Source organism: Hyposmocoma kahamanoa, unplaced genomic scaffold (assembly GCF_003589595.1).
Source record: "Hyposmocoma kahamanoa isolate Upper Pololo Valley unplaced genomic scaffold, ASM358959v1 202, whole genome shotgun sequence".
Taxonomy (NCBI): Eukaryota; Metazoa; Arthropoda; class Insecta; order Lepidoptera; family Cosmopterigidae; genus Hyposmocoma; species Hyposmocoma kahamanoa.
Genome location: NW_020653726.1, coordinates 6,367,662 through 6,427,215, shown reverse-complemented (window position 1 = coordinate 6,427,215; position 59,554 = coordinate 6,367,662). Strand labels below are relative to the sequence as shown.

The following is a 59,554-nucleotide window of genomic DNA, read 5'->3' as shown; positions in this document are numbered from 1 at the left end:
ATTATAACAAACTAGTGGAATAAGATTGTTTTTTAAAAGGTTATGGTAGGCCCCCAGGTCCTTGCAAAAGAAATCCATATTCTACTCCGGATGCTACGAGAGGCCATTAAAATTTAAAACATTACAATTCTGCTTCCGCATCCGCTTCCGTTTTCTCTAAAATTTACATGTTTCCATTTCGATTTCCCGAAGGCTCAAACCTACGTATTGCTGAAAACTAATCCGAAACACGGAATACCTACTTTTTCTTGGATCGCTCTCGTAGGTTATTACTGGTTGTCTCCATCACCACGCAACAACACGTTCTTTCCACAAGAATAACATCGAAGCACTACGCTCAAGCGGTGGTAGCGTCGTGGGAGGACGGTCTCATTGGAGAAGTCGAGAGTTCGAATCCTAGTGGTTCCACGTACCTATCACTTTAATCATCTGATCTTTTTAGGAATAAAATTAAGTGTGATAAAATTTTTTTAAATTAAAATTTATTTTAATTTTGAACCATTTTACATAATATTATAATATTAAAGTTATTTTGTGCTCTTCGTGAGATATCCGGCCGAAGCGTCTCTTGAGTTTTCCAACGTATACTACGGAATAGTTTCGCGCTACAATAGTGCTCTAAATAAAAAACTTTTTTCTTTTCTACTTTAACAAATAGCTATAACTGAAAACGCGTAGTCAATAATGTGACAATGGAATTAGAATAAAATCGTTAGGGAATTAATTGCTCTTAATTATTTAAAACATGAAAACGAGGATTTTCTACACACAATATTATGCGCACTAAACGCTTGTCATCTGAACCGTCCCTTAAAAAGAGAAGATTCAATGAAAAAAACACAATCGTTCCTTTTTGCGCAACAAGAATCATAATTAAAAATAATTAATCATAAATAATGTATAATTAAAAATAATTATAAGTTATTATTTTCTATGTTACTGGTGCGACATTTTTTTATTAGATGTAAATGTGTTTGTTACCGCCTACGAGTATTGCCTTTGTGCTTTTCTAAAAATTTTTTTGTAAAATGTATAAGTTTTCAAAATAAGTTTTCGTTGTTTTTTGTTATTTTATGAATCATTTTATTTACAATTTTATTGTTTGGACAGTTTGTACCAAAAACAACAGAATGTACTATGCAGAAATTCCATTGATATAATGAAAATTTTGTAGACGGAAGTCTCGTATTACTTATTCAAAACGTAAACAAATTTTAAGTCAAGCTTCTTGGTATCGTTAAAATTTCCTTTAAGGCCGAAGATAATTCAGAAAGGGCTCCTTAAACCCGGATTTACAACGGAAAATTGTACCTTAAGTCTCGGGAATCCATCCACATGCGAGATGCCATTTTAATTGTGTTTGCCGAGACTTAGTTAGCAAACACTGAGCTACTTAATTCGGGGATGTAAGGGATACGAGAACTTTTATAATTCTTCAAGCATTAGCGCAATTTATGAAAATTGTCATTTATTCGGTTACACAGGACGCTTCCTAAATTACGTTTTAATTACTTAATTATTTGGTCGGTATCTTAAACAAGATTAAAAGTAATGCAATGATTTAACTTTTCCAATTTATTTCGACGACTTTTTTTGTGCTCAGATTAAAGTATTTTAATCTACTTGTTTTCTTTCAAGATGAAAAAGGAAACCGGATTTTTTTACCTGTTTAAATTAAATACGGAAACTATAAAAATTTATTAAGGTTGATAAAAAACCTTGACGAAGTCAATTTATAAATCCACTAGCATTTCCACATGAAATTAAGTTGTAATAATATTCGTGTCACGTACTAACTTCCAAAGCCACTGTTGAAAAGAAATATCGTTGCACAAATTACATTTGCACTGCTTTTAAACCTATAACAATTAAGCAAACCAAATAACAGCTAAACATTAAATTAGACCTCAAAAACAAACCTAAATCAAGACAGTCGCAAGCTTTAGATACTGTCACTCTAATATCGCCATCGGCCACAACATTCGCTTTTATGGGAACCGAACATTGTAGGCATGTTAGGTTTTATGTCCAATCGATTAAAGATGGAAAAGGACAGTGTTATGAGATATATATATTGCTGTCCCTTTCTAATAGGCTGCGTTAAATGTGACTTGCGAAATCGGTTACATTTGAACTGTACGTACTTCTGTATTTACCCATATTTTCCCGCTTGAATACACGAGGGCTCCCCAACAGTTTTTCTTTCCTCTCTCGACAAAATCAAACCGACATTACAAACATAATACGAAATAAAGCAAAAAAGATATTTATAATTATTTTTACCCTCAAACAACCAACATTATCGAATACCAAATAAGTATATAACTGTTTATAGAGAACTTTGCGTTTTAATTAGACTTCGCATTTTTCGATGCAATTATTAATATGATTGCAATTATTTTATCTACTCACGGTTAATATGCTTAACTACATAATACTTCATGTTAATATATATATATATAGTAATACAAAACGAAATCGAATTCAAATACATGAAGAATCACATAAATTCAACTACAGGTGTACAATTAACCACAAAGCCGTTAACGCCATGTGTGAAGCGTTCTAATCCAATCTTTTTATCCTTCGCAAAAAATACAAACCCTTTGTTAGAGTGACCTCAAACGCTCATCATAAAGAAAGAAAGTGATAGTCATCATGATTATTACATTAATTTAAGTAAGAAAGATACATAGGTAGAGGTAAATAGCTGTAGCGAAAGGTCCATATAACACGATTCCCATTAACCTAGGCATACAATAATAAAAAATATACTTATGAACGATATTTTTTATATCATTCTATGAATACAACTTGGATGAATTCAATGTACAATTACCACATAACATTTACAAGTCCATTAGCTTTGAACAAAATTAACAGCCGCATTTTAGTTAGCGGACGGCAGAATGGCAGTGCCTTTCAGATCTTTGTGTTTTAAAGCTTTGCACCCGTCACCCTGAGACATAAGTTGATAAGTCTCGTGTACCTGTGTGTGTGTAATTTCACCAGCATCCTTACCCTTTAAAACCGGGACGCAGTAATGCGCACGTTACTGTTTGACAGCAGACATAGGTGAGGTGGCAGTACTTCCCTGGACGAACACTTTCATAAGGACCTCTACTGCTTGCCAAAAACTGCTGGTGCTGAACAATAGTTTGGTTGGATGGATAATTTATTTGCTATAACTTAGGTGAATTCTACAACACCTGTTAATTTCTTATTTATATTATTTTCAAAATAATTAAATGTTGTTTCTGCTATTTACGGAACACAATACATATGTATAACACGGTAGATAGAAAATACCCAATATTCACCACGAGTTTACAGCCGAACCTGATTTAATAAGACCCTGAAGGTACGAGTAGATAAAATCATTATTATACAGTGCACACTCTCAGCTCTGAAATAATGCCGTAACATAACAAGATTATGACGACATCAAACACCGAATCCATCATGTGTTGTTTGGGTAAATCGCTTGGGATTTAGCCCAAACTAATTATACTATCTTCGTACAGGCGAGAGAAGCGCTACATTGTTTCTATATTGCTGATGACTTCCTTACACTTAGCGCTTACAGGTGCTTATGTATAAAACCTCTTTGGTTGTAATGTGTAGAACTCTAGACTCTATGATTCCTTCATCTCGGTACAGTCACTTACATTAGCACTTGTAAAACAATTTATTTCTTATTAAAAATATTCATTGAAATAGTGAAGTATTCTGCTAAAATATTAATCTATGTAACGAGATATAAAAATGTTCGTGTATACCATGTGTGTACATAAAAATTGCTTCGTGTTTACTTACGCGTGACTGAGTACAGTTAGTAGTGCCTATTCCTTTAGCAATTGAAAATTAACAATAAAAATAAATTTATGAAGATATTACATTTCACTTTATTATCAAGAACCGCTTCCTACAATTATATTTTGCATTTTCAGACTTTCAAAGAACATAGATACTGAAAAAAGGAAGGCCCACGTGAATACGAGTGTATGTATTTGTAAAAAGGAAAAATTTTTATCTTTGCACAAAGCCTAGGTTCGCTGAGAAGAAGTATTATAACACGAGATTATTTAAAAATGAATGATAATTTTAAATATCTCTTTTATAGCTGTATGGCTAGAAACTAAATTGTTTCTTTTTTCTATACTTTAATCTGCCAACTATAATTTCTTGTACCTACTAATGACCTACTATATCAGAAAGGTGCTCTTTTTAGTTCTGAAACAAAATTGTATTGTCTATGGACTCGCTAATGAACTGAAATGAAGTCTCAAAAAAGAATGTCTTACTTTTGCTTCTTAAAAAAAGAGATTCTTTTAAGAAGCAAAAAACGCTTTTCATGAGACTTAAAAGCGTCACTGTGTTCTTGAATAGATTAACGTCACTATATTTGTGAAATTATGAAAAATTAAAATTACTTTATTCAAAAATGTAACTTGGCAAAAAATAACTACTTAAAAACAATATAAAACATCAAATATGACCATAGAATATGACTCTGCTCAAACGATGCCTCCTGATTGGTTATAATATATGCGGTACTTGGCCAATCCCGGACACTTCTATCTCTGGTTTTTTGCTTTGTACTCTTGTTACTACTCCTGGTTTAGTCTGTCGAAGGGCATGTGAGTGAATGTATAAAATACCTTAAATATTTTCATACCTAATGTTTGGCCGAAGACAGTGAAACTATACATGTCTACTATTATATATATACTATTATATATATTATATAAATGTACTATTTTGTACATGTCAGCTTCTATAATATAGCCATCACAACTAAATGAATTATTATTATTATTATACAAATAAAGTAGGCCATACAAATATTTCTCCCGGCTCAGGAATCGAACGTGGCAGTCCAGTATGGTAACTGTTCGGCCACTGAGAGTCAGTTGAACTTGTTTTCAGAAAGAATATGTATTATTTTTAAAGTGTGTCATTTTACACACATTACATACATTCTACTATTACATAAATATCTATGAGACTTAAGAGCTTTCTTTAATGCCTTCTAAAAGCGAATAATCTAATATATAGTGTATAGCCGCCCGAGTCACCATGACAATAATATAAACGCACTTTAAAGAAGCGTCTGGAGATAGCTTTTTACACAATTTGCTTTGACACCCTTTTCGTACCGCACTTCACCTTTTCGCCCCTTGGCGTCATCTCTTCACCTTTTTCATAATCAAAGACGCCAAGCGCCTGTATTTATTGAACATGCTCTTATGGTTAATTCCCATTTTATTTAGTTAAGTTTTTGTAAGTACGATTGCAAGGACCGATTACGATTACGGATCCAATTTCTTTTATAGTATGATTATTTATGCACGGACGATTTTTAAGTTAATTATTTTTAACTTTGTAACTTGATCTCATCTGTGCTACAAGTAATTTAAGTTTTGTAGAGGTTTAAAGTATACGTTTTTATTATTATTCGAAGTCAAAATCTAATAATCATTATTTAAATAAAAAAGTCATTTATTTCTACACAAAACATTCAGCAGTTCAACAATTCATTTATCAGCAGTAGAGCTCCTTGTGAAAGAATTCGTCCAGGATAGTTCTGCCACCTTACCTATTTCTGCCGCCAAGCAGTAATGTCAGCATTAATGTGTTCCGGTTTCGAAGGGTAAGGGTGCTGGTGATATTACAGGTGCATGAGACTTTTTAACTTACGTCTCAGGGTAACTTGTGCAGTGCCAGTGCCCCTCAGATCTTTGCGTTTTAAAGCTATGCATGGTGCTGCAGCTGTTATAGACAGGCGTGTCGCTTGCCACCACGCCCACGACTTGTTCGTTCTGTCACTTGGTACCATAAAAATAAGCAAATTAAACTTGTAGACTTTACTGCACTTTGTAAGGCAGATTCCCCAGAGAAAAATGAGCAAGAAACTCTAGGGGTTGCTCTTTGTTAATAAACATTTATACATATATACTATTTACAATATTGTTTCAAAGATGAAGACAACCTGCCACCACCAAGATATTATCTTTTTTTTGTTTTGGTGGTGAAACATCCTAATATTCGATAAAAACTTAATTACAATTAAAAAGCGACATCTCTAGCCAGTGCTGGTAGCTGTAAAAGTACTCAACTGGCTGAAGAAACACTTTCGTAGATTTCTTACAGGTGGCGCTACGGCAAATAAGTCGTTAAAATCCAAAGATCCAAGAACAAGCACATTGAAAAATTCGTGTGGTCCGCTGGTTCGTTCCGCGGCTTCCAGCTGGATCGAAAGATATTTTTCTAAGTGTTCGATCTTTGTATTAATAATTAGAAATTACATTTTCATAAAACTGTGACTCTAGTGTAAGAATGTTAATTTCTTAAACATGTATCTTAACGACTCTCTGACCCAGATAGTAAAATATATTACATTACTATACCATATTTTGATGGAATGTGTTCGGACTTCCTTTTTTGTCCATTCTCTAAGGTTCGGACCGAGAGATTCAGGAGACAGTCGAGCAGTGTGGCCATCATACGACAGACTGTGTGTAACAGTATATTGGCCATTCCTTCGTCGAACGAAGCCAAGATACTGTACATTATATATTTAGATAGTCTTAACCTAGATTAGATGTATAAATTAAATAGCATTACGTAGCAATATTACCATTTACTTACAAGGTAAGTTCCATAAAGTTACATTATTATTAAAAAAAATACACTTGAATTTTGTAATTTTATTTAAAGACAATATTTATTCTATACATGTAGACATATCTACGTAATAAAATTAAGACCAGGTAAAATGAGAAACATAATTGACGTATTTTATTACTTTTATTATCCAACATCAAAACAGGACCTTATAAAAGAACAACTGGTTTTACTGAATAAGGAAACTTGTCATAGTTTTTAGTTCGTTTTTCTCATTTTATCAAATTACTACGGATAGTCACAGCGCTACATCAGTGTATCGCCAGATTGTTTCGCCCGAGATAAAGTTTTCATAACTTCTTTACGTGCTAATAAAATCTAGCCACAAACGTGACAATGTTGCCAGTCACAGCGACTCTACTATAGAAAATAGTGCTCAAAATTCATCAGACGTCTTCGTACGTAGGTGCAGATTCTTTACCTTTTAGAATACGTCGTATAAACTAAAAGTGTCAGCTCTAAAGTACGATTGAAAGACAAATTGTCGTAGTTGTAGTATAGAATATTCCAACAAATAAATTTTTAGTTTGGTAATCAGTTTTGAAGAATTTTATTAGTCAGTTCGTTCAACTTTCTTCGTAGTTTGGCTCCCGATTACATAATAATAATAACACACATGCACTCATAGCCCCGCACTAGGGAAACCCTGTGTCGCGAGTGCCATGGCCACACATATAGACAACCACTAATTACACCCAAACTCACGAGGGAAATAAGGCCATGCAAATATTTCTCCCGGTCCGGGAGTCAAACCTCCGCGGAGCAATTCAGCAAGGTAACCTAACTCTTCCCATAGAGAAGCACTATTTTTCAGCTTTTAATGGAGAAGTTATGGGGAAAGAGTTCTTATTTAGCGGTTGTGAACATTTTTAAAATGGAAAGTAGTCATAGATCGGTAGTTGTTAAACATTTAATAATAAATAGTTGGCCTATATAGACCTACTGCTGAGCACAAGCCTCCTCTGACAATGAGAGGTTTTAGGCTTTAGTTAGTTAGAATTGCACTCACATCATTAAATTGCTTTGCCGATGTGTGCCCGTTTTTTTCACGATGTTTTCTTTCCCCGGAAAGCTCGCAATAAATTTAAAACTAAATTTCGCCCAAAAAGCCTAGATTCGAACCCACGACGCTCTGCTTGACAGGCGGTAGGTCAAACCATCAGGCTACCACGGCTGTTGGCTGTTAAAGATTTGTAATATCATAATCATGCTTTCTTTACTGGCCATATCACAAAATTGTGTGAACTTCTGTGAGCACTAACCGGCTTGAAAAATGCTGCATTTAAATGCAGCATTTTTCAAGCTCACAGAATTTAAAAACCCCGTGTATAGTGACATACAATGTATTCAGCAGAGAATAATATATATATTAGGCTAGAATCTATAGGTGTGAGTATAACTTCGTCTCAAATATTGGTCTCAGTTTCGCATATGAGTACGTGACCTATATGTGCCTTCACTCCGTAGAAATATACATAACAAAAAAGCCTCTTAATACCCCTCAGCAAATTCCCCTCCTTGATTCTACAGCTCGTCTGCTAGATATTAATGTTTGCTCATTTGTCGCTTTCGAAATAGCGGTTTATTATAAAATAGACAAGCGTGTTTTTGACATATTTTTCCGTAATAATATTTTTTATTCCATTGTAATATGTATTGGTTTTCCTTACAAAATCCGACCTCTAATCATGTACAAAGTACTTGAGTAAAAATATTATTAACTTCAATGCTTATTCTATTGAATGCCATGATGTTTTTACAACTACGATGTCGATACATGTTTTGTGAAATGTTTATTATTATTACTGGTTTCGCATGGTATCAAGAGACGCGACGAGGCGAACATGTTGTGCGCCTGGTAGTAGTCCACACGCCTATTCATAACATTTGCAGTGCCACTCAGAGCTTTAAATCGCAAAAATCAGCAACATACTATTGACAAGTCCCATGTGCCTGTAATTTTACCAGCACTCTTACACTTCAAAATCGGAACACAGTAATGTTCACATTATTCGGCAGAAATCGGTAAGGTGGCAATGGTTTCCAGGACGAACTATGAAAATTGATACAAAGACCCAACAACACAAAGACAAATGTATTCGATCTAATTGGACTCAAACCAACATCAGTTGTATACCGAATAATAAAAATCAATATTATTAATTTGTAAATATCTCGATAATATGCCGTCTCTTACAACATTGAGAATTAATTATTTATATCGTAACATAGAAAACGATTTTTTAAATGTTTGTGGTTGCTACACATTGGAAATGATACAATATTTTTATATCTAAATCACGAAGTATATCTATTTTTTCAAACAAACCTTCGTTTCGGGTTCTTTACAGGTCCCATGATCACGGCTGACAGGAAACATCCAATAGAAAATTAAATTCATGTTTTATGCGTCCAAATTGTAAGTTACGCCTATTACTATTTGTAAGAGACGGTATGAATATTTATGTGCGGGCAATGAATTTAGTTTTTTTTATTTGCAAACTTTGTTCGTTCGTAAATTCTTCTTCTCAGGCGTATTCTTCATTACTGAAAGTGGCGCCCAATTGGTCATGACTATTTCCTTCCATCTAGTTCTGTTTTAGGCTTCTCTCAGAGCAGTTACGATAGGGAGGCCATTGCGGGCGGTCACTTGTAAACTCCATCGGCCAGGTGATCGACCGCGGAGTCTCTTTTCTTCCACCTTGCACACACAACCAGTTTGCCAAGGTTGTTTGGTTGTCGGCGAGCAATATGACCAAAACATTTCAGAATTCCCAAGTAGCACTTTATAGACAGTCTAATTTGTGATGTGAGCCCCTTAAATATAGATTGGTTTAATCTTCTAGCGGTCCATGGTATATGGAGCATCCTTCTCCAGCTCCGGGCTTCAGAACGGGAAAAATAGATGCATGTGAGATGTGGTACATCTCCAATGCATTTTTTTTCCCGTTCTGAAGCCCGGATCGTCCACGATTGTGAGCCATATACGAGTAGAACAATCGAGAAATCCACTGTCCGTACTAATCTTAGTTTGATAAACGTTTGATAAAGTTGCAGACATTTGTACTACGCCAGATGTACGCTTATATATTGATGCTTAACAAATCATCAAATATAACAAGTATAATAGTCTATAAAGTTTCCTCGTTATCGTGTTTAGTAAAATGTTGTCGCATAGAAGATTGTAAGAGCGTGAATGTTTTTATGTAAACTTTGCTTGTTGGACTTGGCCTTGCCAATTGTCGTTAATACAGATATCTTCTTAATTTGCGCCGTTGAAAAAATAAATGAAAGGGCTATTGGAACATGTTGATAATATTAAAAATAATAACAATAACGCACTCACTTATAGCCCCACATTAGAGAAACCCTGTGTCGCGAGTGCCATGGACACATAGGTAGACAACCACAAATCACACCCAAACTCGCGAGACAAATAAATGCAGGCCGTACAAATACTTCTCTCGGCCCGACAATCGAACCCCGGAACTCTGCGCGGCAGTCCAGGAAGGTAACAGTTAGGCTACGGAGGCAGTTCATAATAACATGCACAACCTAGGTACCAATTACTTTGCCTGAAACTAGGGAATTCCCTGTGCTATGAGTACCGAAGCAATGGAATTCACTCGTGGACCACCCAGACCGCAAAATTCTTTTTCCAAATTAATCCTAAAGGGAATCGAATCCGGGACCTATATTGATTGGTAGATTGTCCATAATGGTATTGAGGTGGCACTCAAACCTACATCACATAACTCATAATGCATTCATGTTCGCATCTCCACTTCAGTGTTTTCTACTAATTTGTAGACGTCGTATGATCCATCATAAGTTTTCATTTGGATAATTTTCATGTTAGTTTTCTCTACCTAATTTCGGTGGCAATTTTTTTTATTCCAACATTGTAGAATATTAGCATAAAATATTATTTAATGTAGTAACCAGAAATATCATTCAATATTTCAAGTTAATATACTCCAGTACTTAAATAATAAAAATTGCCACCGAAATTGGGTAGAGAAAGGTAATCTGAAAATTACCTATTTACGTCAATATGCAAAAGCATAAAACGCTACCGTGATACACCTCTAATGCGTAAAGCTACAAGGAAAATGTTATTGTGTTTTTTATACATTTTCTAATGGGATTCAAAGTACAACCGAAGTGCAATTTGTTCCATTATTCATGGGTCTTAAGCAATAAAATGTTGCATCGAAATAATAAAACTTCTCCCATATGTCGCCAATAGCAACTTGGTTTTACAACCGGCAGACCGTAAAGATGTCGAACCTTACTACATGTCTTACAAATATCTTTACCAACACCTGATAAGTTGTTGCTGGTGTCAAAGCAATCGAAACGCAAACTTGCAAAGATTCTCTCTCATTCTTGCAAACACTGCGAAGGAGATTAGTTTACACAGAGTTGTTTTGATTTTACAGCAACACGTACAGTTAGCGTGAAATGATCTAGTATATTATAAACTCAACATTGTTCTGAAAACAGTATACCGTCGGGTGCGATGGTTCAATTGTCTGTTGGAGACTGTGAAAAATAATGTATGAATGCAAGTCACCGAACTTTACTCATATGCTTAACTAAATTTATTCGCAGGAAACGTTTCACTTCCACATTTTTATATGTCGAACGGCTTTGGAGCGGAATTCCCTACCTACAGAATTATTCCCTAAGCGCTAAACTTGGGCCTTTTCAAGGCGAGAGAGAATAGGCATTATTTAGTTGTGCATGCTCCAACGTCGACCTCGTCTTCATTTTCCATCAGGTTAGATGGAAGTCAAATCTGTCCTTGTTATAAGTAACTCATCTGCATTTCGGTAAGTTTGCATATATGGGCACTTAGTTTTATTGTTGTTGCTGATTTTCCTTAACAATAAAACTAAAACTAAGTTAGATATTAAAAAACCGATTGGCGGTTGTAGACCAATTCGCTGATCCCAGAAATTAATAACTAATTTTCGCTAAAAATGTCAATACCTACGTTAGATGATAAAAAGGAGAGAAATTCGCACTTATTTTTTATTAAAAGAAAACCATAACATGCTTTGATTTAAACTTTCACGATTTTCACACATTATTTGATTTCTAATTCGAGACTTAATCATGTATAAAACATATTTTAATTACCTCGACATTTCGGACGTATTACAACGTCCATTGTCTAGAAAAAACACCCGCCTCTTCGGTCCCTTCGAGACCATGCACGTTGCAATACGTTCGAAACGTCGAGGTAATTAAAATATGTTTTATTCATGATTAAGCCTAAACCAAAAAGTCAACTGTGTCTAACTGTGATGAACTTTTTGTCATGTCATGTCATGAATGTCAAAATGTGTTTTTTGTTGTCTGTGATTTTGATTAAAAATCATTAAAGTTTAAACCAAAGAATGTTATGGTTTTCTTTTAATAAAAAATAAGTGCGAATTTCTGTCGAATAATTAAAATATGTTTCATACATGATTAAGTCCCGAATTAAAGATCAAATAAACCATAACTTGTTATTAACACATTGCAAAATAAAGCTGACAACAAAGACTAGATATTTTAATATGCAGCATTTTCTTTTGCGTTCTGTACAATAAACGGACACAATTCCACCTGAGTGAGTCTCATGTACCGATAAGCATAACGACAGTTCCCGATTTACTGATCCAACAATCGTTCGATTCGGGACGTGTGCTCGTTATCTGATGCCGCCGATCCTAAACGCTCTTCTTGTTATTTTATTGGAGCTATTGTTAAGATTTACTCAGCTTTTAGAATCGATACTTAAGTAAGCTTAATGCTTACATACGGCTTATTTCGAACATCATTATACTTTTAAGGTAAGATATACCGTAAATAATCATTTATATACACGTAACATTTAGCGGAAAAAAAAAGAAAATGGGAATATGAAATAGTAACTTTTATTTTGAAATAGATAAGAATTAGTCATAAAGTAGCAGTTATAGTAATACCTATTAACATCAACTTAGTACAAGCCTTTAGTAATCCGTTGTTGAAAAAAACTAAATCTAACAAAATGAATTTTTAGAATTTCTTAGAATAATGCGTTATTATTCTAAGTAGATTTTATAACAAAGTAGAAGCAACAGAAAGTTGACAAAAATGTAACCAGGTAACATTGATTAAATCAAAATTTAACAAATAATTATAAATTGTGTAAAGTTCGTAACGCGAAATCAACCTCAAACCTCTTGATAAACCTGTATCTTAGTATAAAGATATTAGCGAGTGCTTGGAATAGCATAATGCAGTGCTATGCCGTTCGCATAAAACTACATATACAAAATCACAAATACAACCACAAATTCTTCTGTAAACACACAAATGTCACTACATATGCAATACCGAGCTATCACTATTATCACTATAAGAAATTAAAACAAATGAAGAAAAAAGAAAGTCAACTTTTTTTTATTTTCAAATTTACCAACCAACATCAATCAACCTAAAAGAAAAAAAATAAAGTAACCAACAAGACTTTGCTAGTGTTTCGTTAAATGCCGGTATGTGTATAATTATTTTCTTTTTTATAATATCAAGTCACACACAGTATTTCATAAACCCCAAGCATTATACATGCCCTTTTTTTTCCAGATTCCTATTGTTTGTGTTAACTAATACAACTCTCGAATTTGTATTAGTTCAAACTATAGGAATCTGGAACAAAAAGGACATGTCATAAAATTGAGGTTTATAAAACACTGTGTGACGGGACGAACAAGTCGTGCGCCGGATGGTAAACTACACTCCTGTCCATAACAGTTGCAGAGCCACTCAGAACTTTATATCACAAAAATCTGAGGGGCACAGCCACTGCGCCCGTCACCCTTTTTTTTTTTTTTTTTTTGAGATATAAGTTGACAAATCCCACGTACCTGTGATTTCACCAGCACCCTTACTCTTCATAACCGGAACACAGTAATACTGACATTACTGCTTGGCGGTAGAAATAGGTAAGGTTAGGCAGTACTTCCCTGGACGAAACAAGGAGCTCTACATACATTATAAATTCCAAAATGTAATATTTCATATAAAACGTGTCTTTCATATATGTAATAGTGAAATATGAATAACTTTACTTACAAAAAATATACTGGGTGCCTGTTTCTTTTACAATTATGAGAATCGCAAATCTACCCAAAAAATGTACTAAAGTAAAATGAAACGACAACATTTTCGTTAACAAGATTTGGTTAGCTCGAGCAAATTAAATTATATGGAATTGCTCTTTGTTATTTACCTATATTCTTTAAAATTAAATGTATATTCACTTACCTTGACAAGGACCAAAATGGCTATTTTTTAAATGTTAGGTATTATGTTCTGGGAATGTGGGATATTTTCTCTAAATATGTTTTAAAATAAGTACTCTTTTTGGTCCAAAGTGCCATAAGCATTTGAATAAGATAAATATTTATATACTTAGGTGCGTAGGTTTACATTAATTATAAAACAATTAACCTAATTATATATTTCGAATGATATTTTAATTTCTGTCCTATAAAGATATGAGTTTCTAGAGAGCTTTAATTTGAAACCTTAATTACTTACTTGACAAAAGAATAAGTAACAACATTTATTAGTCAACATAAATCAATTTATCTGACAGATTGTAATTACCACACTGAGTCAATCTTACATGGCTAAAAGTACCTTCTTATTGAGAAATCATGTCTGCTGAATAAAATAGTGTTTCCATTACCTAAGACGAACATCTTCCTATGTGCTTCACGAAAACATCTGCAATAAAATTTTATGTTTAAATTGACTCTTGTTGTTTATTCCTTTTTTTATAATAGCCCCCATATCTTTCTACATTACTTTTGATTCTTGTGACATCCCTACCGACCCTTAGGGTATACGAGAAGGATTCTATGACCTGCGCCAGCGAGTCCGCATAGGGATCATCTAAGTTAGGTCCTAACCCGAGATTAGCCCGTTTGCACGGACTTCATCCGGTTCTCTGTAAGGCTAGTTGCCTTAAGTGAGCCGCCCCGGGTGCACGTACAGCACCCTCAGGCACGTTCACTTCCCATCGCGCTCTGCGCAAGTAACGTTTCCATCGACTCTAAGCCGATTACCAAATTTCCTCATTGGTGGCGGAGCTGTAAAGCTCACTTCCCGAAGCTGAATGAACGGCGCCTCCCCAGTTTCCAAATTTCTACGCGTCTGGAGGGACCGAAGGATGTCTAGCTCATCCTCTAGCAGCTCTCCGGGCTAGTGCCAGGTAGCAGCGACCTGCGATAATGTCCGGACATAGTTCCCGACTTAGAGGGCACACGCCTCCTCGCCATTAGGCCCTCGTCTAGACCGCTACTAAGACGCGCTACGTGCGGGAGACGAACACCCCAGCCATACCCCACCGGGTTACACGAACGTGTTCATCCCTACAGCTAACCACAAACCCCGGCGAATTCATACCCAAGTCCGGGTCCGCTAGAGACGCTCATGACGGCGTGTCACTCTTACCCTTAATGATGACCTGTTACCCTTACCGGGGAGCCCATAGTCTCCCCGAAATCCCCTATTTCTCGGGTCAGTAAGAAAGGACACAACAGATAGGAAGATTTTTATCACAGTTTTATTACAGTGAAAAACCAAACACTGGATATGCTTTGTGTACCGTCAACGTACAAATGCACCCAACACATCAATATGTGCTTCACTATAGATGCCGTTGATATCTATATTTTGCAAGAAACAAATGTTATGTTGCCTTCATACAGGTATTAAGACTAGTAATTTAAGGGTCCAACATGACCTCGTGAAGAACTACATCATACTCAAGATACTGTAATGAAAATAAAATACAACTCAGTCGTGAAAACAGGACGAAGCCTTTATATGCTTTACCTAATTACTTAGCACTGAACTTCTTCATTTAGACGTACCTATGCAATTGGGTCACGAGAAAGCAAATATAAATTTACTTACGGACACCACAATTTCGCGCGCACACGAATTTTCCCGGGTTGATGTAGGTTATATCATCTGTTCCGCACACCGGGTTATATTCTGTTGGAGATTGACAATCTTGTACACATTGCTTTTGCTCCGCATTCTCCGTGCTGTTGAAGGAAATCAAAATACAAAAAGATAAGTAATGATATCATTAAAGCAGAGCAGCAAATAATAAATAATATATACCTACAGTTGACACACCCCGTCTCAACTGGCATTGGCAGCCGCAGACGTATTAGCTGCAAAGCCACCACATATAGTTACTCGCCTTTTTCTACCGGACACCGTAAATGTGTGAGTGATATTTTGCGCCTTATAAACATACTTAGTAAATAAATAAATGCTTTTTACTAAAAAGAATGTAATTACTTACTTATAATTGAATATCAAGCCACTTGAATGAAGCACAATCACCATCAATTAGTTTTTAGAATGCAACTAGTTTTTAAATAAACAAAAAAGCTTAATGATATTAAATAAAGACTAACTGCATAGTCTAAGAGACGGTTGTTTCAAAACTTTAAATCACTTAAAGCATGCAGGTTTTCTCAACATACTTTTCCTTTGAAAGCGCCTCTTTATCTTAGTAATAACTTTGCCTTTACATTCGAAAGAAACAATTAGGACTCTGCAAAAGTTATCCCGGCTTTTGAAATAGTATCATTAGTATCATATTTTGAGATTAATTATGCAAATGTGAATTAACCGAAATATTAATTTATTATCAATAAACAACTTCACAGTTAAGTGGAGGTCACAATTTTAAGGAAGTGTTTTAAAGAACACATGGTTAGGAAATTAAATATTGTCAATTTGCAAAAAGGTCCAAAATACACTATAACTCATAACTTAAGGTCCAAAATATATAACACTTTCTGCGAAGCGTATGAGTGGAAAAAAACTTCTACCTTTCGGGAAAAACTATTTGTCCTTCAGGTGTAGTTGTTTCAGGAATTATTACTGGTTTCCCCAAAATTGCATTTATTCCCTTTTCGCTTGAACTCTCCTCTATGGGCCTCTGAGATTGAGGTGTCGTCGTCGTTGTCGTTGTCTCATTTGACGAAGGTTCGGTAGGATTTCTAACATCAATATCCCAATGTGTTTCTGATTCAGTTGGTCCACCTATACTTTCATCGCCTATAACTCCAGGCCTAAAACTGTTATCACCATTAAACTCTCCTTGAGTAGGATAATCTGGTGATTTCGAAGTGCCCCAATTACTTGGATACGGTATAGGGGTGATCATACCATTGTTACTCTGTTCAGGATACGGTATTGATGGAGAACTCACGTAGTTCCCTTCATTTGGGGATGGCGTAAACGGATAGCCAAAGCTGCCTTGGGTAGGGTCAGGGCTGGGCAGTATTTGAATTACTTGTATTTGAAATACGTATTTAAAATACAAATACGTATTTTGTATTTGTATTTCAATTACTCCCTAAAAATGTATTTTGTAATTGGTATTTCAAATACCTGACCGTAATGTATTTTGTAATTTGTATTTCAAATACTTTCGTTGTAAAATACATTTCAACGAAATACTTTTATTTTTCAATGTACAGCCTATTATGTGACGTGCATAGATTTATATGATATTGAACTCAATGGTGACGTGACGTGTGTGTGTGTAAAACGGAACGTTCCCAAAATTAACCTCTATGGGTATGAAATACTCGTATCCAACGCAGTAGAAGCACATTTGCAGGTGGCAACACTGCATCGTAATGTCAAAGACAGGTTATAATTTTCCCACAATTTTCCATCCTCTAAACTCACAGGACATTGGCGAAATCGCCATTTTTTTGTATAATTTTTATAATAATACTAATCTACCGTACATAGTTATTTTTACTTGACATTGGCAAAATCATTGCTTATTTCGATGGAGCCATCACATTTAAAAGAAGAAGAAGAAGAAGAAGAAGGGTTATAACGAAATTCACAGGACATTGGCGAAATCGCCATTTTTTTTGTATAATTTTTATTACCGTACATAGTTATTTTTACTTGACATTGGCAAAATCATTGATTATTTCGATGGGGCCATCACATTTAAAAGAAGAAGAAGGGTTTTAGATTTAGGAACAGTTTTAGATAATAACGGCTTTGTGAATTTGTGATTCGAAACCATTCGAAACTAACATTGGCCCAAGCCTAGTGGCCGCCATTAAGGAAATAGAATAGAATTTGTGATTTTTGGCATCACAAAGTAGAAGTCCTATTTTTACAAAACTAGCGCACATGGTCATTTTTACTTGACATTGGTGAAATCATCGTTTAGCATATCTTTACCATAGCTTTTAAAAGAAGAAGAAGAAGAAGTGAACCATCTTTCTAATTTGTGTTGTGAACGTACGTGTTATGAACGGCATAATTCCCATACAAGACGAACACTTTATGTAGATACTTGTATTGTATATCAAGTATTCGTCTTGTATGGGAATATTAATAATAATTGTACGTACTACGTGCTCTGTAGTATGGTTGGTTGTATTGATTAGTTTAACATATTTTTTCATACATAGAGAACGATGGAGAAACTACCATCTACGTCTGTGGTGTATCCACTAATTTTAACGGAAAAGTATTTCACAGTTTCTGGTAGCAGTACCGGTAACACTAATAATAACGACGATCAAGACAACGTCCAAGCGACATGTATACAATGTAAAGCTATCATCAAAGGTAGTTTGAAAGCAACAAGCAATTTTAGATTGCATTTAAAGGTAGGCCAGGAAATCCATTACTAATTATTCTTGAAAATAACGTTGTGAGCAATAAACCTATGCAAACTAGAGTGGTCTATGAAAGCAAGGAGGTCGGTGAAACAATGACAGTAAAGTTCTTAGGTTTATATATAGATAATAATCTAAAATGGCAAACACACCTAGAATATGTATGTGGTAAGATACTAAAGTTTTCTTATGCATTGTTTAGGCTATCGAAAATAGTAAATTTAGACGCTCTAGTGACCGCCTACCATGGTTATGTAGCATCCAACCTTAGGTATGGAATCATTTTTTGGGGAAATGCACCACACATTGAACGCATATTCAAAGCCCAAAAGAGATGTATTCGGGCTATATGCGGCTTGAAAAAAACAGATAGCTGTCAACCACATTTTAAAAATTTGAAAATACTGACTTTACCATGCTTATATATATTTGAAATTTCACTTTTCGTAAAGCGTCATCTTCATTTATTTGAATTCGTCACACGAGCCCGCCGTTCTCATCAACTGAAAAGTAGATCATGTAAAACTGCTCTACTTCAAAAGAGTGTAATAGTAATGGCTACGAAGGTTTATAACAAACTTCCACTTGAAATTAGGAATTGCAACGATTGTGCAGAATTTAAGAAATTATTATTTAATTACCTAAATGATTGGACATTCTATAATATTGAAGATTTCTTATAAAATTTACATTTCATATTATTAAATTTGTTATTGATTATTTTACTATTGTTATTATGTTTCATTAGTAATAGGTTGCATTAATTGGACTGCATGATTATAATATTATTACAAATTATTGCATGAGAATTACTAAAACTAAGAAAACTTTGTATGCCATAAGGCGGATCACAGTGATTCAAAATTCATTCTTGTAACAACTTTATAACCTGTGTATCACAAAGAAATAAATGATTTGATTTGATTTGATTTAAATATAATACATTATACTATACTAATTAAATTATCCTGTACTATGCTTATTATAATCTTGTGGTGTATTTTGAGTTTCTGGACACATGTGCATCTAAAAAAATCAACAATAGACCAATGAAAAACCAAAAATGACCTATATTGCTGAAACTTTACTCCTTTTTTTTTAAATTATGTACTTATTCTTTATTGTGTTTTTTAGCGAAAGCACCCTGATATTCTTAGCAAATATGAGGAAGATAAAGTAAAGCAAGGTATAACTGGTAAAAGACAGAAATTGTTAAAAATTGAAGAAACAAATTCAAAATTGAAACAAAAACAACTTGATTTTAAATCACAGTCACAGAAGAGTACTCAGAAAAAGCTAGATGATAATATCATTAATTACATTATACAGAGTATGAAACCACTTAGCACAGTGGATGACCCCAATTTTGTGAAAATGTTTTCTGACCTTTCAGAAAATTTACATGTAATGTCTAGACGAACACTAGGACGAAAAATTGAAATGTCCCAAAAAGAACTAACAGAAAAACTAATAAACATTTTGAGTAATTTGGACTATGTATCAACTACTGCAGACATATGGTCAACAAAAACTAGAAGCTTCCTTGGTGTAACTGCACACTGGGTAAACTTTTATTGTTTTACTTAGCTATTTAATTTACTTTGGGCAGATTTTTAAATCTTCATTTAAGGTCATATAGTATACATGTATGTAAACACTTTATTATACAACAATAACTTTACAACAACTTAGGTAGAAAAATAGTGTACAAAGATGAGCTTGATCGATTGATTGATTGCTATGATCCCATAAAGGGATTTCTTCCAATCCAACTAACCTTTGAACAACTGAGAGGATTCAACTATCCTCTCAGTTGTTCAAAGGTTAGTTGGTAGCCAACCCATCTACCAACGTAGATGGGTTGGCAATACTGTATGAAAAAGGAATAAAAAACAAAATAAAAATGAATGCTACATACTCAATAAACACAGATAAGTTACTTAAATCATACATACAAATACATAATATAATCAATAATAAATGGTGACACTAATACATATAAACTATAATAAAATAAAACTACAAATAAATATTACACATGTAGATAATTTTTTTTTTTTGTATACTATAGCCACTATAGGTTCAGAAATAGTCTTTCGGGTGTGTAATAAACATGTTAATTGATTTATTTATTTATGTCTTATTGCATAAAATATGCTATAATGTCTTTTTACAATACTTTTAATTTTATATTTATTTTGGTTTCAGATTGATAAAAATACACTTAAACGCATGAGTTGTGTATTATCTTTTGATCGCTTCAAAGGGTCACATACGTATGATAAAATTGCTGAGATGCTATTTGAAATACAGTCTTTGTTTAAATTAAAACTTGAACAAGTGGTGTCAACAACTACTGACAATGGGTCAAATTTTGTGAAGGCTTTTAGAGAATTTGGCGTTACTAACTATATACCTGATTTTTCTGATGGTGATGCTGACCTTGCAGGTAAGAAAGAAAACAGTTAATTTATAAAAGTCAGAGTGATTACTCTTCAATTTGGCAAAAATTTTACCACTGAATTCTACCCAAATTTCATTTTTAACTGTAATGTGAATTAATATTATTAATTTGTACCAATTGTACGTACCTATGTACTTGATATGTTTTTTTTTCAGATACTGCGGAAGTTGTTAGAACTTCTTCGAGTATAGCCTCTGACATTCTATATGATGAGGTTCTGTTACCTCACAACTCAATTGAGGAAATAACAACTAGGGAATTATATTTACCCAGGCACCTTAGATGTGCTAGCCACACATTAAGTCTTTTGGCCACTACAGACATGAATAATTACATAAAAGAATCTCCCATTAGCAGGGTTCATTACTCAGCAATAGCAAAATGTACTTTGCTCTGGAATATGTCCAGAAGGCCCAAGTCTGCAGAAATAATACAAGAATGTCTTGGGAATCAATTGGTATATCCGTGTCCTACAAGGTGGAATTCGCTGTATGATTCAATTGTCCAACTTATGAAAACAAAATCAAAATTAAATGATTTATTTGATAAGTTGGGGAAGACCAACGCTTTCTCGGCTATAGAACTGGAATACCTTGAAGAATTTGTAGAGGTACTTAAACCGATTGCAACAGCTTTAGATTACATTCAGGGCAATAATTGTTATTATGGTAAACTTCTGCCTAGCTTAATGTCTGTAAGAACTAGATTAGAAAGGTTACAGGGCAACAATTTAAGACATTTTTCTGGAGTTGTATCTAAATTGAAAGACAGCTTAGAAAAGAGGTTTGATAACTTTTTTAAACTATCTCCCGAAGTTAATGAAGCCATATTGGCATCCTGCTATCACCCTGCCTATAAAATGCGTTGGCTGCCAGAATCTACCACGTCCGAAGAAAAGCAAAGGATACAAAATCTTGCCATTTACGCTTTAGAGGCTAATTTTAAAAAGCATGAAGAGGGAAGTAGAAGAAGCAGCAATACAAGTAAAGAAGATGATGATTTTATTATTTTTATAAATAGTGACAGTGATCGGCCACAAACATCAAAAATGGAATTAGAGCTAGTGAGCTTTCTAAATGAAAAAAGTAAAGAGCTAACTATTCTTGAACATTACCCAAACATAAAACAAGTTTTCATAAAATTTAATACGAGTCTGTGTTCTTCCGGACCAGTAGAGAGATTATTCTCTTTAGCAGGGTTTATACATTCTCCGACGAGAGGATGTTTATCTGATAGCACTTTCAAAAGACTAGTTTTCTTGAAAGGGAATTCTTTTTTAAATAATTAAAAACTACCTTTTTGATACAGTTGCTCAAAACGTGGTATTTTTCGTACTACAAATCGTGCCGAAAGTTGGATTTGTCGCACTAGTACCTTTTACTTTTAATTTTTTTTTTAAATTTGCTGGTGTTTCAAGTCTTAAACATAGAACTAATGAGGTTGTATGTTTATTCTCCTTCTTCTTTTAAATGTTATGGCTCCATCGAAATAATCAATGATTTTGCCAATGTCAAGTAAAAATAACTATGTACGGTAGTTTAATATTATTATAAAAATTAAACAAAAAAATGGCGATTTCGCCAATGTCCTGTGAGAATGAATGAATGTTTATTAATATTTATGTGCTTTGTGACGTAAATCATTCGTCATTAAAACTTATATTTACTTACAAACACAACCTCTTTAGTTCTATGTTTAAGACTTGAAACAACAGTAAATAAAAAAAAAAGGAAAAGCACTAGTGCGAAAAATTCAACTGTCGACACGATTTGTAGTACGAAAAAGACCACGTTTTGAGCAACTGTGTTAAAAATAACTATTTCGTATTAAAGTTCGTATCTATGCTGGGTGTAGGCTGCATAAAATAAGGAAAAACCCATCACATTAAATATGTCTAATTGTTGCAGTTTTACATTCAATTTTAATTAAATTATCGTTTATTTGTAATATTGCTGTTTAATTTCCTCGCAATCGAAGTGAAAAGCAGAGTGTATAACTCGTTCATAAAACCCATTTTACCCTCGACTTAAGTATCCACCCTCGTCTGCGGCTCCGGTGGATATACTCGCCCCGGGTGAAACGACGCGTTTTATGCACTTGTTGTACAATCTACTATATTTTCACTACAGCCCTCGTACCATAGCTACGCATGACAATCGCGACGCGTGCGGTAAAATTAAAATAAGTGCGTGCTATTGGCTATCTGAATTAGATCCAATTGAGATAGCCAATAGCGCTCACTCAACACACAAGCACTACACACACCCACGCTTTGTACACTTATGCTCCGGCCACACAGAGGCGGTCGCGGAAACGCCGGCCGCGCGTTTCAGTGTGGCAGGGCTCATATGAACTCGTACATTACAAAAATGCCCGCGCCCGGAACGCTTCCGCGGCCGCCTCTGTGTGGCCTGAGCATAAATATCGTATATTGTTTATTTCTTTACACCTGTAATCATTGTTAATTGTATTTCTGTAAAAATAATAATTTAAAACTTCTTTTTCAAGATATGTATTGTGGAAGGAAAAAACATTGAAGGAAATTGTTGGTTTCCGAATGTCGCGACAGGACAGGTATATTAAAAAAGTATTTTGTAATTTGTATTTGTATTTTGTATTTTAAATACAACCCATGAAAGTATTTTGTATTTTGTATTTCAAATACACCCCAAGAAAGTATTTGGTATTTCGTATTTTAAATACATATAAGGAAGTATTTTGTAATTTGTATTTCAATTAAGACGTAGCATGTATTTTGCCCAGCCCTGGGTAGGGTATGGTGTCGGCTGATAACCTGATATACCCTGGTTTGGGTATGGATTGCCCTGAATCCCACCAAATTCAGGTTGGTTTACATTTTGTGGATAACCACCTAGGCTTGGGTACTCGTGCTGGTTCGGATATTGATTTGGAAACCCTCCTTGACTTGAACCAAAACCATTTCCATTGCCTAGAGGACCCTGCCATTGAGGGAAGCTACCGACATTTGCCTGGTTTGGATAGTTACCATAATTACCCGGTTGAATATTCCCGAAATATCCTTGATTTGGGTAATATTTGGCATCATCTATCATTGGCGATTGATTTTGTTGATTATTAAAATACTGCTGTGGTGGCGTGTTCTGGAAATAGAGTAAATATCCATTAGGCCTTACCTTTTTGTAGCCTTACCTTAATCATTATGAGTAGGTAAACTTAATAATACCTTCGCCCAAACGTTATTTTCCGTTTGCTTTGGACCACTAATGTAAATTTAATAATTATTAATTATTTCAGGGAAATGTCTTTTTACCGTAGGTACCTACCTAAAAGAAAATCGTTATATGGATATTATACCTCTAGCATAATATCTCGTAGGGGCGATGCCTAAATACCAATCGTTTCCTATAAGAAACTCAAAGCAGATTAATTAAAGCTGCGGCGACGTGAACAGGAAATAAAAAGAGCAAAATAATTACTTACCTGAATAGGTCTTCCGGGATAAAACTGTGAATTGCCCGGGAAATCTATTCCGCCCGGATTACGGCCTGGCCTAGGCTGATTTCCTTGATTAAACCCAGGGAACAGTTGGTTGATAAATCCACCGAGGCCAAAAAACCTCGAGTCTACCGAACTTGGGACATCTTGATTTTTGCTCCCCGACTCTACTTCGTCGCACTTGATTCTTTCAAAGTTTGAAAACACTGCGAAGTAAGTAATTACCTTACATTTAATAGTTTTTAAGAAACAGGTAAGTAAAAAACATTTCTTAGTTATTTGACTACCTTGGTGGCCCAACAGTTTGCACTGTGGGCGCCAAATGAGCGCCAAATGGGCACCAAATGGGCGCCAAATGATCGGGTACTCATAGTACAGGGAATTCCCTATTTTGAAACCGGGCAATTGATGTGGTTGTCTGGCACATGGCAGGAAAATATTGCCCTCGGAAGAGAAGAAAGGCACAAGCAGCAAATTCAAAATTCGGAGAGAAATTAATTTAAAAACTAGCTAGTTCTTCGGAAATAAAGGATAGTTAAAATGTATTTGTGATATGAAGTACATTATTTATGTTAAACTTAATTTTCTCTTTTTACTTAGTAGAAAAAAAAACCGAAACAATAAGTTATATAGTAGCAGTAGAGCTCCTTGTGAAAGAGTTTATGCAATGAAGTAGAATAGAATAGAATAGAATAGAAAAACATTTATTCATCGGTACATACAACACAATAACCAAAAATAAGTACTACCACCTTATCTAATTCTGCCGCCAAGTGTAATGTCAGCATTACAGCGTTCCGATTTTGAAGGATAAGGGTGCTGGTGACATTACAGGCATATGGGACTTGTCAACTTATGTCTCAGGGTGATGGGCGCAGTGGCAGTGCCCCTCAGATCTTTGCGATTTAAAGCTCTGAGTGGTGGCACTGCAACTGTTATGGACACGCGTGTTACAAGCTTACCATTAGGCGCACGACTTATTCGTCCCGTCACTTGATATTGTAAAAAAACTGCATGTGTATTAACTAAATAACTTAAATGTAATTTTTAATACTTGAACTACATAATAAGGACATTTAAATAAGTTTTTTAATTAAATAAACGTCAAATATGGCCTCATATGATAGAAAAAATATTGATGTCAGAGTTGTGCCTTGGGAGCATACTGAGTATCCAACAATTATGGAGTTAAACTTCTACAAAAAATTTAATAGACAGATAGATCTGTCTAGTTAATAGCAGTAGAGTTCCTTGTGAAAGCATTCGTCGAGGAAAATACTGCCATCTTCCTATTATTGCATTCCGGTTTTAAAGGGTTTTTTTTATAATATCAAGTGTCGGGACGAACAAGTCGTGTGCTTGTTCGTCCCGTCTCTTGGTATCGTAAAAAAGACTGTTTTTTCCTGATGCTGAGTATGTAACAAACAATTTGGTAAAAATGTTAGTTGTGCCTTTTTCGTTCCTAGGGCAGAACATCGTAAGAGTGGAGGAGGCTACATCGATAAGAGTCTGACTCTTAAATAGGATGATGAGGAAAATATCGAAGCATGTACCTACATCGGAGAAGGTTCAAAATTATTTGAAAATTATACCCAGAAGTAGGACGTGGTAGGTATATAATGGGACAAGAAATCATTTACAATGGACCACAGCTAAATATACACAAACTATCGAAATTCATTATTGAAAATTATAACTAACATCATTTACCTAGACAGCATTAAAATTGTGATAGTGACTTGACCTGTGGCTGAGTGTACAAGTACCTATATGTGTAAGCGGCGAAATACATGAGTACCTTGAATTTTAATAATACAACCCACCTGTGACAAAGGCTAGAATAAAATCAAGTCTGGTTACAAACATTATGATTACTTTTCACTTTGTTTTTAAACATTCACTGTATTATTATTAAATTAAAAGTTCGAAGATACATCTACAACTCAAACATTACATAAATCTTATTATTTGTAAAGCGTATAATGTGCATCACTCCAACATTTTAAAAATAAACATAATAATTTAATAATGAGGTAGATGCGGTCCGTATAAAACATGAATCGATACTAAAGTCCTGACACCTCACGGCAAATGATGCATCATCAAATTAGCATTGGAAATATATTACTGGTATATTTTTGTCATAAATTATTTTTTAACACGTCATAATTGCTTCGGCCGTTAACTATTGTTTTGTCATAGAAATTTCCTATTAATGAAACGTATGTTCCGATTAAGTTATGGATTTCCCTTATATACATATGTACATAGTATGCAACAGACAGATTGAAGGATATTAGTGTTGGCATACAAGTTTCCGATTTACCGCGCGATTTTTTTTTAAATCGAATATTTTTCGCGAATTTTTGCTATGCTAAAATATTTCACTAGTATGGTCGGATCTTATTATTACACTCTGTATACCTACTTGGACAGGTTTACAAAAGACAAATCTACCACAAATTATAAGGATGGATCATTGATTTATTGGTAGGTCAATGGGATGGATAGATATTTAGTTATTATTAAAGGCATGTGGTTTTTAGCGGGGTCATTAGTGCCTATATTAATAATAAGTCATAATATAAAGGAGAACTAAAATATTTGTGCTAGAATCATTAATATTTTTAACTTTGATCGCAATAATCGCCTAATATTTTGATACAAAACTAAAGTCATTGGTTTGAACTAGCGAAGGGCGAGTCGAATTATTACAGTGAGTTTGGGTGTAATTTGTGTTTGTCTATGTGTGTGTCCATGGCACCCGCGACACAGGGTTTCCCTAGTGCGGGGCTATGTTGAATATGGGCGTTAAAAAAAACAAAAAACAAAACAAACAACAAACTCGATAAACACGAGTTAATCCCACAACGAGTCAACTCGAGCTACTTTCTTATGAACTGGAGCTAGCTCGGTTCGGAACCACCCGCCGCGTCGAGCCGAATACTTCATTCATACAGGCAGCGCATCGGCTACTCGTTTTCACTCGGTCGATTTGGAGCACGCTCGAGTTGCGGTCGGCCGGCCGATAGTTCCCAGCTCGGTGAATCGTCGATTCGAGTTCATATGAATATATGCATCGCTCTCGCTACTCGCTACTCGCGGCTCGCGATTACACTGTCAGACACCGAGCCGAGACAACTCGAGTCCCCAATCAAAAAATGAAAAAATACAACGCGTCCCATCGCTAGTTTGAACCAATAACTTGGCCACACTGAAATATTTAGGTATTAAATCTTTTAATATTTATACTCCGACTGCATGCAAATAACTAACCGTTTTTGGTTCTTTACGAGGTAATAGAAAAAATCTGTTTTTTTTTTTGTAACCACAGCTACGGATGTCATAAACTTTCATTCGAATTTATTACCTTACTTATACTATAATGTTACCTATGCATTCTTTTTCCTAAACGGGCAACATTAAAACGACCTGTCAGAAAAAAATCTGTCAAGTCAAATTTGTTTGTCCGTGTCCGTGGCGTCGTGCATTTTGGCTCAGCAGTTCGCATTTATTTTATTCGTAGAATGTAAGTAAATCTATGTTTTATCCATTAAAAATCATCATTTATTACTTAAAAAAATTTAATCCCACTCTCTATATAATTTGACATAGTTTTGTCCTGTACTATTTCGTTGTCCAAAATTGTTGTTTTGCCGGCAGCTTATCACTTTCTAGAACAATATGAGTTGTCCAATCGGCGAAGAACAGCTAACGGAGTTGAAGAAATTTGTGGAAATTTGCAAGAGTCACCCGCAACTCCTGCACAATCCGAAGTTAGCGTTTTTCAAGGAGTACTTAACTGGACTTGGAGCGAACATTCCTCTACCAGATATCGACGCAAAAAACTATTCTGCGTCGTCCGGAGATGGGTGAGTATGCTTTTTATGGAAAATGACTTGTTTTCGCAATTTCAACAAAAGAAAAACAGGACATGTGGCTATTATGGACAATACATGTTATCTAGGACATAGAGGGCACAACACAAAAAAGCTGTTCACTTCATGGCTGCGTGTTATGCTTATACAACCCAATTATTTATTTCTTTCAATACAATGATTAGAATACAAACTTTAGCATGGCATATCATTAATTTGGTACTATTATTGAATTCTAAAAGTCCATGGCTTTAATAAAGCACATCAAATGGTGATTAGCAGATAAATCCACAGATAAGGTTTTAGTAGCAATAGAGCTACATGTGAAAAATTTGTCTGGGAAAGTACTGCCACCATACCTATTTCAGCTGTTGTGCAGTAAAGCAAGCAGGGGGGCAACTCACAATCTCCGTCTGACATCCATCCGAAACAATTGCTGTCAAATAAGTAATATTTGACAAAATTAAAAGACACATATCCAGTATGAAGCTTCATTCACCTCACATGTCTTTTCATTTGGTCAAGTATTGCTTATTTGGCAGTAATTGTTTCGGACGGAGATCGAGAGTAGACCCCCTGTACTGGGTTGATTTGTGGGAATATCAAAATGATATATCACACATAACAATTAACATAGTATTATCTCAAAATGGCTTTAAGTTATATTAATAATTCCCATTTAGTTTCAAAGTGACAGTATTGACTTGTCACTTTGAACAACACGTTATAAAAACAAGTTATAAAACAAGCCGGAGATGTTAAGAGTAATTGAAAAATATGCGCTCCAAGTTACACACCTCTAGGCCGCATTTGCACAGAGAATGATTTTGTATTCTGATCATTTCCCCAAATCTTTGCTGAACCCACTGATCATTTTAAAATACTCCTTAATACTTAAGAGCCTTTGTTTGCTGCACGCTGCGCAGCAACCTCGTGCACGTGTTCAGAAGCCGAATTGTCATGGCAAAATATGCTCTATTTATTTAGCTTTTACGTTTTAACTTAAATGAGAGGCTGGCTCGGCTCTGGCCCGCGCGGCGACCGCGCCCTTGTATTATTGCGACGAAATTGAATGTTGTTGCTTAATAAATAGCATTCAGATTCTCCAATAATGTATGTGAAAGCATGATAACTGGGCGGTTTAGCCTTAATTGTAAACTGTTGTATCAGTGTAGATAAATAAAGCTCTTTATTATTATTACTTCCAATACTGGTCCAGTGTTTAAACCTTTAATAATCTAGTAATAAATAATATTATCATAAAATCAAGAAACAGGCTTTTGGAATAATAATACCAATGAATAAACTCATAAATTCGTTATCTATAAATTTCTCGACAAAATGTATTCTACATCTTGTAAAATACTGAACTTGTCCTATGCTTTACTCAGTCTTTTAAATATGAGTAATTTTTTATTGCTTTAGTGGCCTATCATGATTAGATTGTGATCAACCTTAGATATGGAATAATTTTCTGTGGAAATGCTCCATATATTGAATGTGTATTCGATGCTCAAAAGAGAGGCTTGAAAAGCAGACACATAGTCCTAGGGTCGTATTCCAAAACTCTACTCAATACTCAAGTCCTGATTTGAGTATTGCAGTGAGCAATTAAAATCATACTCAAGTCCTTGCCATTAGGGTCGTATTTTCAGTGCTTGAAATCATACTCAAGTCTGCTCAAATCCTGACTTGAGCATTGAGTACAGTTCTGGAATACGACCCTAAGACTTGACAACCAGACTTTAAAAAGTTTGAAATACTGGCTGCCATCTCTACATATTTCAAATTACACTTCTCTTAAGGGTCATCCTAGTTTATTCCAATTGACACATGACTCTCGGATGAACTGCAAACTAGACCATACAAAACTGCTCTAATTTAAGAAAGAGTAGTTGCTATAGTTTTGAAAGTATGCAATATACTGAGCAGGATCAAATTTTTTTCTAAGTGTTCAATCTCTGTATTAATAATTATAACAAACTAGTGGAGTAATTGCACAATAAATAATTGAATACCATGGTGGTGACACATCCTGCAATTCAATAAACTTCATTACAAATCGACATTTCGTTTCATTTCTTTTATTGTTTTTACTTTTTAAACAAGAGACGTGTTAAAAATATTATTATGATATTCTATTATTTGAATTTTGTAACTGATGGGATGGCATAGCATAGCAAATTATTGCACAAGTGTCCATACAAAAATTATGAAATCTTTGTATGCCACCTTGATCCACTCGATCACAGTGAATTAAAATGTATTATTATAATGTCTTTGTCACCTATGTTATTACAAACAAATAAGCATATGCCAATTTCAAAACTTAAATGTATATAATTGTAAATACTATATTTTTTAATTTAGTAATATTAGCCATGGAATAACATTGTTTTATACAATTGTAGTCAAGCAAAAAACAACAATCCTGGAGAAAAACCCCTGTCTTCATCAGAGGATGAGTCGGAATCGGAGTCTGATGTGGAATTGGATATGGAAGGTAAATAAATACAATTTCATAATATAAGAAATATTGGTTCTCTGATGTGTTTAAAAATTTAATAACACCTCTATCCATCCCAATGAAAACACCCAATGCTAATTCTTTTCTGTATACTTAGTTGTCTCAACAGAAGAAAATAATTATGTTTTACTGGAATTAATGTACAGAATGTTAGTGTCTGAAATTTTATGAGGTAACTGAACTCAAGATACTCAACAACTTTCCCTGACGAAACCATGTTATGGTATGGTGTAATGGGTTGGTATCTGCAACTCACACATCGTGGCGCCCATTTTGCATGTCACCCGTGCTCCTCTAAGAATCTCAGCATCCTCCTGGGTTTGCTGAAACTTAGGAGAGCGACCACGCCAGAACATTGTAGAAGAATATACAGGGCCGTACCCCAAAACAAGCATGCTCTTCGAAGGAACTGGTACCTAAATTGAAATGGTGTTTAATATATGGACTACGACCCGTAAGAGCATGTGGCTGTTCCCTTTTGAGATTAAGAAGTTTTGGGGATAGACAGGCGTTGAGCGTTGGGAATACTTCCTCAACCTGCTTGCAAATTATAAAGTTTGTCCAGATGATGTTAGGAGAAGTTTAAGAGACACTATGGAATACAGGACATCAAAGAATATATAGCCACTTCCCATAATGAAAATGTTTCCTTTCCATAGAAATGTCCAATCTTCTTGTATTTTGTAAGGTTCAAAGAAAAAACACTCACAAATTAGACATGAATATCATAAGGAAACTTGTTCAGTATAATTGTTAGAGTTACCTTATGAACTTCCAAATAATGAATTTTCAACACAAATATGTAGTAATTCTGTAGGTAAGAGGTAAAGAACCTTAAGTGCCGTAATATTATTTACTACAGCGCGCTTTAAGGACAATGAGTCTCTTGATTAAGCATTTACAATCAATCTGAATCTTTTGTTTATTTGCTTACCACGGCTACATCGCGTCGGTTCCGCGTTATGGATTAATCATATGGGGTGATGGAACTTACGTTGAACGAGCATTTATAACTCAAAAAAAATGTATACCAGTAATGTGCGGCATCGGCTCACGGGAATCTTGCAAGCTGCTGTTCGAGAATTTAAATATATTCACTTTACCTTCCATGTATATTTATGAAGTTTGTAAATTTGTCAAATAGCCTCTAAAATTATTTAAAAAATCAATAGAAATTAATCCACGTGCAAAAAGAAACCCAAACAGACTTGTTGAAAATATACCTACAACTACACTACTTAAAAAGTTAATATTACATTTGCATGAAAATTTATAATAGACTACCTATTGAAATAAAAAAATCTTACATTTAACAGAATGACAACTGAACTGTTTAGATACCTAGTTTAAAAAGGATGTTATAGTGCAAATGACTACTTAGAAGATCAAACTTTGCATGCTTTTGTATAATGGCTGAATAGATGAACTCAAATGTAATAACGACCATCCTGTAATTACGTATTCAATGCAAATAAACCTTATTTCATTTCATAAGGCGAGGTGCCCAAAATCGCTTAAATATGGTGTTTTTGTGTGAGTTTTTTGGCGATAACATAGCACGTGGAACTTTGAAAATAGTACATCTGTAACACGTATCTTGAAGTCTAGCTTGAAAATCCTAGAATATGCTTATTGTCATAGGTAATACAAAAACTGGATTACAGTGAGACTCTGATGGTTATTTTTTTGACATAATAATAATTCGGGCAAACCAAACTTGCTTACTACCAAATTTGGTGTGGTTATTTAAATGGTACTTATCTTGATCCTGACACTTTATTTGTTTTAAATAAAAGACAAATGACTTTAGGAGTAAAAAGTAACTTTCGCCTATTAAAGTACGAGCTAAATATTTGCTTGCAAATTATGGACAGGCACTTAACAGTGTGAAAAAATATCATACACAATAAAATACGTAAATAAGTAAATATAATGCACCAATTCGTTGAAATTAAAACAAAATATTTTAAAAAAGTCAAATTTTGCCATTAGGTGAGAATAAAAAAAAATTTTTTTGGTTGGATTAGAACCGAAAACACAAAGTATTCAAAACAAAAATGAAATTATTGTTTGCGTATTTGATTATTTATTAAATTGCAACGTTGAAAACTTCTGCTGCGTAGCTTTCGTTCGTGGGATACCTTGCCAGACCTCTGTTTTGACCAGTTTTGTCAAATTAATTTATATTGTATTGTAATCGGCTGTCTACCATCGAGCACGATACTTACGAGATATGTAGTTGGACATAGTTATGCAAACTATAACCAACCCACAAAATATCACTTTCGAGACAATTACATTTTTGTAAAAACAGTGTGAAGAAATAAATAGGTAAGTTATTTGAGACTAGAGATGCGCCGAGTACTCGTTTACTACTCGGTACTCTGTGTACTCGGCCGAATAACTCGGTTCATGAGAAGAGTACTCGGTTAAAATAAAGCATCACTGCTATAGACATAATAAAGTAAAATCAACAATATATTTAAAATATTCAAAAGAGATTTATTACTAGAAATTGTAGACAATTGTAACAATTTCTAGCAATTTAGTAATTTAAAAAGAAAGTTTACATTAATAATATTTAAAATTTAACAAAGGCAAGTTATGATGCAGGTATATTTACAAGGCTTTCTGCGCGTTCAGGTAATAATAGTCTGTTCCTTTTTTCTTCATATACATTACCCACTTCGGCAAATAATCGCTCGCTATACACAGTGCTTGCAGGTGCATATAAAAACACTCGTGCTAACTGTGCCAGTTTTGGATATTTTGTTTTATGCTCTTCCCACCATTGGAAAGGACTCTGCTCTCGCGACAATAAACTTTCATTGACATATCGGCCTAATTCTAGAGCAACGGGGGTTTTAGGATCATCGCGTTCCGGTTGTAATGAACCGAGTAACTCGGCCGAGTACTCGGCTCGGCAAATGTTAAACCGAGTAATATTCGTTACTCGGTTACTTGGTAAAACTTGTACTCGGCGCATCTCTATTTGAGACAAACGATGTACTGTAGCAGTGTGAACGATATAGGGAAACGATTATGTTATATAGCAATAAATAGAAAACATTATGTATCTTTTTATTTAGTTAACGAGAACCATGTTCTAGTTTTCGTAATGAAAACGCCAAAGATCTACAGTACTTCAGTACATGTGACATGGATCCGTTTAGCATATTTTAAAAAAGACATTATATGAAGTTATAAGAAGCAGCAAGGTTCTTTTTAGCTATTAAAAAGTTACTTATTTAGGGTTGGTACCCTGAAGGACTTTTATTTTCTCCGTTTTGGCTTGTATTGTATGTTGCCAGGATCTTTTGTGAGCGGGTTAAGGACACGTCTGGTGTTCTACCTAAATATATAACTCAATTTCACTCGAGGTGTGGGTAGTTTCTTGTTTGCATAACATGTCCAGTTCTTAAAAGCTTTGATATATTTTGATTTGATAGCATGTGTGTATTTAAGTACAACGCCATCTGTTAGCGGCTATCAATATTATGTTAAATCAAGCGGAAGGTCCAAGTACCACACTCTTACCGCATTGGGGCGTGTGGCGCCACCTTATTGGAGAAATTATAGTAGGCGCGTTATCGCTCAAGGTCATCGACGCTTGTCAGCGTCTTGAGGTCCATTATCCTAAGGTCAAATAAAAACAAACGACGATAGCTGATGCTGACGTCTTTTACCATTGCGTGATTTTTAGCAGTTTATAGCAATGTTTGTAAAAACATCTAAATTCCAAAATGGACTTAAGGTCTATATAGGTTAATTTATTCCCAAACAGGCAAATATAAAAGAATCACATCATTTACCGTGATTCCAAATTAGAGAATTCCTTGTATTATAATAATATGAGTACTAGAACCATTGACTTACAATAATTATATGGACGTCGGGTCCGCGCTAAAAAGTGTCCGCACTTGTAAGGCGCTAAAATCGTATACAGAGCGCGACACTCCGCTTTAGTCTTCATTTTTGTTCTACTGACAGCGCGATACTGCGATGACATTACAATTTAAATTTCGAATAGGTTGACTTGGGACATTTTTTTCGTGGTTTTTGTATTAGACCCGTCGTCCATTTATTTGTAAGTCAATGACTAGAACATACAAATGCTCATATGTACATGAAGGGTCTACATGTACATGAAGGAGCCACACAAAAAAATGCTGTCGAATTGAGAACCTCCTCCTTTTTTGAAGTAGGCGGAAAATATGTTTTCAATTAGGTAGTAACATGATTCTAAAACAGGTGTGATAGAACCCGACCCAGTGAATGAGTCTCAAGAAATGGGAGATCCTCAGAAGGAACCTACAGATGAAGAACGAGACCAGTCTGATGAGAAACGGACTGAGGCCATGAAGGCATTTTCCGAGCAGCAGTTTGATGAGGCCATCAAGTTGTACACTGAAGCCATCCAGCTGAATCCACAGAGTGCTTTGTTATTTGCTAAGAGAGGGCAGGTATGTTTGAGTTAATTTTAATTTGAGGTATATTGTAACGGTTGTTACTTAACTTCTTTTCTCTTTCTCACATGCGTTAATGTAATATGACGGAAAGAGATAAGAATAGAGATTATGTGCAGTAGAGCTGTCAAAAATAATTTGAGCCAACGTTTTTTAACTAAGCTTTCATCCACTAAGCCAAATATATATAATATATAATAGATGCACTCAACAGGTTCAAACTTTCAAAAACAATTCACAGCAATATTAAAACATAACCTATGTATTTTTGCTGAATGGTACATTTTTTTTTTACTTATTAAATATTGTATATATTTTTCATTGTGATATTTGTGTATTCATAGGTGTACCTCAAACTTAATAAGCCCAATGCTTGCATCAAAGACTGCACTCGCGCTCTGGAACTTAACTGTGACAGTGCTGCTGCTTACAAATTCCGTGGGCGCGCATACAGGTATTGAATAAGAACAATAGTACTACGGTAGTAAGTGAATTAGAGTAACAGAACCGAAGGTCTAAATTCTTTTAGGTTTTTGTTTAGACACACATAACAATGTTAACATTACAATTTCGGTGGAACGAAGTTGTTGGACATGGTCGAGTTGAGAACAAAAAACAAATTGTCCTCAACTTTTTGTCAATTCATCCTAATTATGGTCTTATAAACTTTAAAAACCTATTTAAGGTTTGTTTAACTTATTATATGTTTGAAAATATCCAACTTTCTTAAATATCAACTTTGTTGTGTCTGTGAACCATAGCATATTTTTATCCGTTTACAGACTACTTGGCAAATTCGAGGAGGCATCACACGACCTGTGCGAGTCTTTGAAGATTGACTACGACGATCAGACCAACGAGTGGCTATCTGATGTGAAACCTAACGCTGAGAAACTGCGTCAGCATAAACTCAGCGTTCAGCGCAAGAAAGAGGAAAAGGAGGTTTGTTTACTGTCAATACCTTATTATTATGATACCATATCTCCAAACAGAACGATAAGCCATACAATCCACTTTTGGCGAACTAGTTGGCTATGACACATGAAAAAGTCCATGCCCAAAATTTGATTTATCTAATCCATTTCTACCCACCGTAAAAGATATGGGCTAGTATTATTTCGCCCATTCATCCTTGAAAACTTGCACTATTGTACAGCATGGTTATGTTTGTGTATTATTGTGGTGTTTGCATATAATTAAGGTGCCTACATATTCTAAAAAATTATGTACTAGCCAAATTCGATATAGAATGTTTAATAACATGACATTGCTAGGTAACCAAAGTTGGCATAGTAACAGAACATTTTTTGTCATTGCTCATTATTTAGGCTCACTCGGCCCACGGCCTGCTCGCGTAATTGGAATTTAAATAGGTAATTGGATTATGTACAAGTAATACTTACCTGACCAAGTTTATTATAAAGTTTTCCAAGTACCTATTGGTAGAGAGGGAATAGAGAATGTAGATTCTGCCACAAGGCGGGATGTAACTCCTGTTCATCTCACCCAATGCTACCCCTGATGGGCGTACAAAATTCCATACTGGGAAAGCACATGCCACAACCAGAGGAGAAGCACATGCCACAAACAGATTTAATAATCTGTCGAAGCGAGGAAAGTCCTTCAGTTCCTTAATGCTGGCGGCCTTGACTCTGCACTGTAATTTGTGGTGATCACAATCAGTCAATGGTCGCAGTGATGAGGGGATGCATGGGCCCTGAATGGAGCCACCCTAAAGGATGATTCACATTAGACCGTGCCGGACGCGAGCTGTGTACGAGGCTTCCGAGCCTCGCACGTGCCGCACAATCTTAAATTAGACTGAGTCAGTCGGTAGGACGCAGTTTACGCTCGAATACGAACGTAGTGTTATGTCATATTATAAAGCACTGGGTAATTTCTTATGATATATGTATATAGAGGATATTTTTCATCATCCATTTTGTAAAAAAGAACGTAGTCACTCACTTTAAAAACGCACACTCGCACGAGACGCGTATGACGCACTGGAGAGTGTTCACATTCCGAGCCGAGGCGAAACACGCCGTATTCGAGGCTCGGACGAGCTCGGAAGCAGCTCGGGCGCCCCTCGTCCGTAGTAATGTGAATCACTTCGTATAAAAAATACGCGATTCCAATCAGAATCTCGTACTTGACTGGGTTCGCGCCCGGCACAGTCTAATGTGAATAGTCCTTAATAATAATAATAAGTACCTATTGGTACGTATTATTTATGAATAAAACAATTAAGTTTTTCATACCGATTAAAACTTACCGCTGGATAGTAATAGAAATGGTAAGATTTTATTTTATATTGATTTATTAGAAATCTCATCCACCATCAATTTTCGATTCTGCGCTTGAATTACTACCCGAACTCAAATGTTTGCCATTGCGAAAGGACATTTCCTTTCGAATAAAAAAAAATCATTAGGAATAAGACAGTTAGTTATATAAATCATTAATTAACGGTAATTATACCATTTCCTAGTGATTGGAAACTTCTACTGATCAAAATTCATTACAGACATGACTTTCAACATTAACTATCATTAATAGCCAAATCAAATTTAAAATTGTGGTAACCGTAATCTGCCTGAGGAGAAAACCATAGTATGAAAACCCTAAAAAAATCGCTTTTGTTTGTTGACATTTATTCTATGTGAAATTTGGCTAGAGTGTAGTAAACATTGCCACCTATTAAGTAGAGAAAACTAACCTGAAAATTACCCTCTTATGAGGGTGTCAACGCATACGCTAACAAAAAGTATTACAACTGTGTCTATAGTTTAATAGTATGTGCATATGGTTGGTACGGAAATTTCAGCATCGCGACAAGTTGCGCAGGGTTCGTAAGGCACAAGAGGCCCGAGCGAATGCGACGCGCGCTCAGCAGGAGTCCGCCGCAGCCGGTGCCAAAGCAGGTGCGGCCCCGGGCTTCGCTGGAGCTCCGGGCTTTCCTGGTGCTGCTGGTGGTTTTGACGCAGATTATTTCAAAAATCTGCTCTTTGATCCTGAAATCATGGCCGCATTCCAGGTATAATTGTTACGGCGTTTTAAAATGCAATATTCTAATTGTAATAATTAGTAGAACGCGAAATTAATTTCAGTAGTTTCAATGATAACAAGCTAATAATCCGTTGGGATTTTTTTTCACACTTCTAGTACCACAATAGACTTGCAAAATTTTATACACGTGCCTACATTTACGGGCCATAAAATTGGGCAACTAGAACAATACCTAAGTTTGAAATAAATATAGCAAAAGCAAAATAGTAGCAGTGCTAGAATCCTCAAATTATATTGATGTAAACAATTATAATATTATTACATTAATAAATTTTTATATTTTCATAAAAACTATACAAAATTTTAAAGATAAAACATTATCAGATTTTTATTTTGTTAGCTCTTTAATTTTATTACCCTTAAGTTTCATCACATTACCTAATTGTATTTTTTTTGTATTCACATTCACACAACAAATCTTCGACTGAACCAACATTATACTACAGGATCCAGAAGTTGCAGTGGCATTGCAAGATGTGTCAGTGAATCCGGCCAACTTCGTCAAATACCAGAACAATCCTAAGATCGCTGCCGTTATAGAGAAGCTGCAGGCCAAGCTTGGCAAATCTGGTACATCATTCTCTGATTTTCCGTATGGTATGTCTATAACTCTGTCAAATTTTATTAAATTATTTGTTTTACTGGTTTATAAATTCATGCTTGCACTTGCCTAATTTATTCTGACAAATATAATAGATAAGCTATAAAGTCCTACATTTTTATCTATTGTTTTAAATTTTCATCAGGTTTCGGTGGAGCACCGCCTGGCGGCGCCCCAGGGGCCGGTGGCCCTACAGCGCCCAAGCCACCTTCAGCTGATGACGACGTTGGTCTCGACTAAACATCATAATAACCCTTTCGATGCCATGTTAATGCTACCGTTCTCAAGCCGCATTTACATCTGAACAGCTCACTGTGAAGCGCTCTTTGTTGATGAATCGAAACTGGGTCCTGTCTGCGTTGAGATGAGAACGCACTGGAATTCGAAATCTTCATTAGGTTTTCGAATTCCAGTCTGTGTATGCACAGGTCCTATTCCAGTTCCTATAATTCCAAAGAACCAAAGGCAAAATTACCATTGCGTCAGCTACAAGCAGTTACCCATCATCTTCATAAACACCGGCGAAAAAGTAAGGGAGTTGTAATGATGCAAACAGCGCTGACTGCTTTGAAATAATGCTCGCACACCAGTCATTTGTGAGGGCGACTCAGATATAAATGAGGCGTTATGGATAATGTGCTCGTACTAAATGACATCAAATATACGGTACTACACTAACATTTTATTTAGCTTATCGGTAATAGTACGTATTATTCACGAATATGCTTAAAATAGGTACTAACGGGTAGCATTTATCAAATATATGTAGCAGTATATACCCAACGTTAAATTTAATTGTACTTACCATGCAATGCAATTTAAGACCATGCATTTTAAACATTGTGTGTTCTCAAAATTTATTCAAATTCCATTTGAAACAACTAACAACCCAGTATGAAATTGCGCAAATTGTACAGATGAACAAATTGTGCTCCTATATCCATTGTAGTTTTACTGTTTGTATATTTGATAGGAAAGGTTGGTGCTCGTCCTTTGTTACATATACATACAAATAACAATTTTTTTTATTAAACTTCTATTGGATTTAAAGGTCCATATTTTTTGTTAAAATAATTAAACTGTTTTTATCTACTGCTAATTTGAACTTATTTATGATTTGACCATGTATTTGTATGTTGTCCACATGCTAATTCAGTGAAAATTTTGTAATTTTATTGTTTTTTGTGCATAGTGTAGCAAAACGTCGCGCTCATATTTTGTATTTATGTCCGAAACAATACATAAAGCGTTTAGTTGCTTTAACACTAATGTCGCAATTTTTTACTTTTAAGCAATTTTAACTTTGGGCTAGATCTAGTCGAACTAATTTAAAAGCACCAACTTATACTCGAGGTATGAGCGGACTTTAGTATTATGGGAATATTTAGTCTCGTGGTCAGGGATTGCAAGTTTTCATGCTTGTTACATAAGGTTTGTCTGATTTATGCTAATTATTTTTATAAAGGATATAAAAATTGTGTAAGTTATTGTGTGTTTTATTCCATTGTTCACAAATACTTCTGAAACTTGGCATCAGAACTAGAGCACAAAAGGAGCCTTAGTGTACACAGCAGCTCTATCAATATTACTTAAATCTCTTCTATCATATCAAATTAAACATTTGAGAAAAAAATGGCAACCCTTGCTCATAACTAATTCGTAAATTAAACATCATTAACTCTGCCCCAGCGCAATCGGATTTTCTTTTCATGTAGCTTCAACCATGATGGCATACTGTGAGGTAGTGCATGAGCATTGGGGAACTTCAAAGGAGGTGGTGGTCTCTTAAATGGATCTTCACCCTTTAATTTCCGTAGCAGATATTCTTTGTTGATTTGTTTAGGATCCCGGTATTTGTCCATGTACAGATTGAATGGTTTTCTGTGAGGGAACCACTCTTGGGGTCTGAGGTAAGGTGCTGAGAAGTCATATTCGTAGACTGGAAAGAAAATTCAATGTTATAAATGTGATTAGTCACCGTGCGGTTACAAGTTTTCTATTGTATTAAACTGTTGAGAGAAAGTAAGAAAGAGTAAGATTTTGGTGAAACTACAGGCACATGGGACTTGTCAACTTTTACTTGTACTAACTCTTCGAACATCTTTCTCAAATTTTATTCTTTTCTGAGTCCCAAATGAAGCTTTATTGTACTGGTTTTGGGACTACAGAGTTCCTTTTAGTTTACTTGTAAGCCATTTGTTGATAAAAATTCAATTGACGCTTGCCTTAGCGGCAACAGTACTATCTGCTAACAGGTTAAATCCTTTTGTGGGGTCTAGATGTTGCCTGACTGGTCCGCAATAAGTAATAATTACTGTATTATTTCTGCAGTATTTGTAATGGCTATCAATAAAGATATTATTATTTTATTATTATTTAAAAAAAAAACATGTCTCAGAGTGGTGCAGTGGCATATCTTATCTTAGCATCCTCATATCTTAGCAATTTAAAGCTCTGTGCGCCACTGCAACTGTTATGGACAGGCATGTAGATCACCGTCAGGTGCTCAACTAAGGGCGCGTTCCCACCATTGTCGTCACAGATTGTCGTGCAGTTTACAGTGTCGTGGCTTGTATATTTAAATGAAGTTGTTCACATATAGCACGACACGATTAACTGTCGTTCACGATTTTTTATCGTTACAACGACAAACTGTCGTCACAGTGGGAACAGCTAGAACGACAGTCGTCAGACGATAAAAAACGTCACGATAAAAACGTGACGACAGATTGTCGTCACGATAAAAACGTGACGACAGGTTGTCGTCACGTTTTATTTATCGCTGCTGTCCGCACGTATTCTGCTCCCTGCCCTCCCCTCTCGTACCCCGCGCCCTCTGCTTGCTTTGCAGTAGCGTTGGGTAGTAGCCAGAGATGGGTAAGCGCCCGGGTTTTAACCCGGGGTTTTGTTACACTGGGTTTAAATCGGGTTAAACCCCGAAATCGAGGGCAGAAAATATTACCGTAAATATTTGTGGTGTATTGAGTTTTATTCAAATTTAATTATACATGTTATTACAAAATATTTGTTGCTTTATTATCAGGACAGTTCGGTTTACCTTTCTATTGAATAGATTCGCTTGAAAAGTTCATCAATAATTTGATACAATAAATCGTTAGATCGTATGCACTTGAATCGATCTTCATTGAGAATCCACAGGATTGGACAGGTGGTGAGTATTATTTAGAGATGCCTCTTCTTCGTATAATAAAAATATAGAAATTTGTTACAATTTTTTATATATTATGTTGTTAGTGTTGGAATTATACCAAATTCTGTACTCTTCGTTTCTGCCCACGATTTTGTGCAGAAATGGGTTACAACTTGGCGCTTCGGGAAAAACCTGGTAAAAACACGGCCAGGTTGATTGGATTTTATTTTAACCCACTGCCCATCTCTGGTCGTAGCAGGTTTTGATAATACCGAAAAGAAAGCAACTTTGTATACCGTTTGACATAACCCTAATGGAATTCTTTTTAGTAGCATTGGATGTACCCAAAACTTTCTTGTCTTTGTTTGCTTCCTATAAAAAGTAATACATTATTAAAATTTCGTCTTCATCCATTTCGAGCGAACACACACTACCGGCTTCCAAAAGAACATACAAGCGACTGCAGTGCATCAAACGATTCTGTCGTGCAAACGACAAGGAGGCTGTCGTGAAACGACAAATTATCGATCTAGTGGGAACAGCTAGTCACGACAGCCGTTCAACGATAAAAAATCGTCCGCGACAGATAGTCGTGATATGGGATCAGGCTAGACACGATAGTCGTCCAACGATAATAAAACGTGACGACATAGTGGGAACGCGCCCTTACATGTCCCACCACATTAAGGCGATTATCACACTGTACCGCACCCCGCGACGGAGCGCGGTGCTGAGTTTTTTAACATTGTACTGAAGTACCTCAGTTTGTATGGAAAACACGCGCCGTCGAACACACTGACATCGCTTCTCCGCGCGGGAGCGCAGCGCGCGCGACTTTACCGCGCCCCCGCGGAGGGGCGAGGCGAACCGCAGGATATGGCACACCGCGTAGATTTTTAAGCTTAAGGACATGTTCACTTTTCTACAATAGATCTCGACGTAGATAAATTTATATTTGCTATTGAAAATCGACCAAATTTATCTTCATATTTTCGTAAATCTTTGTAATGAAGTTGCAATAATCCATTTATCGATCTGGTTCATAAAAAGGGTTGTATCCAATACCTTCGGTGTCTTTATATTTGTGTAAACTAAACCAAATTGACAGTATAACTACAGCGTCCTGAATGAGTTCTGTATTATTAACAGTTCTTGTCAAAGAGGGATCTCGGCTACATATACAATCACTACGGCGATCAACTGCGCAGCGAGTACTTTAAGTGATGCGGGGCCGCTAGTCCGCTGCCCCCGCGTAGGTTAAACCGCGCGTTGACGCAGATTGCGTCTCCGCCACAGCGCGCGTGATTCCGCGTCACGTCGCGGGGCGCGGTGCATTGTGATAATCGCCTAAATGTTATAATGAAATAGTTGCAATTATGCAATTTATCATTTTTAACAAATGTCACAATTTGATAAGTTGAATCAGAACACCAACTCTCAGGTTTCACACACACTTCCACACTACTTTTATATTGCAAAAGTGACTGTTCTAAATGAACTTACTAGGTTCTTTCATATTTATACAATGAAAGAAGTCCTTTACAGTATGATCCCAGTCACATTGGAAGAAAGCTAGGCCAATCGGAGTTATGTCATCCTGATTCTTCTTATACCAATCTCTGGTTACAAAAGTCCTCTCTGCTAGAGACGATGATAATGTTACTGAAAATTAATAATATGATCATTATTAGGGAGTGGCATTTTACCATAGTTAAGGATGCCAAATGGACACCATTATGATTGAATGTAATGTGTTGTTTGTTACTTACCTTTAGGCAAATCGTACATGACTCTACCGTTCTGCTTATAAAGAACAAACACATATCTATGGTACCCTGTTCCCTTCATAGGGAATGGGCGTAAATATTCAGCAAAAACATCTCCCTTTTCTATACAAGTTCCAGGAATATTAGCAACGAACCAGTGCACATATTCCTTATCATTTTCAGTCAAATTTCCATCTAGATTTATCATAGTTACAGTCCATAATGTGTTTCCATCTGATTCATATGCAACTGTAGGAGGTTCCAAAGCTTCAGCTGGTTTAATAACATTCCCAGTACAAACGGGAAGAAAGGATTCATTTTTCAAATCGTAAAACACTTCCAAATTCAAATGTGGTATGAAATATCCTTCGCCATACAAATGCTCGAATATCCCATAGTGATCAGCAATTTGTTTTTTATGCAAAGGCCCTAATGTATTCAACCATTCAGTTCGAACATCTTCCAAGTTTACTTGTAATTGTTGGTTCCGTGCCAATTGTTCCAGGTTTTTGTCACTTTTTAATTTTTTCATGTGCTCCATTCTGTTGATCCGTACTTTTTCTGAAGTCCTGTAACACATACGAGTCAAGTGAGAGTTTCGCCCACAGACGTTATAGTTCGGTAATTTTAATACAATTGCAAATGTAACTTACTTGAAACGAGGATATCCAATATCTATTCTGGTTGTGTACAATTCATCTTTGTAATTAATTTCATCTAAACGCTCTCTAATGGTTCTAGCCAATGTAGGCGGTTTGCCTCTTATTCGAGAACCTAATCTTAGTTGTTGAAATTGAACATTTGTTACAAACGCGCCACGAAAGGATTTGAACATGACGAAAATTTCTTATTCAAATTACAGAAATTATTGTTTCTTTCATTGACTTACTGACTTCTTTAGATTAAATCACAACTTGGAAATTGTAACCTATAAATAACCTATTTCACTTCACTTTTTTATTTTTATGGCTCCACCATTATGGGAAATGATGATTTTGCCAATGTCACGGTTGAAAGAAAAAAAAACGAAACAAAAGAAAAAAAATTCGCTAAGCTCTAATAGGACATTAACCGGTGTTGGTAAGTTGGACCACGGGAGTACTCAGTTGAGAATGTAAAACAAAACAACAAAACAACATTTATAAATATATGTTATTTAAGTGGATAAATTTACATAGAGTAACAATATGGGGGGGGGAAAACTAAAGTTAAGAGGTTAAATAACCTATTATAGTTTCTGCTATTTATCTTCTTTTTTTTTGGTACTGTTTTTTCATTTTTTCCATTGGAAAAGGCAAAGGCACTAATGCGCCATACATTTTTTCGTTTCTGCCATAGAGTGTATGATCTATGTTTCTGGCACTTCGCGGTTTGCTTTTGTGGCGCTGCAAAAATGGAAAAAAGATATTCACGAAAAATAATGAAAATGAAAAATAATTCGGAAAAAAGGAAATGGGATTAAAGTTAAATAAAATACATAAACATGAAGAAATTATATACCTATTATAATATTAATGGTTTGTTACAATTTAAAGTTACGTTTTAAAGGAAGCCAAACATTCAAATAAAAAATAATAACACTATAACAAAATAAGCTAGGGGAGAACCTTTGAACATTTGTTACATAACTGGTGGTAAAATTCTAATCATTATTATGTTTGTTGTCAGAACCTCTAAACGTGTTCAAAGCTGCCCCCTTTGTTTTGTTCAAATGTGCCACAATGAATACTCTACAAAATAACGATTATTTTTCATGCGTACAGTAAAGTTCAACTCACCACTATCTATATTCTTTCAGAATACAATTTATTCGCTAAAAAATGTAGACAACAATGCAGGTCTTATAGTATGTAATATTATACATTGTACATTTCACCAAAACTTGGCAAGTTTGGTGAAGGTTTGCATTCCAGTAATATCCTTGAATGTTAACTTTTCGACGCTGAAACTAAACACGACATTTTCATTTAGTTTTCGGCGCGCGCACTAGGCTCGAATAGTTCATGAATTCCCTGACCGAAATGAACTAGTCCCTATTGTACAGAGTCTTTTTAGTTCACAGACGCGAGGCGATCATATTAGTTCAACTGTCTTTTTAGTTCTTTCGTTCTTTCAGTTCCCAGACGCGAGCCGAGATGGTGCGAACGAGGCAATCAAGGGCATTATGTTTTTTATTACAAGCTCCAGTGAGATGCACGATTGAACCTGTGCCAGCTCGTTTAAGACCACAGAAACTTAAGTAAATATTAAGATTTCATTAAGACTCAAATAAAAACTGAGAAAGTATACAATAAACTTGTTTCACAGTTTTTTTTTTATTTTCTTTATCAAATTTAACATGCACATGCACACCATGTTACACCATTTTAATAAAACTTTAATGTAACATTTAAGCACAAAGAAAATAATTGTAAATATGAAAAATCTTTATTCGAAAAACACCTATAATAAAATAGCAAAGAAGAAAATAGTAAAACATTCCTATTTAAATCTATAAATCGTTAGTAAGGATTATCTCATTCCGTGTCCTTCAAAGCTCGAAACGGTTCGTATTCCCTTCCAATTCCCAAATCCCACTGAGAACTGGACATAGTTATGCAAACTAGAACCAACTCACAAAATGTCACTTTCGAGATCATTGACTTACAAATAAATGGACGACGGGTCTAATACAAAAACCACGAAAAAAATGTCCCAAGTCAACCTATTTAAACGTAGTGACATGTAAAGGAATATGAAATAGCTAAAACGTTGAATTTAAATTGTAATGTCATCGCAGTACTGTCTAATTTTGCTTGCTTCGCTGTCAGTCGAACAAACGAAGACTAAAGCGTGAATGACGCTCTGTATACGATTTTAACGCCCTATAAGTTCGGACACTTTTTAGCACGGACCCGACGTCCATATAATTGTAAGTCAATGTTCGAGATAATTAGATTTTTGTAAAAACAGTGTGAAGAAATAAATAAGTTATTTGAGACAAACAACGTGAGTTATGTGTATCATTGAGAATGATATAGGGAAACTATTATATTATATAGCAATAAATAGAAAAAATTATGTATCTTTTTATTTAGTTAACGAGAACCATGTTCTAGTTTTCGTAATAAAAATGCTTATGATCTACAGTACTTCAGTACATGTGACATGGATCCATTTAGCATATTTTAAAAAATACATTATATGAAGTTACGCAGCATGGTTCTTTTTAGCTATTAAAAAGTTACTTATTTGGGGTTGGAACCCTGTTTTGCCAGGATCTTTTTTTTTAAATAACGCACACACTCAACATAGCCCCGCACTAGGGAAACCCTGTGTCGCGGGTGCCATGGACACACACATAGACAACATACACCCAACAAATTACACCCAAACTCACGAGAGAAATAAATATAAGCCATACAAACATTTCTCCCGGCCCGGGAATCGAACCTGGGACCTTTGCGTGGCAGTCTGGCATGGTAACCGTTCGGCCACGGAGGCAGTTAGTTAGTGAGCGGGTAAAGAACACGCCTGGTGTTCTACCTAAATACATAACTGAATCTCACTCTAGGTGTGGATTGGTTCTCGTTTGCGTAACTATATTCAACTAAAAGAACTAAGCTAAGCTAAGATTTTGTCATGTTAAATGTTTGGCAGTTTTAAATGAGTATTAAGTGAGTTTTGAGTGAGTATTCTACATTAAATAAAATAATTCTAACCCAATAAATATTGTTTCAATATAGAGTGACATAACTAAACGATAGGTAGGTAATAATTTTTCAATTATACTATCGTTTTAGTATTTCACATTCTAAAAAAATATTGTTTTTATTAATAACAAAATATTGTTTTGTTCATAACAAAATAATTATTGTATAAGTCAATAGCTAAAGGTAATAAAGACAATGATTTAGTATTAATGGAGCGGAGCTTAGCGATGCGCGACTTTGATTGAATGTTACTAATACTAATCATTCGAATGCGCAAATCATTCGCCTAAGTCGAATCAAAACACAATCATTCGACTCGAGTCGAATGATTAACAATACCGATTGCCATTTGGTCGGGTGCACGAGTCGAATGATTATTATACGGAACACCTCATCATGTCCATACCAAAATATCCCTGTCCCCGTCACATTTATAGTATTTACCATTATGCATCCATTATGTCGGAAACGGCTAGGTGATTACGAGCAGAAATGCTCTAGGGAATCTATGGATTAGTACTACTAATTATTAATGATTATTCAAATCATTCGAATACGAAAATTAGTAGGTTACTAATTTGACATTCGAAAGTCAGGATTAGCGATTACTAACGAGTCGAATATCGAAATCATTCACAATCGCGCATCGCTAAGCGGAGCCAACTTAGCATAGTAATTTTCACAGCTAGGAACGGTGACCATATTAACACAAATAATAAAATCTAATCTATCTTCTCCATGAACATGTTTATTTCGGTTAATACTATTAATATAATTTGAAGTGTAATAATGCTTACCTATGAAATAAAGATAATTTTGATTTTGATTTTAATAAACTATAATTTGATTCGGTAACCTTTGATCTAACAAAAATTACACTCTGAGTCTTGAGTAGAGCATACAACCAACCAACCGTAGAATAGGCCAGCAACCGAACGGGGTAATATCTCTGCCAAAGTTACGAGTGGATATACCTATGGCTCCGGCTCCGTCACTCGCTCAAGTTAGCCGTTATGTGCCTAGCGGTAAGTACACCGAAGTCGGCGCAAGCACACACCGTTTTTTTTTACTCCTAAGATCGGACATATCCCTGTAAACAAAAGAATTAGAAAAACGTTTCATTTCGAATGCATGAGCAAAACTCCCATATGTCTCACTACGATAGTTTTGGAGAAAACTTCGATCAAAGTTTAGGTCCCGTATTTGGTGTTTTTTTTAAATAAAATTCTAGTGACCAAATCGTTGCAGGTACCTAAGTAATTCGTTAGATTGTAACTACATTTACATAGATGTACTGCAACCCCATTGTAAAAATGTAAATTTCCTTTTATTTGGCTCTCCGAGGCACTAGGTATATAATTTTTAAATTGCCCTAACAGAGCGCTTCGCCGTATAAAAATTTTATTGTCGGCGGAGGCAAATCCCTCAAGCAAAAATAAATATTGAAATGTCATTGAACTACTAAAAATTAGTAAATTTAAGGCTATGACATCAAATGATAACGTTTTGTAAGACGCACACATAACGCAATAAATTTGCATAATTATTAATTACCAATAGTCGTATATGTATAAATATAGCTACAAGGAGTTATATAGAATTGTTAAAACCACCAAATTTTAATTCATAACTTTTTTCGAATATCGTATTTCCGGAAATGGTTTTACTGTATCGTGGGATAAAACTATGCACTCATTTATGAAGTCAAAGTTGGATTTTAAAGTAATTCTAGTGGTGCCACATAAAAAAATGCGGTACTTATTTAACTTTTCATTACAGTAAACCTGCTTGGCGGAAGAAATGAGTATGGTGGCAGTATTTCCCTGGACGAACTCTTTCACAAGGAGCTCTACTGCCACTAAAATGATGATAATGACGAAGATGCTTATAATGCTGATGATGCTGATGCTGCAGATGATGCTGATGCTGCTGATGGTGCTTTGGTGCTGATGATGCTAATGATGCTGATGGTGCTAATGATTCTGATGGCGCTGACGACTCTGATGATGCTGATGTGGCCGATGGTGCTGATGGTGCTGACAATGCAGATTATGCTGATGATTCTGGTGATGCTAATGCCAATACCGATGTTATGCCTGATCAACAGTCATCATCAGCTCCATCAGAACCATTTGCACCATCAGAATCATCAGCACCTTTAGTATAATTATCATCAGCATCATAAGCAAAATCAGCATCATAAGCATCATCCGCATCAGCAGCACCACCCGTAACATCAGCATTATAATTATATAAACATCATCAGCTGCATCAGCATTATTAGTATCTTCGTCATTATCATCATTTTAGTAGCAGTCGAGCTCCTTGTGAGAGTTCGTTCGGGTAAGCACTGCCACCATACTTATTTCTTGCCAACCAGGTTTACTGTAATGAAAGACTAAATTATATACTACATTTTTCTGACATGAATTACTTTAAACTAAAACTTTGACTTACAATATCGTCGTCCAACATCGTAGGACATAACTACTAGGTGAGTAACGTTGTCCCATGATGCAGTAAAACCATTTCGAAAACCCGGAATCCGAAAAAAGGTAGTAAAGTTTTAACACCTCTATGTCACTCCTCATAGCTATATCTATACATGTATTTATTGATTTGGAACACTTTTCTCCGACCTTTGTTAATTACTACACACGGATTGTGTGCATTGAAATTGTTTATTGATTGAAAATCCTGAAACATTGAGTATTTATCCAGAAATAGAGACGAAATGGCATTTAATTTGTTTGAAAACTATTCTGCTATATTATTACGGTGACAATAGCGCTCCGATTGACGAGCGCGAATTAGAAACAATTGACGGGTGTCGTCAATTGTTTCACTTCAAAACGACCAGTTTAACTTAAGCTTTGCTACAATGGACGAAAATTGAAAAATGACATAATTTAATATTTAATTACCGATGAAATGTGATTCCGTTTGTTTTGTAATTTGCTGTTTTTCTCACACCACCGAAATGGAACAGCATCTCGTAGTTAGAGATATTATTTTTATTACAATAAATACAGAATATTTTTGGAATATACCGAGACGTATACACAGGTCAGTAGTTGGCGCTGTACTATTTCAGCTTTCTGATTTGTGATTTCAGTGCAAACGAGAGTTGATATTTAAAAGTGACCTAAGGCCCATTTGCCTGATGAGTTGCCAGGGATTGATGGCCCTTAATTCTCATTTTCTGTTTATATACTCGATGTCCTGAAGAGAGTACCTCAACTCTATATCTGTCAAATTAATTTTTGGTTTTCTAGTGTTGGTACAACCTGGGGGACACTTAGTGTTACTGCTGTCAAATACAAATTACCATGCCAAAATTGTTTTTCATTAGGTATATTTTAGTATTTTATTTTATTATGGGCTTACTAATTGTATGCTATCACTAAATAATCGGTGCTGTTCACTGTGCGTCTGTCATTTCGTTGTATTACTATTATTTTCTTAATGGCGTCCACTAGACTTGGTCAGTGTCAGTTTCGAAATTTCGTTGTATGGTAACGAAGACAAGAAGTACTAACTTAAGAAATCAGACAGCACATACTAGCTCCTAAGTAAATTTATTTCGCGCAATTGTATGAAAGACAATGCGAAAGTTATTTTCGAGCGTAATATTATTTAAAATTTTTTGAAGTTTCATTTCTTTCATAAGGTAAGAAAAAAAAATCAATATTGTTTTGATTGAACTACCCTACTTTATGGGTATACTTCATTTAATTTGATACCAACATAACAAACTAATAAATGTACTAAAAACAACCAATCCAAAATAAGTTTTCATGTTGTTGCGTTGCGTTGTGAACTGTGAAGACTTGTGTGCGTGTTGCGTGTTCGGCGTCGTAGTGTGGGGACTGTTGCGTTACGATATTGTTGATAACACGAGGTCTATAATCCGGTGCAATCAATATTACAAATCGACAGTGACTAAAATTATATCCTCACGGTGTGGCTGTTCTTGTGGTTGCATTTATAACGGAAGACAAAGCGTTTTGAGTGAAAATGTGTTCTTTGGAGACACAATAAAATGTCTGCCAACGATGTGACCAATTTGCAAGATTATCTACGAAAAATTTAGGAGCCATTTACAAATGGTGAGAAGTCACGTACACTATTGTGTTTTGTAAAATGTTCACTTCTCTGTGAAGGAAGATATTTGACTGTTTTCCGTAGCTTTCAATTGTTTTCCGCAATGGATAGCAAGAATATCCAGAAAAATGCCATGCACAAAAGCGCAGAGTTCACTTTCACTTCACCACCGGAGGCTCCCGTATTTGAGCCTACACCCGAAGAATTCGCAGATCCTTTAGGGTACATCGCTAAGATTCGCCCAGTCGCTGAGAAAACTGGAATCTGTAAAATAAAACCCCCTGCGCGTTGGCAGCCACCTTTTTCACTAGACGTCGATAAATTGAAATTTGTCCCACGAATACAAAAGGTGAATGAGTTGGAAGCCATAACGCGATTGAAGTTATTGTTCCTTGAAAAGATTTTAAAGTTTTGGGAACTTCAAGGTTCGCCTCTAAAGATTCCCATGATTGAAAATAAAACTTTAGATCTGTATTGTCTAAAATTTTGGGTTGATGAAGAAGGTGGATTTGAAAACTGCAATAGTCCTAAAAAATGGCGTAAGATTGCCAATGCCATGGGCTATAGTCAAAATGCTAACACCATGAATTTCTTAAGGAGCAATTATGAGAAAATATTACTTCCATATGATATATTTGAGAAGAGCAAAGCTGATATTCTGAAAACTGTTAAAAAGACTGAAAAATCAGAGATCAAAGATGATGGTGAAAATGACAAACAATCTTTTAAAGAAGTTTCTATTGAATCTATAACTAAAATCAAGGACGAGTGTGATGAAAAACCTCATACAAGTATTAAAAAGACAAAAACTGGATCTGATATTAAGACTGATCCTGAATGTTCTAAGATGAGAATTGATATAGAAGAACTGAGAAAAAGCAGAGAACTAAGAAGATTAGCTTGTTATGGACCAGGTCCTAAAATGCCTGGGTTGAATGATGAAGAATTTGACATAACTAAATCCAGGAAGAGACCAAGATATGATTTAGATCCTCTAGCAATTTACACATGTGCTATTTGCCAAAAGGATCACAGGGATGATCTTCTTTTGATTTGCAATGGTTGTTCTGACACTTACCATACATTTTGTTTAAAACCTCCTCTGAATTCAATACCAGATGGGGACTGGCGTTGCCCCTGCTGTATAGCTGAAGAGGTACATAAACCGGCTGAAGCATTTGGTTTTGCTCAAGCTGAAAGAGAGTACACCTTACAACAGTTTGGAGAGATGGCAGATAAGTTTAAGTCTGATTATTTTAGTACCTCAGGTCATTTGGTACCAACAAACATTGCAGAAAAAGAATTTTGGAGAATCATATCCTCAGTTGAGGAAGATGTTACAGTTGAGTATGGAGCAGATTTGCACTCTATGGATCATGGTTCAGGATTTCCCACAAAGTCTTCACTAAATCTTTATCCTGGTGATCAAGAATATGTTGATTCTGGGTGGAATTTGAACAATCTTCCAGTTCTTGATGGTTCTGTCTTGAGGTTTATAAATGCTGATATATCAGGAATGACAGTACCTTGGATGTATGTTGGCATGTGCTTCTCTGCATTTTGTTGGCACAACGAAGATCACTGGAGCTACTCCATAAATTATTTGCATTGGGGAGAAGCTAAAACCTGGTATGGTGTGCCAGGCAGTGGTGCTGAACTCTTAGAGAATGCAATGAAAGCAGCAGCACCTGATCTATTTAAGTCTCAACCTGACTTACTGCATCAGTTGGTCACAATAATGAATCCAAACATATTGATGGCAGCTGGAGTTCCGATTTATAGAACAGATCAAAATGCAGGTGAATTTGTTGTGACTTTTCCAAGAGCATATCATGCAGGTTTCAACCAGGGCTACAATTTTGCTGAAGCTGTCAATTTTGCTCCTCCAGATTGGCTACATATTGGTAGAGAATGTATTGTCCACTACAAAAACCTGAAAAGATTTTGTGTATTTTCACATGATGAACTGATTTGCAAAATGGCTTTGGAAGGTGACCGTCTTGATTTAGAGACAGCACTAGAGACACAAAAAGAATTAGTCAATGCTACAGAAGAAGAAGGCAGATTAAGAGCACTTGTTGCAAAAAAAGGATTAAAGAATGTACGAAGAACTGCATTTGAGTTGCTTGGTGATGATGAAAGGCTTTGTGAAGTTTGTAAAACCACATGCTTTCTGTCTTCAGTATCATGTGCAGATTGCAAGCATATGGCTTGCTTGCAACATGCCCTGGAATTTTGTCTTTGCCCTTGGGAGAAGAAGACTTTAAACTATCGCTATGATATGGATGAGCTTCACATAATGTTGCAAACTCTTGACTTCAGAGTGAACAGTTTTGACAAATGGATGACAGAAACAAAGAATGTCCTGCTTCCTACTGCACCTGACATTGGAAGAGTTCAAAAATTGAAAGGTTTAGTAGATGAGGCAGATGAACTCAAAATACCAAAGTGTGTATTGCTAACACAGTTGAAGGAAGAATACACAAAGTCGACTGAAAATGTCGAACCAATAGTTATAGAATTAGATGATGATTAACTGTCTGAATCTTTATATGGTTTAGTACAAAGCATAAATTATTAGTTTAAGCAGATTCACTTTCATAAACATTAGAATTAATGTTAGTGGGTATGTGTTAGATAGTAAATAGAGTAAACTAAGTAATCTAAACGTTCTTTTGACTAGGCAGCTTTATAGTTTTGTAAAACTTAAATGAAACAAATCCATCACATGAACAGTAGAAATATTTTGTTTTGATTCATTGCAAAGATTGAAACTGATTAGAAGTGAAACAAAGTGATGATATTTTTTTTCCAGTGTACTGTAAATATTTAATTTCATATCCATAATATGTTGTATATTTGGAACTCATGTGTAGCATTAATATTATTTCAGAATTTGTTTGCAGGATTGGTAGGATGGTAAATAAAATGCCCACCGTATTGTTAAATTTGTGTTTTATGTAAATGACAGTATGTTTTGTGTGTGAAACAGAATTATTTGACTTAAATAGTACTGATCTCAAGTTCTGTTATAATATGTTCTGATTTTTGTTTGTTTCGTCGCCACTTAAATGGTACCTCCGTAATATTATAAAACCGCATGAGTGTGCAAAAGATTCAGTTGGTTATAACAAAAACTAAGGTAGGTACTGTTAAATAAGATAAAATACCTATCACAATTATTTTTATCACATGAGATAATACCATTCATGCTTGTGCTCAACATATTTTTAGCTATTTGAGATACAGTTACAAACTAATACTTAAGACTTTTGTTTCAAAGAAAGTATTTATATACTCCCTAAGTTTAGCAAAACAATTTCTACTTGCACACTCTGTTTTAAGTAGTCTAGATATAATGTTACAATACTCTTTTTTTAACTCCAAGCTTCATTCACTCCAAGTCATTTGAGTATTATGAAAGCAGTCAAATGTAAGTTGTATTGAGAAGCACTTTAGTCCAGTAAAACTTTCTTGTATATGTTACCTTATGAGGTAACGATTGATTACATAAGAATGATGTTGATGTCCTGTTATGTTCAATGTTTTAAGACAAATTTCCTCTCATTAAAACTGCACAATCTAAACTGAATGCAGGTGTTAAGTTTTAATAGCAGTAGAGACAATGAGGGAGAGACAGACTTATGAATCATATCATATCATAACTTATGATCATAAGTTATGATCATAAGTTATGATATAGGTTAACAATTTAATTATTATTTCAGTAGTACTCTTAAAGCTCCGAAGCTTGGAATTGGATAAGAGTAAAGTATAGGCATGTAAAATGATTATAAACAGTGAATGAATATGAACATTAGCCAGTATTGATAGAATTAATTGTAGTTTAAGAACACTGTCTTTGTCTATCTTCCACAAAAGAGAATAATTTGAAAATTTATTGGAATGCCATTGTTTGACTGATTGTGTATCTAAGTTAAATTATTTATGATTTTATTGGTTAGAGCGAACGAATTTGTATGTTATTTTACGTGTAATTGTTATCAGACCCATGATGACAATTAAGGCATTGTGTAGAGGAACAAAGCTGTTACAGTAATAGGTAGTACGTAAATATTTTTTGTTATTAATAGTTCATGAAAATGTAGTATATTTTTACAAATAGACAAAGAGAGAAACTAAGTTTGATTAAACATGTGATGTCCCTAACTAATAGCACGTAACTGTGCCCTGAAACGCGAAAAATAACATCTGAATTACGTTGTTTGTACTGTGATTAAGTTGAATACTTTATATTTTGCTGTCGACTTACAGAGTTTAATAAGATATGAAGTGTGTTGTCGAGTATTATTCCAGTTGGAAATGCTAAATTGCGTGTCCTATTATAATAATTAAATTCTTGTAATTCCATAACATGTTTTATTACCCACCTTTTTGTATAAATAGAATACCTATAGAACGAGTTGCGACTTGTGAACAAAAGGAAATGATTCCCGTACATAAACGGCTTCGATGTACACTGTTTAATGCAGCACTTAGGGCATACCTTAAACAAGACGCTTTTTTATTATACTTTAATATTATATTTATAACATACCTAGGACACTTACGTAAAAAGTTTGATATTTCTGCAAACACGATAACGGAGTACGGGGAGGATGAAAAAAAAGTGAATAGTACATAGTATGTAGTGCTTTTAATAGAATAAAAATGTGTAAAACTTAACAATTAGCGTAAAATTATTCCATTAATATTGGTGTTTGGTGATTCAATCACATTATCGGTTTATTATGTCATTGACGTGGTTTTATCACAAAAAAGTAATGCGACTGCCTAAAAACTTGAATATTTCCAATAAATGAGTTTTATCACATTTACGAATGATAAAAAAATTACAATGTATAATACAGTTTGATCGGTTTTTATCCAGTTTCAGTACATTTTTGCTTTCTTTAAGTACGTTGGGTTAGACTACCCCCTAACATATATAGACCGGGTATGAGTATTTTACGAAATGTGAAGGGCGCATAAGAAGACATGTATCTACAAATTAATTAAGTCTATGTTACGTTATTTGACATTTTTTAGGCTCAATTTATATTGCGGCAGAATGGCGTATGGTCAATTGTGTAACGTACAAAGTAGACAGGAATAAAAAATAACGTCACGTGTCTTCCGCGGAATTCTCGCGTTTGCTCGAGAATGCTCGCGCATTCGCGAGAATACCGCTGCTGCTGTCGGCGACCGCGATGGCTGGCGAATCCACGGTGGTGCAAAGGTAGGGGTAGTGTGACGTCAAACGTCGACGAAATACTACAGCCTCAAGGCGCGGTCGCTGGAGTGCTCGAGCGTTCCAGTGACGGCGCGCCTCTTCTAGCGTAGCGTAGCGAGGCGAAATGGACGTTTTGGAATGGAAATCCGCCGCAATGTAAATTGAGCCTTAGACAAATTTGCGAGGCTGGTCACGTGATTGACATCTTCACTTTGTTATTACAATTAGGTACGTCCATTTGCATTAAACTAAAGTATGTCTTAAACTTAAAACATTCTTATCGAGTTCTTAGGTTTTTGCGACTGTTACGTATAGGAAGTGAAACTATTTTTCCGGATTTAAATCGCGTATATTTGTTTTTTCAAACAAACACGACGGTTCGGGCCCTTTACAGGTCCCATGGTCACGGTTGACCTGTGAAGGGAAAAACATTCTTGTTGTGTCATTCTTTTGCATTGCAAACTCTGGTTCAAGACATAGGTATAAGTTTAACGCAAGTGGACATTAAAATTCTAAGTACACGCCTTGTAAAAAAGTAAATAGACACAAAGTAGTCTTTTGCCACCAACACTGTAAAGAGAATTTTATAAATATCTCTAAAACGTTGATTCTTCAGATTTGAAATTAGCACCATCGGACAAGACATTTATTACTTGTGCATTTATAATATCATTAAACTATGTGCCATTTAAGGCAAAAGAATGTTAAAAAGTTAAGAGCGTTAAGCTGTTACAAGTGAATATTGAAAAATATTTCGCATACAAAAATTTTGTTCACGTATAAAATTAAGGCAACAACAACGATACTATTAGACATTTTATTTCATTAATAAATAATCACAACCGCTTAGTTAAAACATCTGGAGTTATAATACTGAAATATTGGAAGACTTCTTCAAAGGACGGAGAACGACAATTACATTAAAGTACAACTTATATCTAAAATAAACAAGTCGAGATTCTGTTTCTCTTAGATTAAAAATTGTCAAAAATACTTACAAAAATCATAATAATAATTAATATTATTTAAGTATTATTTAATTTTACGATAAGACCTGCACTATTATACAGAAAATCCAGACGCTTTTTTTCAATAGTAAATACCGAAAAATTATACGCGACACTATTTCAGGGTCTAAATATACATTGTCAGCATTTATCCACCCCGTCAACAACTCGATCAAGCGAATTAATGGAACTATTTTCATCGATCTACTCAGGTCTGGGCCTTATAATTGCGCATTAAAAAATAATATCTGGACAACTTTAAAAGTATTCATCAATGCCATCGATTACGTGCGATTGAAATGAGAACTTATTTTATATTATGACTGAAGGCGTGGAAAAGTGTACCATAGCTTTATCAGATGTGTCGCTATCACACGCATATTTAGAGAATCGCACTATTTTCCGAACAGAAAATATTATATATATAATTAAAAAAATACTAGATTAGATTTAATTAGTATTACTCGAGTTGCTAACACAGCATCATGATCACGAACAGAAACGACTTTAATATTGGAACAATTATTTCGATACCGGAAGTATCAATTAATGTAAGGGTCAAACCACGGTTTTTCAGGAGGGTAAAAAAAACGATTTTTCTTTAAATCTGTCTATAACTTTTTACTGGCTGGTCCTATTTTGATTGTGTCTAGAGCAAAGTTTCTTAGAATTTCCGCTTCTTTCATGCTATAAACGAAAGATTTAGGAGTGCCTAGTGGTTTAGAATATAGCATGTCCCTTACATTAAAAAAAGATCTTTAGTTGCGCTATACGTTACTAATATTTTATGTGTAAACCGTCGAGCGTACGTAATTCTATTGCAAAGGATCCTTTGCAATAGAATTATGCTCGACGCTACTATATGCACTGTGCTCGACGGTTTACACATAAAATATTAGTAACGTAAGGCACAACTAAACATATTTTTTTAATGTAAGGGACATGCTATATTTTAAACCACTGGGCATACCTAAATTTTAATAATATCAATCGATAGAGCGGGAACTTCCGAATCCAATGATATATGTAACTCAATTTCGACAAAATGTCCTTTACGTTAATTGATACTTCTGGTATCGACTTCCCATAGTATCCTGATTCAACAGTTCCATAGGAAGTCTAAATTTTGATTGTCTCAATTTTCTAAAGTCGTAAGCGAAAAGTTCGTTGTTCGTTTACTAAACAAAATCGATCCCTATTTCTAATGAAATAATTTCACTTTATAAACAGATCAATAAATACATTAAATGCATACGAAAAGCAGTCTTCAAATAAATGCTTAAGCTACTTAGTGAAAAAAAAACGCTGTAATATATTGTTTTTAAATTATAAATCGACATTAAACGACATACTATCTACATTATTTAGTTTTATATTTTTTCGAATGTTTGAAAAAAATTCGAGTATTAATCGTTAAAGTGTTCACACAATGTAAATATTACTTCTGGTTCGTAAGTACTACAATATTCAATGTTTGTAAGGTGTAAAGTCAAGAGCACATTGAGCTTGAGTTGAATTGAAATCTTAAGGCACGGCGCCCAGAGACGTACGGCACGGCATGGAATTTTTAGGTCACGAATAGTAATATACCATAATGTTATGAAATGATAGTTGAAATTTAAATTTTAATGGTCGTGGTTACAAAAACGAAGATGCTACCGTACGCACGCACGCACGCACGCACGCACGCACGCACGCACGCACGCACG

General features: G+C 35.1%; 5 protein-coding genes across 7 annotated transcripts; 3 read left to right on the top strand and 2 right to left on the bottom strand.

Annotated features, from left to right (window-relative positions):
• Positions 1-13,677: 13,677 nt before the first annotated feature.
• On the bottom strand, positions 13,678-26,520 carry LOC113226838 (rac guanine nucleotide exchange factor JJ-like). The gene is made up of 6 exons (XM_026459612.1): positions 26,175-26,520; positions 24,337-24,557; positions 23,639-23,996; positions 16,584-17,013; positions 15,649-15,782; positions 13,678-14,454 (listed from the first exon to the last, which is right to left on the bottom strand). The coding sequence occupies exons 1-6, from the start codon at positions 26,215-26,217 to the stop codon at positions 14,417-14,419; spliced, it is 1,224 nt and encodes a 407-aa protein (XP_026315397.1). The 5' UTR covers positions 26,218-26,520; the 3' UTR covers positions 13,678-14,416.
• LOC113226836 lies at positions 17,620-22,712 on the top strand. Of its 3 annotated transcripts, none has more exons than XM_026459609.1 (6): positions 17,620-18,027; positions 18,201-18,401; positions 19,545-19,973; positions 20,619-20,859; positions 21,030-22,171; positions 22,666-22,712. In XM_026459609.1, exons 2-5 carry the CDS (start codon positions 18,207-18,209, stop codon positions 22,160-22,162), a joined length of 1,998 nt encoding a protein of 665 aa, XP_026315394.1. In that variant the 5' UTR covers positions 17,620-18,027; positions 18,201-18,206; the 3' UTR covers positions 22,163-22,171; positions 22,666-22,712. The 3 variants fall into 3 exon arrangements, with proteins under 3 accessions (XP_026315394.1, XP_026315395.1, XP_026315396.1); XM_026459610.1 differs by having other exon boundaries at positions 17,620-18,035; positions 18,111-18,401; XM_026459611.1 differs by lacking the exon at positions 17,620-18,027 and having other exon boundaries at positions 18,034-18,401.
• Positions 26,521-27,816: 1,296 nt separating the features above from the next.
• Positions 27,817-40,142, top strand: LOC113226909 (hsc70-interacting protein-like). The gene is made up of 9 exons (XM_026459714.1): positions 27,817-27,880; positions 28,015-28,223; positions 30,641-30,732; positions 35,008-35,219; positions 35,567-35,676; positions 36,005-36,164; positions 38,050-38,259; positions 38,738-38,888; positions 39,038-40,142. The coding sequence occupies exons 2-9, from the start codon at positions 28,036-28,038 to the stop codon at positions 39,130-39,132; spliced, it is 1,218 nt and encodes a 405-aa protein (XP_026315499.1). The 5' UTR covers positions 27,817-27,880; positions 28,015-28,035; the 3' UTR covers positions 39,133-40,142.
• Positions 40,143-40,418: 276 nt separating this feature from the next.
• Positions 40,419-44,659, bottom strand: LOC113226910 (39S ribosomal protein L38, mitochondrial). Its single transcript, XM_026459715.1, has 4 exons — positions 44,463-44,659; positions 43,813-44,378; positions 43,547-43,705; positions 40,419-40,831 (listed from the first exon to the last, which is right to left on the bottom strand). The coding sequence occupies exons 1-4, from the start codon at positions 44,642-44,644 to the stop codon at positions 40,557-40,559; spliced, it is 1,182 nt and encodes a 393-aa protein (XP_026315500.1). The 5' UTR covers positions 44,645-44,659; the 3' UTR covers positions 40,419-40,556.
• A 6,755-nt stretch (positions 44,660-51,414) lies between these two features.
• Positions 51,415-54,391, top strand: LOC113226924 (lysine-specific demethylase lid-like). Its single transcript, XM_026459730.1, has one exon. It carries the CDS (start codon positions 51,709-51,711, stop codon positions 54,139-54,141), a length of 2,433 nt encoding a protein of 810 aa, XP_026315515.1. The 5' UTR covers positions 51,415-51,708; the 3' UTR covers positions 54,142-54,391.
• Positions 54,392-59,554: the final 5,163 nt, after the last annotated feature.

What these genes read in the sequence shown, in the direction of transcription:
- LOC113226836 (XM_026459609.1), top strand. Translation starts at nt 18,207, where the DNA reads ATGGAGAAACTACCATCTACGTCTGTGGTGTATCCACTAATTTTAACG. An exon ending in ATTTTAGATTGCATTTAAAG is followed by an intron (nt 18,402 to 19,544) that starts GTAGGCCAGGAA and finishes TGTGTTTTTTAG; the next exon opens with CGAAAGCACCCTGATATTCT. An exon ending in TGGTGATGCTGACCTTGCAG is followed by an intron (nt 20,860 to 21,029) that starts GTAAGAAAGAAA and finishes TTTTTTTTTCAG; the next exon opens with ATACTGCGGAAGTTGTTAGA.
- LOC113226838 (XM_026459612.1), bottom strand. Translation starts at nt 26,217, where the DNA reads ATGTTTGTAACCAGACTTGATTTTATTCTAGCCTTTGTCACAG. An exon ending in TATTCTAGCCTTTGTCACAG is followed by an intron (nt 24,558 to 26,174) that starts GTGGGTTGTATT and finishes CTTACTTCGCAG; the next exon opens with TGTTTTCAAACTTTGAAAGA. An exon ending in GACACCATACCCTACCCAGG is followed by an intron (nt 17,014 to 23,638) that starts GCTGGGCAAAAT and finishes ACCCTACCCAAG; the next exon opens with GCAGCTTTGGCTATCCGTTT.
- LOC113226909 (XM_026459714.1), top strand. Translation starts at nt 28,036, where the DNA reads ATGAGTTGTCCAATCGGCGAAGAACAGCTAACGGAGTTGAAGAAATTT. An exon ending in TGTGGAATTGGATATGGAAG is followed by an intron (nt 30,733 to 35,007) that starts GTAAATAAATAC and finishes ATTCTAAAACAG; the next exon opens with GTGTGATAGAACCCGACCCA. An exon ending in ATTCTCTGATTTTCCGTATG is followed by an intron (nt 38,889 to 39,037) that starts GTATGTCTATAA and finishes AATTTTCATCAG; the next exon opens with GTTTCGGTGGAGCACCGCCT.
- LOC113226910 (XM_026459715.1), bottom strand. Translation starts at nt 44,644, where the DNA reads ATGTTCAAATCCTTTCGTGGCGCGTTTGTAACAAATGTTCAATTTCAA. An exon ending in CATGTACGATTTGCCTAAAG is followed by an intron (nt 43,706 to 43,812) that starts GTAAGTAACAAA and finishes ATTAATTTTCAG; the next exon opens with TAACATTATCATCGTCTCTA. An exon ending in TATAAATATGAAAGAACCTA is followed by an intron (nt 40,832 to 43,546) that starts GTAAGTTCATTT and finishes TTTTCTTTCCAG; the next exon opens with TCTACGAATATGACTTCTCA.
- LOC113226924 (XM_026459730.1), top strand. Translation starts at nt 51,709, where the DNA reads ATGGATAGCAAGAATATCCAGAAAAATGCCATGCACAAAAGCGCAGAG.